The sequence below is a fragment of the Euphorbia lathyris genome, chromosome 6 (genome assembly GCF_963576675.1).
Source record: "Euphorbia lathyris chromosome 6, ddEupLath1.1, whole genome shotgun sequence".
NCBI classification, from domain to species: Eukaryota; Viridiplantae; Streptophyta; class Magnoliopsida; order Malpighiales; family Euphorbiaceae; genus Euphorbia; species Euphorbia lathyris.
Genome location: NC_088915.1, coordinates 80925122 through 80997210, shown reverse-complemented (window position 1 = coordinate 80997210; position 72089 = coordinate 80925122). Strand labels below are relative to the sequence as shown.

The 72089-nt window shown below is 36.3% G+C and overlaps 4 protein-coding genes across 7 annotated transcripts in view; 2 read left to right on the top strand and 2 right to left on the bottom strand.

The window, feature by feature from the left end:
- Window positions 1-18207: 18207 nt before the first annotated feature.
- On the top strand, window positions 18208-28109 carry LOC136233780 (cysteine-rich receptor-like protein kinase 29). The gene is made up of 7 exons (XM_066023471.1): window positions 18208-18987; window positions 20561-20677; window positions 20805-20926; window positions 21866-22076; window positions 23139-23376; window positions 24301-24442; window positions 27783-28109. Exons 1-7 carry the CDS (start codon window positions 18276-18278, stop codon window positions 28107-28109), a joined length of 1869 nt encoding a protein of 622 aa, XP_065879543.1. The 5' UTR covers window positions 18208-18275.
- A 2361-nt stretch (window positions 28110-30470) lies between these two features.
- On the bottom strand, window positions 30471-32660 carry LOC136232946 (uncharacterized). Its single transcript, XM_066022432.1, has 2 exons — window positions 32438-32660; window positions 30471-31258 (listed from the first exon to the last, which is right to left on the bottom strand). The coding sequence occupies exons 1-2, from the start codon at window positions 32658-32660 to the stop codon at window positions 30471-30473; spliced, it is 1011 nt and encodes a 336-aa protein (XP_065878504.1).
- An 8292-nt stretch (window positions 32661-40952) lies between these two features.
- LOC136232944 (cysteine-rich receptor-like protein kinase 26) lies at window positions 40953-45679 on the top strand. 4 transcript variants are annotated; one of them, XM_066022430.1, is made up of 8 exons: window positions 40953-41281; window positions 41808-42393; window positions 42484-42516; window positions 43167-43283; window positions 43381-43496; window positions 43589-43799; window positions 43918-44155; window positions 45186-45679. In XM_066022430.1, exons 1-8 carry the CDS (start codon window positions 41213-41215, stop codon window positions 45226-45228), a joined length of 1413 nt encoding a protein of 470 aa, XP_065878502.1. In that variant the 5' UTR covers window positions 40953-41212; the 3' UTR covers window positions 45229-45679. The 4 variants fall into 4 exon arrangements, with proteins under 4 accessions (XP_065878502.1, XP_065878500.1, XP_065878503.1 ...); XM_066022428.1 differs by having other exon boundaries at window positions 41808-42516; XM_066022429.1 differs by having other exon boundaries at window positions 40954-41281; window positions 41496-42516.
- Window positions 45680-69477: 23798 nt separating this feature from the next.
- LOC136233370 (cysteine-rich repeat secretory protein 38-like) overlaps window positions 69478-72089 on the bottom strand; it is a 7524-nt gene continuing 4912 nt past the window's right edge. The window contains exon 3 of the mRNA XM_066023002.1: window positions 69478-69833. Within this exon, the coding sequence (XP_065879074.1) occupies window positions 69748-69833 (86 nt within the window). The 3' untranslated portion in view covers window positions 69478-69747. The remainder of the gene's footprint in view (window positions 69834-72089) is intronic.

Below are 72089 nucleotides of genomic sequence, written 5' to 3'. Positions count from 1 at the left end.
CCACATAAAATTCGTTATTTTAATTGGCAACTGGCGCGAAACTGCCTACCTGTCAAAGTAAACTTACAAAAAAGAGGTATTCAACTACATACCAATTGTGTGATGTGTAATGGAAGTTGGGAAGATGAATGGCACTGTTTTACCGAGTGTACTGTGGCTGTCCGAATCTGGCATAAAATCAGCTTTTTGTCTGTGGTGCAGGAACAGGCGAACAGAGCAGACGGAATTGGGGATTGGTTCCATAGAATGTTGGTGGAACTGAACGAGTTCAGGGGGAACCAGTTCTTGATGATAAATTGGAGCTTGTGGCGCGCCCGGAACGATTGCTTGTGGAACTCGACACCGGTAAGGCCTGATGCAATCTTACACAGATAAGAAGAAGTTCAGGATGATTGGCGTCGGGCAAAAATGATGAAAAAAGGAGCGCAAAATCAGAACAGTAACAGGCGTAATGAACATCACAACAGCGACTGTAACAACTGGCACCGGCCGACTGAAGGTACCATCTCGTGTTGTACCGACGCTGCGTTCATGGAAGGAGGAACGACGGCGGGAATCAGCGCTATCCTTCGTGATTCATCTAGGAATGTTTTACAGGGCAAATTAGAGGCTATCCCAAATATGGCATTAGCAGCAGAAGGTGAAGCTACTGCGATCCTTCAAGCCATGAAGTGGGTTCGACGGAACAACATAGAAAACGTAACTTTTGAATCGGACGCAAAAGTGGTGGTTGATGCTATTTTATCTACATCAGTAGATATATCAGAATTTGGGGACATTATTGACAACTGTAAGGAAATCTTGAGAAACAACGACTCGTACTCAGTCAAGTGGATTCGTAGACAAGCTAATGGCGCAGCCCACGCACTAGCAAAGGCGGCTCAATTACATCCTTGTCCGTTATTCTTTCATTCAATACTGAGTTTTATTACTCCTTGTATGCTACATTCTTGCCCAACTCGGGTTCATTAATTAATTCATTGATTTTTTTATTCAAAAAAAAATATAATAAAAATAATTTAATTAGATATCTATAATAAAAAAAAAATCGGGTCCCTTAAGACTCTTAAGTTGTTAGACTTTAGATATTTTCCGGATAAATTAACATTCACTTAATTTTTGATATAAAAAACAATTTAATTAGATATTATATAATAATACAAATTGACTCCTCAAATTTAGAGTATGCGCTGACAGGAAACGGAGGCAGGAAGGATCACAGAGGGTCGACTATTTTATATTTTAACTTTTTCAAATTGGACTTCTCAAATTTGATTTAAACTTTTTTATTTGTTACTTAAGTTTTTATTCATTACTTATTCAAATTTTTATTTGTCACTTATTCAAGCTTTAACTTAGAATTCTTGCTTTAAAAAAAAAAAACTTAGAATTCTCGGTTTATTTGGGATAAAAGGGTTGATCCTAATATATGTGGAAAAGTGCAGATTTGATTTTAATCGTATGGAATGACATAAATTTATCTCTAAAATTTCAAATAACAATCAATTATCCTTATTTTACCAAAAATTTGAAAATATTAGTTTGATTGTTTATTCAACTATAAACATTGGACATTTCAATAATTATTTATGTCTAAGATATTTTTTGAGAGAATGTCTAAGATATTTAATGTGTTACTAGTACAATTACAAAAAAAAAAATATGTTTAGAAGGTATGATATGATAGTCAAATAAATAAATTTAAGGTATTATATCATTTGAGTGCTAGGTTATTTATTTTTATTTACTTTTTTGAATATATAATTTTATTTTTTTTAATTATTGAACGTTAATTTAGATATTAAATTAGTTATTCAAATTGTAGCGGATTTTTTTAAATTTTAGTTCAAATAATTACTAGTAAAAAATGAATATATAGGAAAAAAAAGATTTAGAACAATTTTCGTATATAAACACTTTTTTTTTTTATATAATAGGAATTGAAGTCTTGAACCGTTATTCCCAAAGAAAAAAAATTAGAAAATTTTGGAATGTGAGTGGGGTTGAATTTCATTGCATTGCAAGTATTAAAAGTCAATTCCTAACATTTCTGAATGTGAGTAGGGTTGAATCTCAGCCAAGTTTATATGAATAATACATTAAATTTGGGAAGAACTTGTAGAGAAGTTTCATTAAAGCAGAAAATTGTGAAGACTAGTCAATTTTCTAATTTTTTTTTCAACGATTCAAGACTTTGATTCCTACTAAAAAGTGTTTACATACGAAAATTGTTCTAAATATCTTTTTTCCTATATATTTGTTGTTAACTAGTAATTGTATGAACTAAAATTTAGAAATTCGCTACAATTTGTATAACTAATTTAATATGTAAATTAACATTCAATAATTAAAGAAACAAAATTATATATCTAAAAAAGTAAATAAAATTAAATAAACTAGCACTCAAATGATATAATTAACAAGTAAAACAAAAAACCTTAAATTTATTTATTTGACTATCATATCATACCTTCTAAATATATTTTTTGTAATTGCATTAGTATCTCAGGCATTCTCTCAAAAAAAATATCTTAGACATAAATAGTCATTGAAATGTCCAATGTTTACCGTTGAATAAACAATCAAACTAACAGTTCAAATTTTTGGTAAAATAAGGATAATTGATCGTTATTTGAAATTTTAGAGATAAATTTATATCATTCCATACGTTAAAGTCAAATATACACTTTTTCAAAAATATTACTATCAACCCTTTTATCCCAAATAAACCGAGAATTCTAAGTTTTTTTTTAAGCAAGAATTCTAAGTTAAAGTTTGAATAAGTGAAAAATAAAAATTTGAACCAAGTAATGAATAAAAACTTAAGTAACAAATAAAAAAGGCTTGACGGTTCCAGGAGTTTAATATTGCCTTTCTGGGCAAATTAGCTTGGAAATTTACCACCCAACCTGAATCCCTTGTGGTTCGAATTTTCAAAGCCAGATACTTCCCCAATACCGACTTGAAAGAGGCTAGGTTGGGCTACAACCCTAATGCCATCTGGTCCAGCATTTACAAAAGCCAAGCGTTGATATCAAAAGGAATTCGTAGCAGAATTGGCAATGGTAGGACCACACGCATTTGGAAGGATCCATGGCTGGACACGGATTCTGGAATCCCTAGTTGCCTGGGAGAACAAAATGAGAATTGGTCGGTGGACAAATTAATACACAATGGCCAATAGGACTCGGATTTATTATTCAGTATCTTCACATAGGAAGATTGTCAACGTATTTTGAGTATCCCTATTTCTAGAAGTGACTTTAAAGACAAGTTGTGTTAGAGGTGGGAGAGGAAGGGTATTTACAGTGTGAAAACCGCTTACTACGCTCTGATATCATCATATCCGAAGCCTACTGAGGAGATATGTCAAGCTCTTTGGAGTAAGCTATGGTAGAGTCTTTGCCCACCAAAAGTGAAAAACTTCCTTTGGCGAGTGGCCTGGAAGATACTTCCAACAAACAATAATCTTCCAATTCGCCGAGTTCATGTTAATCTGAGATGTCCCTTTTGTTTACAGTCAATGGAATCAGTGTCACATATCTTCCTTAGTTGTCCGATTACTGCTGCAATTTGGTACCACTCGAGACTTGAGGCAAACAGACAGGAACAAGCTGATTCGTCATTTGATACATGGTGGCAGTACATGTTGTAGAACAGCTCCCCGGATTCTGCTGCAGAAAAGATGACTCTGTTTTGGTTCGTGTGGTACGATCGGAACTAGCTAGTCTAGGAAAAGCGGCCCTTAACTCCTCTCGACATTGCCTCTCGTGCAGCCTACTTTTTGGAGACATGGCGTAGAGCTCAGGATCGTGCTGGTACTGATACGGGAATAACAATAGAACACAACAGTTCATGGTATCCGCCGGTTACAGGTATCAAAATTAATTTTGATGCTTCGGTTAGGTGGGTGTTGAACGATTTTCGCAAGTGCATGACTTTCGCTTGTAGTAATAAAAAGATATCGATCCCACAGGGAACGTTTTGATAAATAAAAACTTATAATTTGATTAAATTCGTTTTCTCGAGATTAATAGTAAAATCGTTAAATGGTTTAAATGGATATAGATTCTGATTCTGATTTTGCCAATAGTTTAGATTACAATTTATAGAAATTATGTTTAGGTTAAAGTAGAATTCAAAGCTTATACACAAAGCAAGAAAACAACTTATAACTTTGATTTGATTATCAAGATGTAACAATTTATCGATTAATTTATTAGGCTTTAATCTGCAAACAATCTTTCCTCGATCGGCCTAAGACTGAAAACCTTAATCAAATTTGGTATTTATATCCGATTAATCGAGTTCTCACAAATAACCAAATATAAATCCAAATTTGCTTACGTGTTCAACAAAGTTTTCATGGAAAATAAGATTTGTTTAAAAAAGGTTTTTATGAAAACACCAAATAAATTACTTTAAGAATATCGCTGGATCAGACTTAAAATAACAACAGTAAAGAAAGAATTGTATTGAAAAGATAATTCATTAGTTTGACATGAAACGTCACAAGTTAACAGAGAAGAAGAAGCTTGGATAAAAATTTTAACTAATTGAGTTCCGGGTTGTCAATCCTTTTCTCAACTTCGTAGCTTGTCAGACCCTGGGGTGCCTCCTACACTGGTTCCTCTCGCTGAATCCTCGAAATAGTACCAGGTCTTGGTCACTAACAGAGTATAAACTCATCTTCGAACAAAACTTTAACGCAAACTAAATAACTGTATCTTGTATCTAACTATTTGAACAACTTGTACAACAAGTATGCTTCTAACAAATCGAAAACTAAAATCTCTAACTCTCTTGAATGCTGAAATGCATCCTCTATTTATAGTTGTTTATGAGTTGTGTTGAAGGGACGTGTCCGTTGGTGAAGAGTCATCTCTATCTGGATGAATAAACGCGTCGCTTTGGATTAAAAACATGTAAAATATGTCTGGTAAAGTTGCTGTTTCTATTGAGATATTCAGAATCTCTGTCACGGCTTTAGAGCAAGGGAGAAAGTGCACGAATTTGTGTTTCTGAACAATGAAAACGCATGTCGCGACCGAGATAATGAGAATCTCGGTCGCGACAGAGACTTTTGTTCTCTTTCTTGAGTTGAATCCTTAGTCTCTAGCGTGGCCTCTGAATCTCGTATGCATCTTTTACTTGTAAACTTGATTTCTCTCTCGGTTTTACTCTGTTTTAGCTCCTATTTGGACTTTTCCAAATAATTTAGTACCTTGCACAACAACAACAAAGCCTTAGTCCCGAAATGATTCGGGATCGGCTAACATGAACTATCATATAAAACCGTGAAATCAAGTCGTGTCAACGACACAAATTCTCTCCCTCCACTCTTTCCTATCCACTACCATATTTTCCTCAATCCCCAATACACTCATATCACTCTCAATCACCCTCCTCCAAGTTTGCCTAGGTCATCCCCTACCTCTCACCACTACATCCCTTTGCTACTCTTCAGTCCTCCTAACCGGCGCATCAAGTGCTCTTCGTCTTACATGGCCAAACCACCTTAGTCGGTTTTCCCTCATTTTATTCTCAATAGATGTAACCCCTACTTTTGTCCTAATTATTTCATTACTCACCCGATCCTTTCTCGTATGACCACACATCCATCTCAACATACGCATCTCCACCACCGACATCTTATGAGTGTGACAGTGTTTCACTGCCCAACACTCCGTACCATATAACAGTGCTGGTCTGATTGCCGTGCGGTAGAATTTTCCCTTCAATCTATTTGGCATGCCGGGGTCACAAAGGAAACCCGTAGCACTCTTCCACTTCGCCCAACCAGATTTAATCCTATGAGCAACATCTCCATCTACTTCTCCATCCGTTTGGATAATAGATCTTAAATACCGAAAGCAATCCGATGCCTGAACAACTCTCCCATCTAGTGTGATTGTCCCTGCCTCCCTACTCCTATCGCCGCTAAACTTACACTCCAAATATTATGTCTTACTTTGGCTCAGCTTAAAGCCTCTAGATTCTAAAGTTTGTCTCCATAGTTCCAACTTCCTCTCCACGCCTTCTTTCGTCTCATCAACCAACACAATATCATCTACAAACAACATGCACCATGGTATACCATCTTGAAGTGAACTCGTTAGTTCATCCATAACGATGGCAAAAAGAAAAGGGCTTAGTGCAGAACCTTGATGCACTCCAATCGTAATAGGGAACTCTTCAGTCTTCCCAACACTGGTGCGTACACTCGTGCATGTTCCCTCATACATGTCCTTTATGATGTCAACATATTTCCACGAAATGCCTTTCCTTATTAGGGCGCACCAAAGTACTTCCCTTGGTACCTTATCATATGCCTTCTCCAAGTCAATGAAAACCATATGCAAGTCTTTCTTCTTATTTCGATAATGCTCCATTAATTGTCTCAATAGGTGGATGGCTTCCATAGTTGATCTTCCCGGCATAAAGCCAAACTGGTTTTCCGAGATCTTCACCATCCTCCTTAGCCTTTGTTCGATCACTCGCTCCCACAGTTTCATAGTGTGACTTATTAATTTGATTCCTCGATAGTTAGCACAATCTTGGACATCGCCTTTGTTCTTATACAACGGGATTAGAATACTTTTCCTCCATTCGGATGGCATCTTATTGTTTCTCCAAATTTTATTGAAGAACGTCGTCAACCATTCGATTCCTCTCTCTCCCAAACATCTCCAAATCTCAATAGGGATGCCATCAGGTCCTACTACTTTCTTCAATCTAATCTTATTTAATGCCATTTTGACTTCACCCTTTTGAAATCTCCGTATGTATTCACGATTTATCATATTGTGAGGGATACTTATATCTCCAACCTCTTGTCCGCGCTCTCCATTAAATAAGTTATCAAAATAGGACCTCCATCATTCCTTGATATCCTTATCTCCAACTAGGAATTTTTGGTTCACATCCTTCACACATTTAACTTTTCCGAGATCTCGCGTCTTCCTATCTCTCATCCGAGCAATTCTATATATGTCTATTTCCCCTTCCTTCGTATCCAATCTTATGTACAGATCCCGATTCACCTTTGCTCTAGCATCTCGTATGACATTCTTTACTTCCCTTTTAGCCTCTTTGTACTTTTCGTAGTTCTCATCACTCCTGCACTTCCCTAATATTTTATAGGATACTCGCTTACTTTTTACTGCTTGTTGTACTTCTTCTATGCACCAAGATGTGTCCTTACCTGGTGGCATGCTACATTTAGATTCCCCTAGAACTTCCTTCGCTACTTCCCTTATACTATGCTCCATCTTAGTCCATATCGAATCTATATCTAAATCCATATTACAAGTCCAAATATCTTTTTTGGCCATCTCATCCATAAATTTTTGTTGATTCTCCCCTTGCAGTTTCCACCACTTAATCTTAGTCTCCACTTGTGGTGTTCGTTTTCTCATACATCTCCTACTTCGAAAATCAAGCACCACTACTCTATGTTGGGTTGTCGTACTCTCACCAGGGATCACCTTACAATAAACATAATTCTTTCTCCAAGCACAATAGAAACAAACACAGACGTAAAATCGTTCTAAAAGAATATAATTAACATAGTTTTAACACGAAACTGACATAATTATGTATGTTATTTTAGGTATATTTTGGGCTTATCAGTGGGTGAAGACATATTTGGCTTTGGAGCTGTTATTAGAACTTCTACTAGTGCATTTGTGGCGGCCTGATTTGGGACTCATATGGGAAGTGTCTCACCAGCAGTTGCAGAAGTGATATCCTATCGTGAAGCACTCAATTGGATCAAGCAACGTCAAGACATAGGAGTTAGTGTGGAGGGAGACTCGCAATTAGTTATTAATGCATTACGTCGGGATGAAGATGATAATTACTCTGGTTTTGAGCTTATCTTGGCCGACTGTCGCAACATTGCCAAGGATATTCCAAGCAATAGTTTTTACTACGTCCGGAGATAGGCGAATCGGGTTGCCGATGAAGCGACACGGTTGGGTTTTCTTTCCACATCTATGATTGTAACCAGTTTAGCCCCTCCCTCTCGTGTAAGCCTATTGGCATCTTAAATGATTTATTCAATTATTCTTTCATTAAAAAAAATAAAATAAAAAAGGTTTAATATATCATTTGCCTCATGAATTTGTCCAAAAAGCTTGATTGGCTCCCTGAACTTTCAAGTGTCCCGATAGCTCCCCGAACTTGCATAAAATGTTCAATTAGCCCCCTAAATTTGCATAAAATATAATCAATTGATCACTCGGTCACAAAAAAAAAGTAAGTTAAATGCGGAAGATGTATTGTACAAGTCTTAAAAAAAGTAAAACGACCAAAATTGGGGTATGCAGTTTTAATATTAGAGAAGACAAGTTGTATAGTTGAACAAGTAATAACATCATTTTTAATTTATTTTTTAATTATGTAATAACATTCTAAGATGCGTGGAATATATCTTCCGCATTTAACTTACTTTTTTTGCGACCGAGTGATCAATTGATTACATTTTACTCAAATTCAGGGGGCTAACTGAACACTTTATGCAAGTTCAGGGGTTATCGGGACACTTTGAAAGTTTAAGAGGTCAATCAAGCTTTTTGAACAAGTTCAGAAGGGCAAATGATGTATTAAGCCAATAAAAAAGTTTAAACCAAAACAATATTAGACAAAAAAAAAAAAAACCAACAATTCATATGTACTAAACTCATTTAAAAAGTTTAAACCAATACAAATAAAAAGAAAAAAGAAACACTTTCTAATTGATATGTAATGGATTTATCTAATAATAATAATGAATGTAATTGATATACTACCTTCTATAAAATCAACTAATGTAATTTCTACACTTTTATTTTTAACATCAATGTATTTCACTAAGATGTAGTATATGCATTCATTTTTGAATGAAAAAGTATATAACTTCATGAGTACGGTAGAAGATTTTATAGATATTGTCCGATTTAATTTAAGGTCTTATTTTTTGGATTTAATAATTTTAAACGCGGGTTTCAAAAAAAACTGTCCAATCTCGTTTGGTTTCTTCTCATCTCTTTTCCCTTTTTCTCAAAGCCTCATCATCTATCAAATACACAACCTTTTTTATTTTATAAATCTACTTTGAAGGGGAAGAGGGAAGTTTGTCTTCCTTCTTTCTCCTCCCACCGGGTTAGATTTTCTGTATTTTTTTTATTGTTTTGTGTTTTTTCTGTTTGTGTTCATATACTTCATCTGAATTGTATCTGTTCTCTGTTATTTTTTTGTTTATATCTTTTTTCGAATTTAGCACGATCGGAAATGGTATGTCACGTCCGGGTCTAAACTTCTAGAATTTATACCTTGATAGTAATATATTTTATAATGATTAGATGTGTGATTTTTATTTGGTGCTATGGGAAAAGTTTAGAGTTAATTTGATGGTTTTATATGTAAATTAAAAGTTAGGATAATTTTTAAAAGATTATATAAAGATAGAGGATCAAACTGGATTTTTTTCCAGATTTGGATAAAAAAGAATAATAGCGTACATATTAGTGGTTCAAAAGTGATATTTTTGAAGTCTGTAGAACTTGGAGATAGGTGAAATATATTTGATATATATGCAATTGATGGAATCAATTGTAATTTAAATTTATTAAAGTAAGATTTGGTGTATGTTAGGAAGATATGAATGATATTTGAGTTTTATTGTGGATTATGATCTTTTTATTTCACGTCCGATGCCGATTGAGGTCGTCTAGGGTCGGGTGTGACATGGTGTACCTTGTTCGTAGATCAATGGATCTACGTGGTTGCAACAAAAGAAAGGATTCGTATCCGAATGTTCAGATCAGCTTAAATAATGATGACTGGATTGCAGATGCTTTTATACGGATTTGGATTTATGAGAAGTATATATTTTCTTGTTCTTTTGTATTTTTAATACATTTTATGCTTATTTTTGCTTTTTGTAGTCGTTTTTATGCCTTTATGGATCTTGTAAGGTTTTATTACTTATGTTGTTGTTGTAATTGCTTGTTTATCTATTAAAGATTTAAGCGTTTCTATAAAAAAATAATAATTTTAAAACGCATTACATATATTAAAAATAGATTTTACTAATATAGTTCAGACACTCTATCTTCATATCGTGTGTGGTTTAATTATCCTATTACAATCCTTATAGGATCAACTGCTCCTTATTCATGCTTTTTACTCCGGCACTACACTTTCATGATTGGATCGTTATAGACCTACCAGCTTCTATTTGCTCCAAACCAACACATTGTACGTGAATCAGCTTTAACATCAGTTGTAACAATCTTCTCAAATATCATGTAGATATTGTCTATTTTGACCTAAGCCTCTCATTCTCTAGATCTCACAACTTTAAAACGCGAGACGAGTAAATCTTATAGTAGTGCTCTGACGTCAGCTAAGATTTCTTCTATTCCTTTGATAACATAGAAAAGGAGATCAAAGAGGGGTTGGGGACCTAGGACCCTACTTTGGTGCTAAAGTTAGCAAAATATATGAAGGTGAGCACTAAAGCAAATGAGTAAGAATTGAAGAGAATGTTTGTATGCACCTTAGTAGTGTGATGTCTCATTCTACTTATAGGTTGTCAAGGGTAAACCTGGTAGTCAGTTGGAGTGCTTTCCCTAACTCTACCTTCGAACATGTGTTGACCTCGAGCTAGTGGATGTTTATCCTAGGGGAAGTTTGCATCTTACCAAAATGTTTTCCCTTGATTTCAGGAACGGAGTCAATAACTTAATCTATAATGATTTCGAAACCTTTCCACTATTGGTCCATGTGTCTTGGCGATTACTCATCTTAACCTAGCTTGATCTGAAGGATCTCATTGCGACAAGTATTCTTACTTCTCTTTATGAGGACATGTGTGACATTCCTTATACTCACATGATATCAAATGTCCCCCCCCCCCAAAGTTCTTTACAGCTTCATCCATTTAGGGGGATAAAGAATCGAAAGTGTGTTGGAGGCCCGACAATAACTGAAGCAAAAACTAGGCCTAATAAAGGTGACATCATATTCCTACATTGTATCGGATCCTTCCATCTTAGTGGGTGAGACGTTTAAGAGAACTCTTTAAAAAACCGACGTCACTTTACAAAACGTTCAATCCTATTTACATGCGTTCTTTCCCACCAATTCTTCTTCCCATAGAGAAGGTGCCACATGTCCAATGTCGCCCTAACTAGGAGTATATATGTAGGATACTTTTTATGTTCTTGAGGAATGTTTCTTCCAAAGATCACCATTGAATGCATTGTTTCACCTTCTTAGTGAGTATATGTTATAAAAGCGGCCCAAAGTGAACCATTTTCTTCTTGTCGAGGTTTTCTCCTCCTTGAATGTCTTCCCCATTTTTTATTTCTTCCAAACTCCATTTTCAATAAGTTCATCTTTCCTTTCTTTTTCTTTTGTTGTATGAAAGTGTTGAGAAGAAAGAATTTTCGCAATCCACAAACTCATGTTATCGTTGATCAAACATCCTCTGTTGATTCTGAGATCATGGCCTAAAGAAGTAAACCTAGAAAAAACAGATCTCCCATAGAGCTCCAAAGGAAAAGGTAAAAAGATGGCTCCTCTCTAAAAACCCAAAAAACATAGGGTGGGCCGATACCGAGAAGAAACAAAACCCCAAGGATTGGGAGCAAGGCCCGTCCCTATCTCCAACACAACTAGTGGAACTGGTCTAGGATTTTCTGGAGCTCTAAAGGATGGAAATGCACTTGCCTGATCTTAGTTAGCACATCAATGATGATTTTGAGGATTTTGTGGAGGTTTGCATCCAATTAATGCTATGCAAAATTAGGTTACCCCTTTTAGATCCCATTTTGAGTTGTGTCCTTGACTATTGCCTAGTGCCTAGCTAAAATTGGCAACCTTGAGCAAAAATTATGCCGATTTAGGCTTGGTGCTGACTAGAGAGGTTTTCCAAAGGTTCTAGAAACCTATGGAGAAATATGTGGACGATGTTTGTTACTGGACAATAGGAACTCCGCCTTTTATCTAGAAAAGTAGACAATGTGAAAGGTTTCAAACAAAAATGCTTTTGGTTGGGAGCGAAAAAAGGTGCTCCTAATAGCCTGTATTCGAAGGGATTTCCATTTAAGACCAACCGGAACCTTAACCCAAGCTATAAGGAGACCTGAAAGAAAGACGGAGCCTTGACTCCATAGAAGAATTTTTTTTAAAGAAGATCCTTGCCTTCCCTAGATTCTGGTATTGGGCGAGCATGTTGGATTTGATCAACGAAAGACACCTTTGTGTGGTTAAGGATGATTCAGAAGCAGTCTTTTTTTCTGGAGAGGACGACTTCTGTTAAATTCTTGAAGTTGGCTTGTTTTTTTACTTTTACTTTCTTCTATGTTTGGGTGTAGATATGGCTTCTTATATGAGCGTTCATGCCCATATGATAACAAGGAACAATATTGTTGTTTATTATGACATTCCGAATATTAAGCCGTTTGTAACTTCAAATGTGGCTTGGACATCATTTGTTAGTGTGCTAAGTACTGAAGTGCCTATAGTTTTGACTGAAACTACAACATCAATTGCCAATGTTGAAGGTTCTCTTACCACTGCTTAAGATTTCTGATGAAATCAATGAGGAAATGATCCCATGGTTGATGATGATCTACCCAAATTTTGGAAGAGAACCCTCCGGTCAAGCTAGAAACTCATAATGAAGGACATGTTTGTGGGGTCTGAAGCTCAGGACCAAACTAGTTGCCAACCAGTCACAACATCCTCGGACGTCCAAATTCTTGAAGTTACTGATGCACCCCCGAACTGTCACTCGAAAGCTCATTAAGTGATAAGTGTACCCCTTCAAGTAATAAAATCTAGATAAGTCCAGGTATCAAATCTGATAACTTGTGAAAAAATCCTTGATCGGAGCACTTCCCTGTGAGGCGCCGTTGGGATCGGCCGGGGACACTCCGATGCCAAAGTCATTAATATTCTAAAGAGAATAATTAGTAATCACAAAGTAGGGTTAGAATAATGTGTGTACATTTGATCCCAAGAAGCTGGGGTATTTATATGCAATTCTGTAACAATTGCAATAATCCCTTTTATTGTCCTTGAGTGTGGGTTTTGATGTTACTTTAGTTATACTCGATGGTTTCAGTATTAATGGAGTTGTTAGTATCATCAATAGCAGAGGTTTCTCCTTGATAACGGTTTAGAAACTCTTGGATGGATCCGTCTCAAGAAACTTCCTCATGTTCACCTGGCGGATACTGATCTCTTATTAATGGCTATTAATTGCCATTTAATTGTATTTATTCCCCTTCATGGATGGTTATAAGTGCGCCTTTTGGTATTCTTAGAACCGTCGAGGCGTATGTATGCTCTCCTTGAGAACTATGGTGGGTCTCCATTACTCGCTCTCATCGGGCGTATCTTGTTAATTTTTCCTGTATTCCTCATTCTAGAATAATTTGGGTTGTTATTAGAATCCACAGGATTTATACCGCAAGTACCAAACTACTATGCTTCTAATGTTATCTAGGCTATTGGGGGGTTTAGATTGAGTTTATCTAAATTAAACCTACTCCTAAGTGATCTTAAGCAAGATAATTTAACCTGGAAGTGGATGGAATGATACGATAATACTATTTTTAACCTAATTTAACACTTAATTGCTAATCTAATCTGAGTTGCTTAGGCCTAAAGCGATTAAACCTACTTATCCTTCTAGGGTTCCTAGGTCGTTATTCCATTGTCAGGCCAAAACTAGCTCTTTGGTTCAGCAATTTGGGTCTTACAAACTATAAGGTTATCAATCTTGTAGGTTCTTTGATTAGGGTTAATCAAATTCGACTCGCAATATGAACCTAGACGATATTTGGATTATTGAATGATTTAAACCAATTAGGTAAAGTATAAGTAGAAAGGAAATAATAATCAATGGAGAAGTTAGTACTGAAAATTAGATTAAAGATGAAAAGAAAGTTGTTGTCACAAGTTTACAATCAACCTAAGATTCATAGGAAAGATCCAAAGTGAACAGGAAATAAAAGAGAATAAAATCCCTTTCAGGGGACCTGTCGACCAAACAGTCGTCCTCTTAGGACTGAATGATGAACAACCTTGATGAATCCTTGGAGCTCAAAGGGGTTATTCAATGGCAGACGAAGGAATGAGGTAGGATTCTTCAAGGTAGGGGTAAGTTATTTTACACAAGCAAAAGATGAATGATTAGATAATAAAAGGTCTTATTTATAGATATATATGACCTAAAACCTAATTCTAAATGTTATCTAATGCAGGTAGGAAGTCTGAGGGCCAAAAGAGGTGTCATAGGGCCAGGAATCAGGCCAACTCGACGGGTTGGTTTTGCCCATCTCGTCGAATGACTCTCGGGGGTCCCTGAGACACGAATTTCTGCCGTATTTGTCCTTGTTTAACCTGCACACACACATCAAACTCCAAAAATCATTAGTTCAAAGGCTAAATTGACAAGCTCCACAAAAACAACCCCTGACAAGAGAGCTTCTTTTTTAGAGCTTCAACTTTAGTGCGATTGCATTTCACCTCCATTAGGAAAATGAATTTAGGATGTAGGATAGTTGCAAAATCGGCCGGCTGATGAACTGTCCGAGCATTCCCGATCCCCCAACAGTTCCAAGAGAGAATGCTCATTGGTCCTTGCGAGCTTAAATTCCTCGGCCCGCTTCTGATGGTGTGTTGGTTCCTTCCTCTACCTCCTTTTCACTGCTCACTTCACATTTCCATAAACTTTGGGGATCCGCCCTGTCTGTTGTCAACATGTGAAACCAAGCGTTTATGCTTCAGATCAAGTATCTCAATACCGTCATCATCTGAGGTTTGGGAGGTATTGTTGGCCAAGTTAGCCCCACCCTATGGATTATTCTCTTTATCATTTCGCTCTGCTAAAACTCGACCTTAGTACCAGAACCCGACGGGACCATCGTGGCAACCTACGGGATGCAAGAATTACTGGCGTCTGGTTCTGCGTTGATGCTGAAACTCGGCACATTTATGCTGCCAGATTGAGGTAAAACTTGTAGGGGCCATTGCAACAAATATTTTGACTGCGGTTGATTTTGGGAGCATCAGGTAGGGGCTCGAAGCCAAGGTCCATAAGCTCTCTCTACTTTATCGGGTTCAGCCACTTGTAACAAGGCTTGACAGAATTTATCAGCGTGCCCTATAAGACCACAGACAAAACAAAAAGTAGGTAGTCTCTCATACTTGAAATTTACCCAGAAGACATTACCGCCAGGCACACTGATCAAAATCTTTACTTTTAGAGGGCGAAAAACATTAATTGAAACACATATACGGAGGTAGGTTCTGGTAACCCCTGTGAAATTATTCGGGTCAGCTTCGACATAGGCTCTCATAAAATTTCCAATGCTGGCAGCGACTCTTTCTAACATAAAACCAATTAGGAGATCGTATACCTGAACCCAGAAGTCAGTGTGAGATAAGTTGATGTCCATAGGATTTTTCCCCTCTTCCAGACGTCTCAAACGTCCAATGCCCCCCCGGAGCCACGCTATTCCGCTCCCAAAGGTGATAGAACTCGAAATGAAAGAGATTAGATCCCAAATCTTCAACAAAAAGTCCTTTTGAAGGACTCCAAACATCGACTAAGGTCGTTTTCATAAAAAAACTCTTAATCAGACGGTCTATCAGGAAGGAACCTACCAAACACCACGACTGTGGCTGTGCTTGCAACTCGTTTTCGTCCGGTTGAATAACAAGGCTTGACCGCATTTCCTCTTCCAACGTTTTCATTGCACTCAAATAAGTAATGGCCTCCATTCGAGATGAAAGTTAGTGTGGCGGTGGTAAAAGATAAAGGATGGGCTCGACAACAACGAAATTTTCTTAGGTTCTTAGGTTTTACTCTCTATTTGCTATATTATTACACATCTTACTAATACACCTAATAGCCTTTTTTTTCATTTCAAATGTAAATATTTTACTTGATTTCTTATGATTGGTCTTATGGTCCATTTGTTTGCACTTATTGAGAGTGTAAATTTGTTGTCAGATCTCAACTTATTAAGAGTGTTTGTTTTTTATTTTTCTATATCACCTTTTTTGCTCTTAATGTATCTAACCGAATCAGATATCTACCAACTCCTTAAAAAAAATTAAAATACAAATATTTTTTTATTATATTTTTTTCTTTTTTTCATCTTTCTTATATACATAGAGTTGAGATGTGATATGTGTTGTACGAATAAAATGATACATTTTCTGTGTAATTCGTAAATATAATAATCAATTCTATTGTATCAATAGGTAAATAGGTAGGAGATAAAGTAGATAAATAATTATTTTTTACTTGTTCACTGTGCTATTTATGTATAAATAATTATTTAGATGTTGTCTTGATTAGATGGAACAATCTAGTGAAAATCAAAAAGTGAGCGGGAGGAATATGGATGTTGTAAAAACTTTGCTAACATCATATAACTAAGAACACCGGAAAATAGGGGTGGGCAAAAAAACCGAACAAATCGAAAACCGAAAAAATAAACCGAAAAAATAGTTAACCGAACTGACGGTTTCGGTTTATAGATTTAAGTATTTTCGGTTTTTAGTTTCGGTTTTCAATCTAAAAAAACTGCCGGTTAACCGAACCGTATATATATAATATTTAAATTTTTTATAAGTATAATATTCAATATTTAGTACATACAGATTATATCAGGTTGATTTTTCTCCCAAACCCTAAATCTCACACAACAGCCGCACACTCCCCACATCCTCTTTCTCTCTTTCGATCCCTCTCTTCCTCAATCTTTGCGGATCTCCATCTCCTTCCTCTGGATGATTTTTTGCCGGAAGCTCTCGATCCCCTTCCTCACGTTCAATCTGGATATCTTCTGCTTCCTTTAGGAAACCTTATTATTGTTCTTCAACCACCAGGTGGGCTCTGCTCTTCGCCTGGTCCTCCAATGGAATTCGCAATTAATTATATAAATCTTGAATCGGAAGTAGATCGACCTAGATCTAAGTTCTCATTGGTTTGCTTCACAAAAGAAAAAGCGAAGCAACTCCATTGATGAGGTTTTGGGTATAGAATAGATCTTAATTAATATAGCTACTCCTTGATGATGTTTTGGGTGTTTTATTGTAATTATAAAGTTCTTAAAATAGAATAGATCTGTAACTATTCTTTCGTGTGCTTTTTTTGAGAACATGAATGTTTATTGTTTGTAATTTTGCTGTGCAAGTTTGAGTCTAGATCCATGATTGATCTGTTGTGGGGTGTAAAAATTGATATTGCTGATCTATTTCGGGTTATCAAAATTATGGTTAACCGTGATTTTGGTTAACCATGGAGAAATATGGTTAAAAATCGTTAACCGAAAAACCTAATCAGATTGGTTTCAGTTTTCATATATGAAAACCGATATGTTCAGTTCGGTTAATAAATATGTTTAACGGACCGGTTAACCGAATCGTATCCACCCCTACTGGAAAATGCACCACCCTTATTATTTTTTTTTTGGTAGAAAAGGAAAGAAAACGAACAAAAACAGCCTAATCGGGATCAGCCTGGGAAAACTGGCTCCCACCATGTCATCCAAGATAAGAGACGAAATGAACTCCGGATGAGAAGAAAAGGTAGAGAGCCCCAACATCCTGGCATGACCTTCAGCTGCGAGACGGTCCGCCGTCCGATTTTGCTCCCTATAAATATGGCTGAAGCTAAAAGAATCAAAGGAAGAACATAACCTTTTAATCCCTTTGATTAGATTTTGGCTATTTAAGCAGATAGCTTTATTGTCTGAAATCATTCTGACAGCATCAAGGTTGTCAGACTCTACAAGAAGATTTTTCACCTCCATATTTTTAACTAGCCTAAGGCCAGACAAGATCCCCCAAGTTTTGCAGAGTAGGAAGAACCCAAACCCAAATTTATTATTTAATATTTCATTATTTCAATATTCAGACTTACCCTTAGTCTTCGAAACGTTGACCGGAACAACACTAATCATGTTGTTATAGTCCAAAAAAACACATGAAACCCAAAATGGTGTCACATTTAAACCCATATAATAATAGAAGCTAGTCATTTTCTCTCATGACACAAACAAAAAAAAAAAAAAAACCCATTAATTTATCGTTTATAAGAAAAAGAAAAAACCATCCTCACTCAGATTCTCATAAAGTAATATTTTTTCTCTTCCATATCATAACCGCAGACAATGCATTCACCAAGAACATTACTATTTTTCTTCATCTTCTTCTTCTTCAATTTTTTACAGTTCTCTACTTTTACCAGTGCTCCGCTTTGTATGAACAATTTGGGAAACTACACAGCAAACAGTACCTACAGAACAAACCTCAACACACTCTTCTCCTCCCTCAATTCCAAAACTTCAATCACCTACGGTTTCTACAATATCTCCGCCGGTCAAACCTCCGATGATAAAGTCACCGCAATTTCTCTCTGCAGAGGCGACATTTCGCCGGAGGATTGCCGAGCCTGCATCGGAAACTCCACTCGTGAAATCCTCGAAGTTTGTCCGAATCAGAAAGAGGCGATCGGATTCTACGAAAGATGCTCTGTACGATTCTCCAACAGATCGATTTCCGGTGTAATGGAGACGCAGCCGACGGTTCATATACCGAATGCAGCAAACGTTAGTGATGTGAATCAGTTCAATCCGGCGCTGCAAACGCTGTTGAGCCGACTTCGGAGTAGGGCGGCGGCGGGAAACTCGACGAGGAAATTTGCGACGGGAAATGAGAGTGCCGGATTTGAAACGATTTACGGACTCGTGCAATGCTCGCCGGACATTACAGAGCAATATTGCAGCGATTGTGTTGTTTCTGCTGTTCGATATATTCCGTTTTGTTGCGCCGGAAGATTGGGTGCGAGAGTGCTTAAACCGAGTTGCAATATCAGATATGAGACTTATCGATTTTATCAGCCGGCGCTGGATGAAGCCCAATCAGAACAACCATTTACGCCGGATCCGGCAATGGCTCCTAATCTCACAAAAGGTATGTAAAAGCTACAATGTGAAAGCATAACTGTTTATGGGTCGGGTTGATGGAGTTGGACTTAATAAGTTTTATAAAAAAATAAAAAATAACAAAAGCTATTTGGTTTTTTATATGAATATCATAATTCAATACGAAAATTATAACTAAATCATATAATTAAATTTAATTTTCAATATATTATTTTTTTTATATATATTAAATAAAATATGCTTTTACACTTAATTTAAAAAGTTTAAATCCTAATTTATAAATTTTAAACTATTGATAATATATTTTAAAACTCTAATTTATAAACTTTAATCTTTAAAAATAACGATTTTATTAATTTAATATAATTCAAAATTATAATTTGACATAATTATAAATAATTTTTCAAACGTGAATTTTTATATAAATTTTCCTGTATTAATTATAATTAGACTAATTATTTATAATAATCTAAAATTTATAAATAATTTTTAAAATATGAAATACTTCAAAAAAAATGATTTTAGCCTTTTATAAAAATATAAAACTGTTTTATTTTTAAATCTAAAAAATAACTGCATATTTGATCAAAGTATAATAAATATTTTAAAACTGATTTTACACGCAATTTAAAAAAAAAAAACTCAATTCAAACTTAATTGAACCTCCTATTAATTTGGATCTTTGTATAAAGAATTTATAATTAATTATAATTAAATTATATTATTTGATATTTCATTATTTTTTATATATTATAAATAAAAAATAATTTTATATCTTAACTTAAAAAATTCTACATCTCAATTTAGAAATCTTAAATTTGAAAAATATAGCTTAAATTTTTAATTTAAAAAACTAATCTTTAAAATATATTAAAATAATAATTTAATTAGTTTAATATAACAAAATCAAATTATTATTTAAAATAATTGTGAATAAGTTTTAAATGATTATGTCGATATTTTTTTAGTTATAGATTGATTTTTCTTATTAATTGTCATCCAAAAGTTTTATGTTAAAATCTATTTATTTATTTTTAATTTTGTTTATTAATCTTATTATATAATTGGACCAAATATAAGCAAACTTTAAAAAAGCCCAGGTGATCCATATGATCAACCAAGGCCATTTAATTATGCATGCGTGGGCAATGCAGTGTGTTCAAACGAAATGATAAAGAAACTTTTTTCCCATTTGTCTTCCGATGTAAAAGATAAACATGAGATATCTAATTAAACATTTAAAACTTTAAGTTTTAAAGTGAAAAAACAAAATGAGGTAAAAAAGAAGTAACCAAACACCTTCTAAATATTTTAGGACAAATAAAAAGAAATTCATCCTGTCACGGAAATCCTTTGACCCGATTCAACAGAAAAAGAAGTAGAAGTTTTAGATCGGGGGTTCTTGACTTCCAACATTAGGGTAAAATTGTACCATTTTGGAATAAAATTGCTCCAGACCCAAAATCTTAGAGGTATTTATCTACCAAAAAAAATGTTAGAGGTATTTTTACACCTTAACACTCTCTATATATATATTATATAGTATGATACAATAACCTTTAAACTCTTCCAATCTATTCGTATTCAATGATTTGGTGCAGGAAAAAGTAGGCGAACGATCATTATTGTTGTCGTTTCAACTGTAAGCTTTCTACTGGCTCTTGTTATATGCAACATAGTTTATTTACGAGTCCAAAGGACAAGTAAAAAAATTCGAAGTAAGTTGGAATGTTTTGCTGGACTTTGTACTGTCAAAATTTCTTAATTGACTTTTGTGTATATATATGCATTATATTGATCAATTTTAAAATGGGTTTTCACATATTTATCTCTTTTATGAATTAGCCATGGATGAAATAAGTAGTGTTGAATCCTTCAACTTGGACTTTGAGACCATTAGACTTTCAACGGATGACTTTTCAGAAGAAAATAAGCTTGGAGAAGGTGGCTTTGGTTCAGTTTACAAGGTAAATATCCCTTTACTTCTCCTTTTCATAATTTTTGTTGTTTTTGTCATGGAACCGTTTGAACTAAAAGCTCGAGCTGATAGTTAAAGGTTCACTTCATATTAATAGCTCACACACCCCCACACGCGGAAGCACACCCAGGCCCATCCCACCATGCTTTTTTAATTCCACAAATTAACGAGGTTGCCAGGACTCGAACCCTTGACCGTTTGGTCCTAGAGCCTCTGATACCATGTTATGGAACCGTTTTAACTAAAAACTCGAACTGATAGTTAAAGGTCCACTTCATATTAATAGGTGACAGTTTTATTTAAATAATAAATAATTAAGTGTTCGTACTAATAGTTATTTTTAAAGAAAATTTAGCTAAAATATATATACTTTTTTTTTTCTTTATACTAATCATCTCTTCTCTAGTAGTATGTATAACGATTCTTCTTGGTCGGATATAATACTCCCGAAACAATGTAAAATTGAGTTAAGTGGCTGCGCCTTTGTACCTGTATGTACTAATTAACTTTGGACTACAACATCTTTATTTGACTATTTAGCATATTTTAAAATTGACATGGCATGGCCTAGACAAACTTTTCATATAAATACATTTTATACCATGTCAACAAATAAGAGTGTCTAAAATCCAAATTTAGGTACATAAAAAGTCCAAATATAGGTTCATGACGCCAAACAGAAAAAATGATAAGTTTAGATATGTGAACGGATAAAAATGATATGTTTAGATATATGATTATGTATTAATAAGCCTCAATAATAACTTCAAGGAATGTTATATACATCTCATATTACTTAATTAACGAGCTATATATGCGAGACAACCATTTTTCTTTGAAGTACCTTCTTTTACGGTGATTTAAGCCTTTATTTACAAGACTTGACATATATAAGATTTTTTACATATATATAATATAATCTTAACAGGGTATACTTGGAGATGGAGAATGTATAGCAGTGAAAAGGCTTTCTAGTCATTCCAAACAAGGGGAATTGGAATTTAAAACTGAAGTATTAGTGATGGCTAAACTTCATCACAGAAATCTAGTGAAGCTTCTTGGTTTCTGTTTGAAAGGAAATGAAAGGCTTCTTATCTATGAGTTTCTTCCTAATGCCAGCCTTGATCAAACTCTATTTGGTAATTAACTATGAGTATTATTCTTTTTTTTGGAAATAGCATTTTGCACAACAAGAAAAAAAAAACATTAAACTACCGTAGATTTTGTTGGTGATTTCTGTAAATCCGTCGGAGATCATGGTCTCCAAGAGATATGATTCCGATAGAAATACAGTGTTGAGATTTCCATTCGTAATAGCACTTTTTCTTGTAGTGTTGAGATCTATCATCTTTTCGATTTTTGTTGAAAAAGCTCTCGATCTTTTATTTTGACACATATTGAGCACTTGATCAATTATAATCATTAAGTCCTTGGTGAGTAGGAAAATCAGTTTTGAACATAAAACACAGAGCTTAATGCATCATCAGCTCTCTAAACTTGTCCATAACTTGTTTATTCTGTAACACCAACTCCTTAAACTTGTCCATAAAAGTAGATTAGATGTCTCGCAAGCTCCCCGAACATGCTTATTCCGTAATAACTAAATACAAAAACCATAATACTAACCCTCGATCCTCATTCGTTCGATCTCTGAAACCTGCAACACTAACTCTTATAATAGATTAAAAGATAGGAAAAAGAAATAATTACCTATCGAATAGATGAAAATGTATTTTTAGAATTTAGGTTTAATAAGTTTTTGCATTTAGTTGTCACATATAAACAAATTTAGGGAGCTGGTGAGACACTTACGAAGTTCAGCGAGCTAATCTATCTTTATGGATAAGTTTAAGGAGCTGGTGATATGAAATAAACAAGTTTAGGGAGCTGGTGATACGAAAACAAAGTTCAGAGAGACAATACTGTTATGGACAAGTTCAGTGAGCTGGTGATACATACACTCATGAAATGGATAACGTTTTTTCAATTGAATTAGATTTCCAGTAATGAGTGCAATCATGATTTCAAGAGCTCAATATATCAAATTGAAAGATCAATAACTCAGTCAATAAAAATCTAAAAGACCAAGAGTTTAAAAATGTGTCTTTTTCCCCTTCTTTTTATACGTTTATCTGGGTTACATAAATTTATATACATGTTCATGTAAACATTTGATTTTAGTCCTATGAATTAATGTGCAGACAGAACAAAGAGTGCAAATTTGGATTACGAAAAACGTTCCAAGATAATTGGAGGAATTGCTAAAGGGCTTCTTTATCTTCATGAGGATTCTCGACATCCAATTATTCACCGCGACCTTAAAGCTAGTAACATTTTGTTAGATGCAGAAATGAATCCTAAAATTTCAGATTTCGGCTTGGCAAGGCTGTTTATATTGGATCAAACTCACAGCAACACGAGTAGAGTTGTCGGAACATTGTAAGTTCATGAAAAAAAATATATTACTTTTAGCATTTACGTGATTAGACATGATAAATTGCATCCACGGTCACCAAGGGCAGACAAGGGAGGTTCAGGAGCGTCAGAGCACCCTTGGCTGCCGGAACCATCTGAGGGGTACAGAAAGCACCCCCAAAAGATGGACGAAGGTGCCTTTTCTTTTTTTAGTCTCAGTTGTTCAGGTCAAAACCACGCCTTTTTGGTCTGCTGGAGCTAAAAAAAAAATAAGGGTGGGGAGAATCAGGGGAGGCTCGGGAGTGCTGGAGCACCCCTGACCACCTCCACAAAACCAGGGGTACGGAAAGCACCCCCAACAGATCGATGAAGGTGCTGCCTTCTCTTTTCTTTAGCCACACTCCGGGTCAAAACAATGTCATCGTGGTCTGTTGGGGCTAAAAAATAAGGGTTGGGCTTGATTTTTGCACTCCCAATTTATTGTGGCTGGCTCCGCTGATGATTAGAGTCTGTGTTACAAAGATCACTGAACTTCTTTTCTTTCAACAAAATCAGTGAACTTAACATTTTATTTTGATGAAGTTTTTCAGCCAGTTTGTGTATAGAAAATCATCGGATTGTTGATGTGGCACAGAAGACAATTAACTATATACTAATTAAGCATCGCGTTAATTTCTATCATGTCAACTTAAAAAGCTAGACATATCCAGTATGACGCTTAGTTGGCATATTAACTATCTCTTATCACGCACGTCAATTTTCCAGCGGGTTTTTTGCACACAATTTTCCGGGAGTAACTTTAGTTGAAATGAAATGTGAATTTTAATGATTTTATAGAATGAAAACGAAGTTCAATAACCTTTCTGGAATGGAATCCAAACTTCAATAGCGATGAGTATATTTTACCCAAATATAATTAAATTTTTATACATATTGATTCCTATGCAGCGGATATATGGCTCCAGAGTATGCAATACATGGACAGTTCTCATTTAAGTCTGATGTGTTCAGTTTTGGTGTACTAGTTTTGGAGATTGTAAGTGGCAGAAGCAATACTTGTTTCAGCTACGAGGAAGACCTTTTGACTTATGTAAGTACAACTATATTTACATAAAACTTTTTATTAAAATTTGTAAGGTTTAACACATCATGGATACCTAGGCCCGGAAATTCGATTGATCCTCTGAATTAGAGTGTTTCGTGAGTTCTCTAAACTTGCTTAAAGTGATTTCTTGGCCTTCTAAACTTGTTTAAAATGATATACATTTCAATTTGTTCAAATTCTTCTTCTCTACCACGTGGACTTAGAGGATAATTAAGTTAAGAAGGCTAACGAGACACTTTGTAAGTTTAGGAGGCTAATCACTTTTCTGAAGTAGCTATGTTTGACTGCTAGTTAAAGCGACCCTCTTCTCTGCAACGTAACACCCTACTTGTGCGGTTGCAGACAGGGAGCCGAGGTGCTTTGTATTTAGGGGTGGTAATAGGGTGAGGTAGGTACAAAGATGAATTTTTCCCTCCATCCTCAATACTCACAGAGACATCATAAGAAAACGAATACCACAAATGGAGACTAAGATTAAGTGGTGGAAATTGCAAGGGGAGAATCAACAAAAATTTGTGGATGAGATGGCCAAAAAAGATATTTGGACTTGTAATATGGATTTAGATATAGATTCGATATGGACTAAAATGGAGCATAGTATAAAGGAAGTAGCGAAGGAAGTTCTAGGGGAATCTAAAGGTAGCATGCCACCGGATAAGGACACATCTTGGTGGAGAGAAGAAGTACGACAAGCAGTAAAGAGTAAGCGAGAATCCTATAAAATATTGGGGAAATGTAGGAGTGATGAGAACAACGAAAAATACAAAGAGGCTAAAAGGGAAGTAAAGAAGGTCATACGAGATGCTAGAGCAAAGGTGAATTGGGATCTGTATACAAGATTGGACACGAAAGAAGGGGAGAGAGACATATATAGAATTGCTCAGATGAGAGATAGGAAGACGCGAGATCTCGGAAAAGTTAAATGTGTGAAGGATGTGGACCAAAAAGTCCTAGCTGGAGATAAGGATATCAAGGAACGATGGAGGTCCTATTTTGATGACTTATTTAATGGAGATCGCAGACAAGATGTTGGAGATATAAGTATCCATCACAATATGATAAATCATGAATGCCTGCGGAGAATTCAAAAGGGTGAAGTCAAAATGGCATTAAATAAGATGAGGCTGAAGAAAGCAATAGGACCTGATGGCATCCCTATTGAGATTTGGAGATGTTTGGGAGAGAGAGGAATCGAATGGTTAACGACGTTTTTCAATAAAATTTGGAGAAACAATAAGATGCCATTAGAATGGAGGAAAAGTATCTTAATCCCTTTGTATAAAAACAAAGGCGATGTCCAAGATTGTGCCAACTATCGAGGAATCAAATTAATGAGTCACACTATGAAACTTTGGGAGCGAGTGATCGAACAAAGGCTAAGGAGGATGGTGAAGATCTCGAAAAACCAGTTTGGCTTTATGCCGGGAAGATCAACTATGGAAGCCATCCATCTAATGAGACAATTAATGGAGTACTATCGAAATAAGAATAAAGACTTGCATATGGTTTTCGTTGACTTGGAGAAATCATATGATAAGGTACCAAGGGAAGTACTTTGATGGGCCTTGTTAAGGAAAGACATTTCGCGGAAATATATTGACATCATAAAGGACATGTATGAGGGAGCATCCACGGCTGTACGTACTAGTGTTGGGAAGACTGAAGAGTTCCCTATTACCATTGGAGTGCATCAAGGTTCTGCACTAAGCCCATTTCTTTTTGCCATCGTTATGGATGAACTAACAAGTTCACTTCAAGATGGTATACCATGGTGCATGTTGTTTGCAGATGATATTGTGTTGGTGGATGAGACGAAAGAAGGAGTGGAGAGGAAGTTGGAACTATAGAGACAAACTCTAGAATCTAGAGGCTTTAAGTTGAGCCGAAGTAAGACAGAATATTTGGAGTGTAAGTTTAGCGGCCATAGAAGTAGGGAGGCAGGGACAATCACCCTAGATGGGAGAGTTGTTCATGCCTCAGATTGCTTCCGGTATTTAGGATCTATTATCCAAATGGATGGAGAAGTAGATGGAGATGTTGCTCATAGGATTAAAGCCGATTGGTCAAAGTGGAAGAGTGCTACGGGTTTCCTTTGTGACCCCGGCATGCCTAATAGATTGAAGGAAAATTATACCGCACGGCAATCAGACCAGCATTGTTATATAGTACAGAGTGTTGGGCAGTGAAACACTGTGACATCCATAAGATGTCGGTGGCGGAGATGCGTATGTTGAGATGGATGTGTGGTCATACGAGAAAGGATCGGGTGAGTAATGAAATAATTAGGACAAAAGTAGGGGTTACATCTATTGAGAATAAAATGAGGGAAAACCGACTATGGTGGTTTGGCCATGTGAGACGTAGAGCGCTTGATGCGCCGGTTAGGAGGACCGAAGAGTGGCAAAGGGACGTAGTGGTGATGGGTAGGGGAAGACCTAAGCAAACTTGGAGGAGGGTGATCGAGAGTGATATGAGTTTATTAGGGATTGAGGAAAATATGGTAGTGGATAGGACGAATTGGAGGGAGAGAATTTGTGTTGCTGGCACGGTGTGATTTCACGGTTTTATATGATGGTTCATGTTAGCCGACCCCGAATCATTTCGGGACTAAGACTTTGTTGTTGTTGTATCCTTATCGTAACGGATTGCCAAATTTTTTTCTTCTAACCTATCATTTGGTAACCTTTGCTTCACAAACTGTCCAAAATGTTGATTCTTATCTTTATTGATTGAGATTTCACTTTTGATAGGTTAGTAAGCAAATGTTACCAAATAATATAAGTGAGACGGCAAAGACTAACATTTTGAATAGATTAGAGGGCAAATGTTAGTTATCAAATAGTAAGTTAAAGTGTAAAGACCAACATTTGAGTTGTGGAGAACCATTTTACTAATTTCTCCATTCCACGGGGAACGATTTCGAGGATCCCCCATCTCTATTGGCATAGATGACTATGAGTTGCGAAGAATTTCCTCTCCGTTGTCATCCCTCCTTTCACCTATTCTAGTATCTTTAGATTCTTTAAAGTTGATAGACAGATTTAGTTTAACCCAAATCGAAGTTTAGGTATCAAGGAAGCTCTGAAGTTGGTAATATTTAACAAATTAGCCCAAATTTCACAAATTTTTGGGTATTCAAATTGATTGTATTGAGGCTAGTTTGTCAAATAGTGTCAACTTCAAGACTGGCTTGATACATAATCTTCAATTTGGGCTAAACTGAACAACATGTCCGCCAACTGGACCAAATTGATCCTAAATTCAAAAAATGGTCTATCGCGACAATTTTTAGCGACACCTAATCGAAATGTTATGAATTTTGCAGGCTTGGAATAACTGGAAAGCAGGAACACCCTCAAATATTATAGATCAAAATTTGAGAAATGGATCAACAACGGATATGATGAGATGCATTCACATTGGATTACTTTGTGTTCAAGAAGCTATATCTGAAAGACCATCCATGGCTTCCATACTTTTCATGCTAAGTAGCTATTCTTGCACTCTTCCTTTGCCTTCTAAACCATCTATTTTCATTTATAGCAACACTGGATCTATTGTGTCATATTCAAGGCACATTAATATTACTGAAGCTCAAGCTCGCACACCGTCAAGAAACGAACTCACCGTTTCCGAAATGTATCCTCGTTGATAATGTTCGCTAATATTATCTCCCGATTTCTACAGAAAGCTGAACCGGACCTGTCTACAGGTCCGATGTATGGTTTTGTAAAGGTAAATTATATACGTGGTGTACAATCTTTATCATTTTTCACATTTTGGTGTACAACCTTTAATTTTGCACAAAAAAATGTACAACCTTAATGTACAGCCGGTAATTGTGAACAGTCAGCGCGAAGTCAACGTGTCACGTCATCAAATTGACATTCATAAAAGTCAAAAATTGACCGGTCAACACGAAGTCAACATGTCATATCAGCAATTTTGACTTGAGAATTTTTACTGTATGCCCGGCGTACAGCTGATGTGGTATGCCATAAAGCTATAGCAAATAGGATCAAAACATCTGTTAAAAAACTTGTAATTAATTAAAAAAAAAAACAAATACACATTCCCTTCATCTTTTAGGTTTAGTCTTTTTCATATTCTTCTCTTTAGCAGACTACCACTCGCCGGACCACTACCACTGCTTTCGTCTGTTCTCCTCTTCCGACAACCATCACCTCGTTTCTTCTCACCGGCTCACTTTTTAACTTGAAAAGATTTAATATCGGAGGATACTAGACTAAATCAGATTTATTTGGGAAATTAAATACTTCCATTGAAATCTCCTCATCCCTTGTTTTTCACTCTACCCAGAAGGTCATGACTCTGGTTCAATTTAATTTCCTGCACCCTCTCTTTCTCTGTGAATTTCAATTTATATTGTTTATTTGTAAAATTCATATTGTTAATTAGTAACTTTGATTTTGAATTTGATTCAATTTCTATGAAATTAGATTTCGAGACCTGTTATTTTACAGAAAATCAAATAAATTTCTTTGCTTTGATATCACAGCAATATAAATTCTTATCATTCAAAGAATATCTGTGTTATTTTTTTGGATGAGCAAAGAAGTAACAGAGGTGATGGTAGTTGGTAAAGAAAAACAGGCGGAGGTGGTGATAGTCAAATTACTGGATGTACACTTTAGTTGGAGGTCACCAAAAGATTTGTACACTTTTGTGTGCAAAATTGAAGATTTTAGACCAAAGTATGAAATAAAACAAATATTGTACACCACGTATGTAATTTATCTGATTTTGTAAATATAATCTTACTCTTATTTGGAAAGAGATTCTTATTTTGTGAATACAGGGTTATAATAGAACCTTATGTAATAAGGATTATTCCTCCTTGATTAGGAGTCTTAATATTTAATTGTATACTCTGCTCTCTTTATCCGTCGCGGTGATCTGACAATGATACCAATTGTCGACAGATTTTTTCCGTCAGTAATCACAAATTTTCTTATAGTATTGCAAGAGTAACTTGGAATTATGAGACCCTTGTTATAGATTTTTTTTTCTTCTTTTTTTGTAATTGTGAAATATATGAAATGTGTTTGGAATCCCAATTTCTCTTGCCTCTGTTTCGTGAAGATATATCAATCAAATTGGGTAAATTACACTCATGGCTCCTCAATTTAGAATTTACTTTCTTTATAACCTCTTGCATTCAAAATCAGACATAAAAGTATACCAACTTTGCACTTTACTACATAAAAGCCCCTTAGCATTTGATCATTCCTATAATAGGTAATTCTTGTTTTAGAGTTGATGGAAATGATATTTTAAGAAACTTTAATTTTGAAGTTTTTGGTTTTGAGATTGCTTATATATTGTTTGGTTAGGAAAGAAAAAATGATTGTGTAGTTTTTATAAGTGACTTTTACAAAGTAAAAGTTGAGATGCGATTGAGCCGGTGAAAGGCTTTAAAGAAGGAATACCAGGGAATCTTCTCCTCGCTAGAAGAGCCACATGGTCTTTTTGACCATAAATCTAGAGAGAAGGACTCGTCTGACTTCAAAGTCTTTTATGTTCGATTTTGAAGATGAGGAGCCATAAATAAAATAAGGTCTAAGTTGATGGACTATGGGTATAATTTACCCCAACCGAATTACTACGAAGTGTTTGCTTTTTTCTTCTTTTTTGGATTTTTTTTAAAGTGTTCAGTAGAATTAAAAAAACAATTGGCGATAAGTATTTTTGGAAAAAACATCTGTTAACATCTATCAACTAACAAAAACAACAAACAATAAACGACATCATTTGAACCAAATAACTTTTACATATTCAACTTGAACAAAACAATAATTGTCTATTAGCAAATTAAGTTAGAAGCTATCAAAAGCTTCTATTATTCATTACAATTTATTCACTAATATTCAGAATTTCCCCCATACTTCTTTGAATAAAGGCAAAAAGCTAACAACAGAACAGAATCGAGTTCGGACATCCCAACCAGGTTGGCATCCCGCACATAGAACCACAAATTTCCCCATATAATTAATTACTTCTTGCAAACAATTCCATATCCTGCAGAAGAGCTATGGGTGCAGTCAAGGGTGACATAGTTCATCATGGATGAAATCTCTTTCTCCTCATTACGGGGAACGAAAATGCAAGATTGGCAATCTGATGAAAGAAGAGAAGAAGTTCTGTAATTTTCGTCGCCTCCTAAAACGGGCATTGCCACACCTGGCTTTGCCTGGTTCTCGAAATCGGGCCTATAAGTCCTTCCTAAAACTCCATCAATCTTAGGTGAAAGGTTAAAGAACCTGAACTGAATCTCCAAATGGATAAAGCAATCATCAGAAGGTATTTGATATTTATGGATTCTATCGTCTTCCTTTGTCACCGGTACCACATTCACCAAAATCTCCGCAGCATCTTTCAGCGTTACAATCACACTGTTCTTGCTTGAAACTCTCTCTACTTTAACATCTTTCTCTAGGGAGTACCAGGTGGCAAGGGAGGTTTCGGGAACCGATAAATCTTCCCCGTTGTAAGTGAATTTCAAATGGTCAATTTGGGCATCCCAAGTTGCAGCCTTAGTGGCGTCAAGAGAGAAAGAATGAGAGTTGAAAAGGACTCCAAGGGCTTGAATCCAAGTGAAGTCCCTGCTTCTGCCTACGGGCCTGTGGCCAATGAAGCGGCCGTTAATCTGAAGATATGGCTCTGATACTAAGCTGAAGTGTTCGTTACTCTTTCCGTGGAAATAGAATACAACACCATCTCCACCAATGAACCGGGGATCGTAGCATGCTGAGCCAGGTGTCTCACAGTTTGCCAAGCGATCTGATAATATTAGATTAAATTAGATTTGGCATTCCTAAAAAGATATTGTATATAGTTATACTTGACGAATCGAAAACTAGTAAATAACTACAAAAGTGCTATAACCGGAGCTATTAGTATATATTAGCTACAAAAGATTAATTCATAACTAACTTTTATAGTTGCTAAATAATTTATCAGCTACAATATTTTCTATTGTAGTTAAAAGGTTGTATCCAATACCTTATGTACTGCTACAGAATATATTCGTCGAAAAAAACTAGTTAATAGCTACAAAAGTATTAGGTTTAAATCATACAAGCCTCTAAAGTTGTACATTTTAGTCAATTTTCCCTCCGAACTAAAAGGACAACCCATTAGTCACTCTTAGGGGTGAGTACGGTTCAGTACAATTCAGAGATTTGAAAATCTCCAATTATGTCTAATAAAGTAAACGGTACAATTCAGTTTCGGTCCTACAGAAAATGTCAACGGTTCAATCCGGTTTTGGATCTTTTTTTGGATATTCAATCCGGTTCTAGAATCTCCAACATATTTACTCAATTAAGTCAACGGTACAATTCAATTCGGTCTTATAGAAAAAGTCAACAGTTCAATCCAATTCTGGATCTTTTTTTTCGGGTATTCAGTATGGTTCAAGAATCTCCGAGATCCACGCTCAGCCTTAGTCACTCTAACTCCCTAAAAGTGACATAATGAGCCCCTTATTTCTCCTCAATCGGAGAAGATGTTGATCAATGAAGACCACTCTCCTTTCGGTTGACTTTCCTTATGCAATGTGGGTTTTTCTTTTATAAAAATCTATAATATGGCCTTTCGAGATGGTATTTTAAAATGTATGAGTTTAAAGACATTATTGCAAAATATGCTCTAAGAACGAGTAAATCTTTTTGAGGAGAAACCCGCATAGCATATGGAAAGTCAACCGAAAGATAAGTGGTCAAAATCTTATCCGATTGAGGAAAAAGAAGGGGCATGTTATGTCACTTTCAAGAGATTGGAGTGAATAATGGGTTGTCCTTTAAATTCGGAGGCAAAGCGATAAAAATGGACAAATTTAGAAGGTTCCATATGGTAGTTATTAGCTACAAATATAATTTTCGTAGCCAATTAGCTATAAATAACATTTGTTGTAATATATGAAACAAGGAAGAAAAGTAGCTAGATTAAGTGTCTTACATTTGCATTGAGAGTAGCATTGAGGAGAGTTACAATCAACATAGCATACTTTAGCTTTCGGGTTTTCGGAGGAGAGGCTCGGGCATTCAGTAGGGCACTCAAAATACTTGTCCCCGCACCGGCTAGTTGGGCTACAATAGTAAGATGCAGCATTAGCCTGTATAATGCCTGCAACGAACGCTACGAGAAGCAGAAACAAACACCTTTTGCTTACAATCTCCATACTTCTCTATTAATTTTACTTTAGAAAAGAGGAAGCAAGGCAAGTTATGCAAAACACCCTTTCTTCTTGGGCTATATATAGAATTCTTAATTTCATTTAAATTTGATTTTTTTTTTTATAAAACGGCGTAGTTTTAGTTTATGTTTTTAATACCATATTTTGAGTTTGTGATTTACTCTATGTTTTATCTCATAATTGAAGCATGAACATGGGCTTAGTTGACTTCCAATTGCTTTATATGGAATGAATGGAATCTATAGGCATTAATTTACTACTATGCCTTCAGAGTGCAAAAATAGGAACTCTAAAGTGACTAATGATATAGGGATGGTAATTATTAGTTATGAGATGTTCGTGTCGTGTTAATTATTGAGTTATAATCGTAAAATGTTTGTGTAATGATTGTTTGTATAATGATTGGGTACGTCAATTTGATTAGGTTTGTATTGATTTCCGGTCGTGTTTTCAATCAAACCTAATTTTTTATCTATGTTGATGGTATTCTTGTTCATGAGCTAGGCCGAGCCTGACTCGGGCCGGACACAACCAGATTGAAAACTAAAATCCGTTGTCCAGACCCAACCTAGCCACACCTTTCAAATTTTGGGCTTGGGCCAAAGCAAGAAACCTAAAACCCAAGCCCGGCCCACCCAAACCGTCCAAACTATTTTCTTAAAATAAAATTAATTTTAAAATTTAACGGTGAATTTCTAATATGCGAAATCGTCACAATTTCTATAATAACAACTTAACTATATAACTACATAATAAATTTATAATGCAAGACAATTAAAAAATAGAATCAACAAAAATTTAAAAATGAAAAAGAAATAGTTTTTATTTGTTTTCTAATAGTACAGATACAACTCCATAATCATTTCTTTTTTACAAACTCTAAATAAACAATAATAAGTTATTAATTTTATCTTATTTTATCTTTTTAAAACTTAATATTTTTTTTTGAAACTAAAACTTAATTTTTTTAATTTATAAACTTATAATTAACTTATTTATAATTATAATTACAAATATGAGTTTGAGCTGGGTCGGTCTGGGTCTGAGTTTTTATCTCAATCCTAATCCAATCTTATGTTCGGGTTTATATGGGTTTAGGCTGAGTTGGACCAACTACTCAAAATGTATGTCTAAATCCAACCTATATAGAGCGGGTCTGGACAGGTTAGATAGATAAAACAGGTCAACGAGTGGATGAACTAGTTAATGATGGCATTTAAAAATGTAGAATGATATAGAATAACTATTACTTATAAATATTCATTTCTGTTTTGGATTATAATCTCTAACATATCCAGCACACGTGAATTCGAGCAATTTAGATTTGAAACGTGTACAACACATATCCCCATCTTACTATGTATTGCATTTCACCAATTAATAAGGTTGTTTCTTCGAAATCTCAATCACTTTTGTTTAAGAGGCTATGATGCAAATTGGAACTATTTTAACAAAAAAATTTAAGCTAATATTTAATAGACTTGTTTATGAGCCTGCCTAACCCGTCTATCATGGGTTGGGCTTGGACATGTATATCCAAGAAATGGTCCGGTCCAGTCCGAACTCGTTCAAATCTGCACTTAAAATGGACTGGACTTGAGATTTGTCTTAAAACCTCGAAATCAACTCGACACTACCCACCCTTATTTTATATATATATATATATATTTATATTTTATTACCTTTACTTATTTTTATTACTTTGTTACGTAACATTATCTTTGTGGAGTTTTATTAAATTAATTAACTAAAATTTTATTTTGTTTTACTTTTATTATTTATATAGTTTAATATAATTTTTAATTGCTTTCTTTAATATAAATATATATTAGTTGGGGGAGTTAGGCTGAGCTTGTGAATCATTTTTCTTACCTTTGTTTAGTCCGATCTGAGTAGGGTGCCCGTTATGGTTACTTTGTTTTTTACAAAGTACTGTTATTTGGTGTGGTTTTCACCATTGGATTAATTTTATGCTTCATCATCTAATGGTGAAAACCACACCAAGTAACGGTACTTTGTAAAAAACAAAGTAACCATAGCAGGCACCCCTGTTGTAGATATAATACGGGCTGTGTTGTATCTGAAGAAAACAATTTAGTGTAATTTTACTATTTTAATCTATTAAAGATAATAATAATAATAATAATAATAATAATAATAATAATATTATTATTATTATTATTATTATTATTGTTATTATTATTATTATATTATTTAAGTTAGCCTGAACTTAGGACATTTTTCGTTTCCTTTGGCAGTAATCAATGTTCTGGCTTATCCCAACATTTGAGGAGAAGCAATTTGAAAATCACTCCGAAATGTCAATATAACTAAAAATATAATAATCATATATAGTTTGATTCAAGAAGTAACTTGCATGTAGAAAAGCAGAAAGAAGAAGTAGAAGATAATGGACTCCAATATTTACTGCTACTTTACTTTTGGTAAATTATAAAAAAAAGTATAAAAAAAATAATTTGATTTTATTGATTTGTAAAGTCAATTTTTTGTAATTTAAAAATTTACAAATAAGATTTTATATTTTATGAAAGTTATAAGTTAATTTTTTAATCAAATAATAATTATGATTTAATTAATCTATAAAATCTGATTTTGTATTTTGGATAATTTTTAAAACCAGTTTTTTTAATTTCTATAATTCAAAGATAAATAGTTATGATAATATTTTTTTTTACTAAATGACAGTGTATAACCGGTATTGATCTTTATTTACAAACTTTTAAACCATAAAATTGTTTTTAACTTTATATTTTTCTTTTATATTGACGGTGTTTGCTTTAAAAAAAATGGTGATTAAAGTTCGATATCACAATCAAAAAATTATTAGATTTCATTTTGTTTGAATAAAATTATTGAATTTTAATTTTAATTTCTAATCAATTTAGATAAATAAAAAGGCTATTGAAATAGTAATGTGATAACCACGTTGATTTTTTTTTTTTTTTTTGCTTATAATATAACACCCACGTGGCAACAATATGTATGCCTGTGATGATAAAATAAATAAATATATATATATTTTTGGCTACTATGTATCAGTTTCATGTGGCTGTCATACCATACTTAAAAGTTAAACATCTGACCGGTCTGATCAGCATATTATTTTGTAGATTCAACACGATGTCAGATCATTATTATGATTTAAACACGTAACCAAGATCAGGTAACAAGTTATCAAGAGGTAAACATGACGTAGTCATTTTGATATTCTAATTAATATTGCATTTGTTCTGAGGGTAATTACACTAATGGTACCTGAACTTTATTCTAATTCACTACGTAGATTACATTTTGTCCTAAAAATATATCTAAAATAACGATGACCGAAAAATTTAGTATATTTTACTGGTTCATGACCGGTCAACGCGAGTTTCATGAGTTAATTACATATCAATGGTAACTGAACTTACCATAATTCACACTTTGGTACCTAGATTTTATTTTATCCTAAAAACAAAACTCAAGTAAAGGAGACTGAAAAATTTAGTTCATTTGATTGGTTAGTGACCGGGTAACGTGAGTTTGACCATTTTGAACTAAACATTGAGACCTACCATATACTTAATTAACATAAAATTATAATACTGCTAGCACTTTAATCAAGCCGAGCTGAGCCCAAGCCGGACTTTGGCTTGCTCAAGCTCGACTTAGCTTATTAGAAAATAAACGAGCTCGAGCCGAGTTTCGAGCTTGTTTTGAGCCCAAAATCCTTTTTGAACTTGGTTCATTAAGAAAATTATCTAACCATGATTTGTTTGTGAGTAAACTGTTAATTATATTTATGAAGTTTGCTCGCAAATAGCTCTTTAATTGTGTATATAAACAAGCTCACAAGCAAGGTTCGTGAATAAATAAACAAGATGCTTATAAATAGTTTGTCTATTACTCATTTATTATATTTGTGAATGAACTCATCTAATAGCAAGTGAAATAATATTAAGTTTAGATTTTTTATAAACTAATACAAAACTATATAGTTTTCTACGAAACAAAAAGTTGTTCATAAATGTTAGGGACGAATCTACAGTGGGGGCAATGGGGGCACTTGCCCCCACTGAGATCTATAAGGAAATAAAATCATATGTATTTATTTTTTAATTTTTGGACTTTGCCCCCTCTGAAACGCCATTGCTGCTGCTGGGAAAGCTTTTGTCGCAAGGTAGGAGATGAATAGAAAGGAGGGATATAATCGTAATTGTTTTGTATTTATTTTAGACCAAACGACGTTTCTGTATGATAAATAAAAAAGCAGGGATATATTCGTAATTATCTTGTATTTTAAACCAAGCGATGTCGTTTCTGCATATATAAAGCTTCACATGGCTACTAAAATCAGGACCATTAGCATCATAATCACCCAAACTATTAGTAGCAACTTCTAATATTTCAATATAAACCAACTTTTTAATATTTACTTGTAAACTTAATGATATGAATAATTTGGGGTTAAATGCACCATTGGTCACTAAACTTACATAGTTATCTCAAAATAGTCATTCAATTTCAATTTATCTCAATAAAATCACTAAATTTTGAGTTTTGTCTCAATTAGGTCATTCTGCCGATTTCAGTGATTAAGAAGCATCAGAATGATGACATACGTGACACGTCTGCATGAGTCAACTCAAATCTTTGACCAAAACGACACATGACATCCACGTATGCGTCACATTGCTATCACATATCGGTTATTTTTATGAAAAAAAAACAAAATTTAGTTTTTTCATAAAAATAACCGACACGTGGATGTCATATGTCGTTTCGGTCAGAGATTTGAGTTGACTCATGCACACGTGTCACGTATGTCATCATTCCAATGCTTTTTAATCACTAAAATGGTCAGAGTAACCTAATTGAGACAAAACTCAAAGTTCAGTGATTTTATTGAGACAAATAGAAATTGAGTGATCATTTTGAGACAACCATATAAGTTTAGTGACCAATGGTGCATTTAACCCGATTAACTTATTAAATGGTTAACTAAATTATGGGGGTGTTTGGTTAAGGGAAAATAGAGTATGGAATGGGAATAGGAATGAATAATTCCTATTCTTAGTGTTTGAATAGTGAATATGTGATAGGTAATCACATTACCCACATTCCTCTCCTTATTCTAAGGAATCAAATTGATTCCACCCTTTCTCTTATTCTTTTTCTCTCCCACGATTTTTTCTGGTTTTTTCTACACCTTTTTTGTTCTTTCTATTAAAATTGGATTTTCGATTACCAAACTCAATTTTCCACCAAATAAAACATATGAATTTAATAGTAGATAACCATAATTCAACATATAAAATATAATATATAACTACATAATAACTTCAAAATCATTTAAAATCTTTGATATTTATATTATAGTTATTATTATTGATATAATTATTAAAACTTATTATAATAATTATTATTAATTTATTATTAATTCGTCTATTGATTCCGATTCCAAACATTTAGAGAACCAAACAGATTCAAATGGATTCTGATTCCGATTCCATATTAAACCAAACATAATAAATAAATTGTGTTTCCGATTACGATTCCATTACATTCCGATTCCGTTTTCGATTCCGATTCCGTAGTTTTAACCAAACGCCCCCTATATGTTGAATTAAATTATATGTTTAACTAACTTAGAGTCCGTTTGTTTTAACTGTTGTTTGTTGTTGCTGTTTGAAAAAGCTTGTTTTCAAAAAGCAGAGATTCTCTGCTTTTTTAATAGACTACTTTTCACAGGTAAAAGACAAATAGGAGGTTACTAACCAAATACCTAAAACTCTCCATTTTGAAATGAAAATGCAAACAGGAGCATAAAAATGAACTATCAAACACGCACTTATTTTATTCTCTATTACAATAGATTATTCATAAACTTTAGTTATAAAAAAATACTTCACTAGAAAAGAGTCGATCGCTAACTAAACAAGCGATTGATAAAAATGTTTGTAAAAGAAAGAGTTTGCCCTCACTACCTATAAATCCTGGATTCGTCCCTGAGTCTGCTCATGAGCTTTCGAACCGAGTTTTGGTCTGCTCAAGCTCGGCTCGTTACGAACCGAGCCAATAAATCGTACTCACAAGCAGTTTGTTTACAAATTGAACCGAGTTGAGTCGAGCTTTTATTGAGCCGACCACCGAACCGCTCATGAGCGGTCTGACTCATTTACTTATATATATATATATATATATATATATATATATATATATATATATATAAATAGCTAAATGGTAGTATTGTAATTTTATGTTAATTGAGTATATGATAGGTCTCAATTTTTAATTTAAAATGGTCAAATATACTAAAAATATTGAGTCATCTTTGCTTGAGGTGTATTTTTGAACAAAATGAAATCTAGGTACTGAAGTGTGAATTATGGTAAAGTTCAGGTACCATCAGTTGTAATTTATTCATCAAATTCGCATTGACCGACTATCGACCAATAAAATATACTAAATTGTCCGGTCATCGTTATTCTAGGTATATTTTTGAAACAAAATGTAATATATGTACCAAAATATAAATTAGAATAAAATTCAGGTAACATTGGTGTAATTTACTTGTTTTGATGGTGTATAAAAAACATAGGGTAAATAATTATAAGGTCTTTATGTTTTTACTTAACATGCTAATAGGTCCATCATATTATTATAAGGTCCTTAAGTTTTATCTTAATGAATTCTTTAGTCCTTCTATTTGTTTTATAAATGAAAGTCCAAAATTGCCCCTAGTTATCATAACAAAATTTATCTTTTAGTTTCAAATTTAATCTAATAAGTTTTAGTGAAGTTTTTGAACTACATGTATACCAAAATTAATATACTTGAAAAAATATATTATTAATTTTCTTAAATTTTAATTATTTTTTAATATAATATCTTTAAACTAACATTAAATATTATTATAAATTTTTAAAAATCATTTTTTTTCTTCATTCGTAAAATTTATTAGAATTATAAAAACTTTTTACAATGATAGTCTTACTCCTATTTTAATAATTTTTGAAATATTTTTCATTCATTTTTTTAGTCAATAAATTTTACGTTATTAAATTAAAATTTTATAATTATATTAAAATTAATAAATCAATTACTTTTTATTGGAGTTTATATTTGAGAGATTGTGATTATGTAGAAAAAAGAGAAAAAAAATATAAAATAGAAAAAATAGATGTTTATTATTAAAACATAAAGTAAAGGGTAATTTTGGTATTTTAAAATTTCTTTAGCATAGTTTGACCATTGATCCAAACATAAGGACTAAGGAGTTAACAAAAACAAAAACTAAGGGACTATATAATTATTTCTAAGAACACAGGAACTAAGTAGTGTATTAGTTAAAAACATAGAGATATTATAATTATTTATCCAAAACATATGTAGACCGTACAAAGATGATTTTACATGGTTATCAAAACCGGACCGGTCAAAGAACCGGAAAGGATAAAGGATAAGAATTAGAGGTTCAATCGGAGTTCAACCAGTATTAACAAAATCATGTAAAAAATAATATTTTATCCATATTTTAACTTATAAAAATTATATAAATAAAATTAAAAATATTAAATTTATAAATCCAATCATGAATTAAAAATATAATAAAAATTCATTTATAAAAAAATTAAAAAATATAAATTACATATTTTTTAAAACTAAATAATGAGTATTATTATTAACATAACATATAAGTATAATAAAATAGTTATTATACAATTTTTTTAGAGTTTTAAATTTTATTTTATAAAATATTTAAATATTAATCAAATATTATGAGTATTGAAATGATAAAATAATGTTTGTATAATATTTATAGAAATATAAAAAAATAATAATAAATAATATTTTAAATATTTACTTTTTATAACAATTATATATATATTAATATTGTTAAAATTAAATATAAGGTAATAAATGGTCTAGTGGTTAAGTTTTTGTTTTTTATTCAAAGGTTCTACCGTTCGAATCCTTGGAAAAGCAATTTTTTTTTTATTGAGTATGAAATGTAACCCGACCAGTCCGATTAACTGCGACCAGTTCAGACGGGTCACGGTTCAACCGATCGGGTTAGACGGTTCTAGCCGATTTTGAAGCATTTAAAAACCGAACCATCTCCAGTCTGAAATGATGACCGATTCCGGTCGAACCGAATTGAACCGACCGATTCGGTTCGGTTCTCAAAACCATGTGATTTTAGGTAATCTTATAAAGTTTAAAACCATTAAGGGACTAAATAACAATTTACCAACAGACAAGGAGTAAGACGGTCGTCGTCCGCTATACGAATAACGACGCAAGACGAACGAATATTATCATACTTGTCTCTTCTTCTGCTCTTGCTTAATCCGGCCAAACCACTGAAGTAAAATGAGAAGTAAAGCCAGCTTAGGAAGGGCTTTCCGAAGCAACGCAAATTCTGAAATTTGGTGGTCTGTAGAGAGAGAATCGAAGAGAGAGCGAACGGAGAAAATTCTGCCGGTGCTCAAGAGCTCCACCTATGGATACGGCAAGAGGAGGGATATCTCTATATGCGCTCCAATGAATTTCTCAGAAGAGCTGCAGCTACGGCTACCGGACTGAAGAAATTCCGATCAACGGTAAACCTTGCGCCGAAAATTCATGTTAATAGATAGATTTTTTTTTTAAATTGCAGTCTGTAGAGTATGTAACTGTTGAAATTATGAGGAATTGATAATCAGAACTGGAATTGAATTGGATAACTGAGTCAATGTTCGATTGTTCCTATTTGTTATACTCTTATCCATTCAATCGGACAATATAATCATCGTTTCAAATTTTCACATCTTTCAGAGTTTGTAAGCAAATAGAAATACAAGCGTTTGTGGAAGTTTTTATCACAAAGCTTCTGGTTGCAGAATCTTCATGAAGTTTAGATTGCATATGATAGTGGAGTGACTTGATTTTGACTTGTGCTCTAAAGAAAATTGATGTAATGTTCAAGTCTGCAAATCAAGCCATGCTGATGCCATTCTCTGAACTTCTTCGAATTCGATTAGTTTTTACTATCTATGTATAGACTATAGAGCTACCAGACTGTCAATGACTTCCCTGAGATTCCTGTTTTATTGTTTCTGCCTTCTTTTGAAGTTTGTTAGTGCTCAGATCTGTAGGAATGATATAGGAAACTACACAACTACCAGCGCCTACCGGAGAAACCTCGAAAACCTCATCTCCTCCCTTGTCTTGAACACTGATATTGAGTACGGATTTTACAATCTCTCTGTTGGCCAACCCTTTGATAGAGTAAATGCGATTGCTCTTTGTAGAGGGGATGTTTCTATAGATATATGTCGGAACTGTATCAGAGATGCTTCTCGTGGAATCTTGGAAGCATGTCCAAACCAGAAGGAGGCTATTGCATTTTCTGACTATTGCACGTTACGATACCCAAACAGATCAATTTTTGGTGTAATGGAAACATGGGCTACAGTGTCGAGGTGGTCTCCGAAAAATGCTTCTGATGTGAATCAGTTTAATTGGGCATTGCAAACTTTATTGAGCCGACTTCAAAGCAAAGCTGCTGCAGGAAGCTCTACTAGAAAGTTTGCAACTGGAAATGAAACTGCAGGATTTGAAACAATATTTGGCCTTGTGCAATGCACCCCTGATTTATCTGAGCAAAAATGTCAAGAATGTCTTGTTGCGGCTTTTCGGAAGATCCCATTTTGTTGTGAGGGAAGACATGGAGGTAGAGTCAGTAATCCAAGTTGCAGTTTAAGATATGAGAACTATCAGTTCTATCATTCTATACCTGATGAAAGTCCTTTGCGTTTTTCAGAGCCACCTACGTCCCCGTCTCTACTGGAAAAAGGTACTTACACTAGATAGTAGTTACTTATGAATTGATCAGTTTGATTGATCCTAAATAGCTGAAGATCTAAAACTGCATTGAAATCCTTGCTTCTCAAATTGTCTCGTTAACACTAACAAACATCACTTCATGCCATTCTAATGCGATTTAAGAATATATTCTGTTTTCTTCCTTTCAATGTCTTTCATTCTGTTGCTTGACTAATGCAATTGTTTCTAGAAAGTTCGTTCCTATTTTAACATCTGACTTTAAGTTGACTTGGATGTCACCATTAGAGAATTTTGTGACAAGAAACGACTCTTAATTTTAGGATGAAGGAACCTTGTAATCTAGTCCATATAATGTATTTTTTGGGAGCTATCTTAATTTTAGGATGACGGAACCTTATAATCCAGTCCATGTAATGTCTTTCTTCGGGAACTAGGGGAAATGTATAAAAAAGTGTAAGGCAATTTTTTAACATATCAATGGATGGTATTTTGAACTACATGTTCTATTTCTTTGCTGTTTGAGGCAGAAGGATTCAACTTATTCAATGAAAAAGCCATTTGATTTGCCAAAGCATAAAGCTTCACTTCACAATTGTTGTTATATTTCCGAATTAATTGTATGGAAATATTTTTTAACCAAAGTTACTTTGGTTTCTGCAGGAATAAATAGGCGAACGATCATTATCGTTGGCATTTCAATTGGCAGTGTCGTGATGACACTTCTTCTATGCATCATAATTTATTTACAACTAAGGAGGCCAAGTAGAATTGTTGACAGTAAGTAAAAAGATTTGGTGGCAAATATGTACTGTAAAAAGCATTACACAATGAATCTCATGTGCCTTAACATTATCTTTTTCTGGATTAACTGTAGATGGAATAAATAGCGTGGAAGCCTTGCAATTCGATTTTGAGACCATTAGAGCTTCAACTGATGACTTTTCGGCAGTAAAAAAGCTCGGACAGGGTGGATTTGGCTCTGTTTACAAGGTAAGTATAAGATTTTCTGATGAAGAAAAGATGTTTGAATCCTTTTAGATAAATTAGACACATTATAAGCAGTTAATCTATATATTTAACAGGGTACTCTTTTGGATGGACAACATATAGCGATTAAAAGGCTTTCTAGTGATTCCAGCCAAGGAGACGTAGAATTTAAAAATGAAGTATTGTTGGTGGCTAAGCTTCAACACAGGAATTTGGTCAAGCTTCTTGGTTTCTGTTTGGAAGGAAATGAAAGGCTTCTTATCTACGAGTTTCTGGCTGATGGCAGCCTTGATCGATTTATATTTGGTAAGAGTACATATCTATTGTGATTTCGTAAAGGCAATATAAGTATATAACGTTAATTTGGGTTTATGATGATTTCATCATGATGTTCATGTTAATTAAGCCCTTAACTAATGTGCAGATCCAGTAAGGTCTAAACATTTAAATTGGGAAAAGCGTTTCAAGATAATTGGAGGCATTGCTAAAGGACTCCTTTATCTTCATGAGGATTCTCGACATCGAGTTATTCATCGTGATCTTAAAGCTAGCAACATTTTATTAGATGCAGAAATGAATCCTAAAATTTCAGATTTTGGCTTGGCAAGGTTACTTATAAAGGATCAAACTCACAGCAATACAAATAGAATCTTTGGGACGTTGTAAGTTTGTTTAAAAAAAATCATTAGAATATAATAACTTTTCTCGCGTTAAGAGTATACATGACAGGGCGTATAATCTTTGAATTTAATGCGCAGTGGGTATATGACTTCTTATATGTACCATGAAGATTTTACATCCGGTATTAGCTTAAGTTTATGTTAGATATCTCACATTGTTTAATTAAGGGACTACAGTAAAACATTCATAAATTAATACTCGATAAATTAATAACCTCTTTAAAGTAATAATTTCTTCTGGTCCCGACTTGGACGATATCACTAATTTTATACTTGATAAATTAATATCTCTATAAATTAATAAAATTTCATGGTCCCAACATTATTAATTTTTAGAGGTTTTACTGTATATGATTTTTTTGTATATCTGAGTCAATCACCCTCCTTTGAGGTACCGTTTGGGTTTATGCACATGATATTAGAGCCTTGTATATATTGGTGGGTCATCAATGAATATTTGGTCAAGCTCCAAACGGTCCGGGCCGTGTGGAGTGTGTTAGATATCCCACATTGGCTTAACTAGGAAGTTATATGACTTCTTTTATATGTGAGGGATTCTCTCCCTTTGAGGTACCTTTTAAGGTAGACCTTTATTTATATGGTATCATAACCTTGTATTTAATGTCACGCTTCAGAGAGTCCAGATGGTTCTGGGCCTGAGGGTTGTGTATTAGATATTCCATGTTTGCTTAATTGGGGAGTTATATAACTTCTTATATATGTAAGACAATCCTCCTCCTTTAAGGTATCTTTGGGGGGAAGTTAGACCTTTATTTACATGTTATCAAGTTAGGTCTTACATGTCATCGGAGTGTCGTATTTATAGTTGGGTTACCTATGCATATTTGTTTCACGTCCCAGATGGTTATGGATGTGAGCTTTGTGTGTTAGATATCCCCTAATGTTTAATTAGGGAGCTACATGACACCTTATATACACAATTCTCGCATTTGATATACGTCTTGGAGTAAGTTAGACCTTTGTTTATAGCTATTATTAATGAATTTTGCAGGCATGGAAAAACTGGAACGCAAGAACACCTTCAAATTTCATAGAACCCGATTTGAGGAACGGATCAACGACTGAATTGGCGAGATGCATCAACATCGGATTACTCTGTGTTCAAGATAATATAGCTGAGAGGCCATCCATGGCTTCCATACTTCTCATGCTAAGTACCCACTCTTTCACCCTTCCTTCACCCTCACAACCATCGAACTTCCTGCACAGAAGCACCAGGTCAAATTTGTCATTCTTAGCAAGCAACTCAACCGAAACCAGAGAGCGGACCGCCCGCTGAGCAGCAACAAAGCTCTCGTTATAAGCTTCAGGTTCGGAGCGCAACCAAAGAACAATGTTTGGACATTCCTTTACTCTGCCCTGTGTGTATGCTTTGGTAATAGTCATTTCGATAAATGAGACTCACTAGATTTTAGATTTCTGGCCAATTTTCGTTGAAGTTGCAGTTGAAGTTGTCTCTATTTGAATGGAGTGCTGATTCTTCTATTTTTCCTTTTGTTAGTATTGATGTTTGTTTTCAGATTCAAAGAAGAAGTTTATCCAACGGGTACCTTTAAGCCAAGCAAAGACTCACAAAAGCTAGTTTTCTCTGTTTTAGACAAAGTGTAATAAGCCGGCAAAAGATGATAGCGCTTTCCTTTTTTTTACTCCTGTTGGCGATATTTTCGAAATATCCTAATTTTCAACCTTGATACGCGTTTGCGGGGATTAAAAATGGTAAAAATAATGCGCGCATACCAGAGAAGCTAATTCTCAAAGGGTAAAATGGTAATTGAATAAAATAAATAAATATAGTGCGCCTAAATTACTTGAATTCTAAACGAAAGCGATTGACGACCGTTACAAGAACGGAAAATAAAAACAACGGTCTTGGGCCCCGACGTTACTTGACAGGTCGGTCGAAAAAACAATTTTTTAAGATAAGTACCAAAAAATAAAAGCAATAAACGACACAAAGATATAAACTTTTTAATTTTCTTTTATATTTTTATTCCAATATTTTTTTGTATTACAAATAAGAATAAAGCATGATAATTACAACTTAAAAAAACAAATAACTTTAAAATTAGAAATATAAATAAGTCGTAAACAAAACGATATGTATGGGATTAATAAAATTAACTGATCTCTTTGACGTTGTTGGGATACGTGAAAATGAGGACTGGAACTCCGGAAACTCGTCTTGGGGGCTGTCGCGATGTCCAGGTAATTCTGGGCGAATTTGGAGCAATTCAGAGAGTTCATGGACTTGACCAGCAATTTACCACCAAGTCAGCAGCAATTCTGGGACTAAAATGATATTTTCGTGGGACTTTCGGGCTTGATTTTGGGAGTGGTAGAGGTCGGATTGGAGTGAAACGAAGGCTAATATTTAAAGTAAGAGAATTTCGGATTTGAAGTTTCTGAAAATTGGAAGCTTTGTCGAAGAACTTGAGTGAGAACGAATTCTGGAAATTGAGAGCTTGTTTAAACTAATTAGATGCTAAAAAACTATTTCTAAGAACCTATGGATTGATAAAATGGCCAATTTTGGCAAGGAATTTGATAGATAAATTGGTTTGTTGTGTTTGATTGATTTGAGTGGGAGTTGGGAATGAAGGAATTGAGCTCAATTTATTTGAGCAACAAATTCCATGTAAGTGGTCCTTAAATTTCTCATCCATGATTCTCATTACCTTCCCATAAGTTAGAGACAGAACATGGTTGAGTTAGGAGCTAGAAATGTGGAGTTGAGGCCATAAAACACGTTTTTGAAAATTGTAGAAAATTTCAAACCCGTTTTTCAGCACTAGTGGTCTTTGAAAAATTCTACCGATTTCGTTACAGCTCCGTTTTGCTCCGTTTTTAACATTCCAGAAAGCTAACATCTCGAACTTTCTGAAAAAATAATGGTTCTCTGATATTACACTGTTTCGGGGTCCATTTTTATCGTCAAAGTTACTGGACGGGTTGCTAAAAAATGGTGCAAATTTGCCCATGATTTCTATTATTTCTTTTTCTTTTTCGTTTTTATTTCTGTTTTCTTTTTCGATAATAATCTTTGATATTATTTCTTTTTTTTTATCACATTTTTATTTTGTTGAGAGATAAATTTAATTAAATAAAAATAACTATAGAGTAAAATTATAACCTATGCTAAAAATATAAAAATTAAATTACCCCCCAACAATTGCCTCCCTATTTTATGTGTAAAAGATTTGAAAATGAATTTTGCACATCAAATAAGTCTTTTATTAAATTTTTTTTTTAGCCGTCAGTACCGATATTGTTGAAGCTGAAATTGTGTTCTTTGCAGCTTCATCATCATTTTCACACATGATTTCTGCTAGTTCATAGCTCAGAAAGAAAATAAAGATCACTGAGGTAAATTTTGTATGAAAATTGACGGCGTGTGATGGAATTGTCGGATGACTTGTTGAATTTTTTTCTGAATTACAAGACATGCTCATCTGCTGCTGCATTTTCTGATATTGCAACCTCAATTTTTTGCTTGCTTCGTCTTTGACTGATTTTTGTCAATCACGTCATGCTTGTTGATGCTGAATATGCTCGTGTCTGCCTTTATTTTCCTTCGTAACTATGATCAATTTGCAATCTGTTTTTTCTGCTCATTTAAACAAAATAGATGCTGCCATTTTATTTAAATTGTATGAAAATTGATCTTGAGTTGCAATTTATTTGCTCTTATTCCTGAAAAATGTTGAAATTGAATCCTATTTGTATCCGTATAGATATGTTGCTTGCTGAAATTGGTTTAACTCCTTCTATGAATTTGCGACTTCACTTCTGTTGTTAATAAACTTCTTTGAGCTACTCATTCGTGGAAATAAATTGAATTGTCACTTCTTTTTCACATGAATCATGCTTAGCCAATATCCATATATCTTGAACCTGTTGAGCTCGAAGTTGAGAATCCATTTGATGATATGGATTTATCGTTCATGACGGAACATGCCCCCCGATGCTTCCGAGCTTAGATGCATCAGCGTTGCACATGTTGTTATCTCGGATTTGATGGCGACAAAATTGAGCGAGTGGACGACGAATACTGTTAAGGAGAGCTATTGCTTGTCCGGACTCTCTATTTTTGGCCCGCGGGTTTTGCTCAGTGTTCATCGGGAGAGTTCCTAACTGCCTTTCCTGTTGCTGACGATTCAAATGGGCTACCTGGTGGCTTAGGTCCCTGCAAAACACCTCACTATTGGCAAGACGGGTTAGGATGTCCTTTAACAAGGAAGTTACCGATTGGCCATGCACGTTGTTGGGAGGTTGAGTGTTCCGACCTCCGGGCATGGTTTGTGATTGCCCTAGCCCATTTTCCCTATATTCTTGATGAAAGTTGGGTGGGGGCCTCAATACATTATTGTTATTGTCGTACGACAAGTTAGGGAGTTGGTATCGAGGTCTCCACCCGTTATCGTTATTATTGTGGTGGTGTGAATAGGAGTTCGGCTTAGGGTTGTACCTTTGATTACCTCCTACGTAACTTACATTTTCGGTGTCACCGGTGAAAGGGCTACCGACATGACAACTAAGTCCGTCATGATCTCCACCACAATGATTGCACATCAAGACCTGTGCATCTTTGTTGAGGCTCAACTGTGCTATCAAAGTGTCTAGTTTCTTACTCATTTCCGCCATGGAACTTTTTGGAGCCTCGTCTTCCACGGCAAATGTTTGATGTCGCGAGGGTCCGATAAGCCAATCTTCTTGCCATTGGACACTTTTCCGAGCTAGTTCGTGGATGAGCTCATAAGCCTCGCTTGCCGATTTTCGAAACAAATCCCCACCTGCAACGGAATCAACGGTTGCACGATTAGTGGGAGTTAAACCATGGTAGAAGGTACTTACCAAATCATGTTTAGGGATGTCATGGTGGGGGCAGTTTCGGATCAATTTTCGGAACCTAGCCCAAGCTGAATGAAGGGCCTCGTATTCAAGTTGCCTAAAGAAAGTGATATCGTTCCTCAACTTAACCGTTTTGGACGGCGGGAAATAGTAGGAAAGGAACTCCTTCTCAAGCTCCTCCCATGAGGTAATCGATCCCGCCTCCAATGAGTGCAGCCACTCCAACGCTTGTCCTGTCAAAGAGAAAGGAAACAACTTTAGTCGGACGGCCTCAACCGGGACATCATTTTGCCGAGAAGTGTCGGCACGCATAAGAAATTTATCGAGATGTTCGTTAGGGTTCTCATGGAGTTCCCCTCTCGAATTGACCAAGTTGTTGGATTAGTTGGATCATGCTAGTCTTTATTTCATATGTGTTGGCCGGAATGGTGGGAGCAACGATTCCGTTGCGATTTTGAGGGCGATACGGAGCAAGAATCTCCAACATTGTCCGGGTGTCATTCCCACCATTGCGGTTGTTATTCACGGGCTGAACCGGCGGTCTTTGGTTGGTCTCGGGTTGGTTAGCTTCATTGTTGAGGTTGGCCATTTCTCTCTCCGAATCCTACAAAGAGTACGTTCAATTTCAAGATCAATAGGAATGAGAGTATCACTCCAAGATCGGGTGTGCATAAAATAAAGAAATAAAGAAATTATGAACAAGAAAGAATATTGTTAGTAAAAGTGTATATAAACAATTTATACAAAGATAATGCCTAGACTAACAATAAAACGTTTTTGTCTAATATTGCGAGAAAGTACAAATCCCCGGCAACGGCGCCAAAAACTTGATGGTGTGTTCGGTAGAGCTCTAAATGTATATTATGATAAGTTACGACTATGGGTGTGATCTTCCTAAATGCTCTATCTCTACTAGACGCTACTACTTAGGGGCAAGTGTACCCCTTCGTATCAAGTAATAATCCAGTTAAGATCGGGTATCGAATCCACGGGATTTATAACCACAAATATTAAACGACTCGGTTTTATACGTTATCTAAGCGGTGAATACTTTGGGTTGACTTCGGAAACAACTACAAACTACTCCTAACTACGAGTGAGACATATTTATATAACGAAAACTCTACGAAGTGATATGGATGGCGATAAGTTATAAGTATGATAAACAATGACTCCGAATATATACGGTTAATGATTTACTCTTGCAATGACGACTACGTGTAGTTTGACCGACCCGTGAAGTACTTAGACTACGTGGTTCCTAGTCAAGGCGTGTCTAATGCTTGGGATTAGAAATTAGGGCCCGTAAGTTCCATGGCTTGTCAATTCCTACGGTTTCCGGTGTGTCACTTCCGGTAAGGCAACACCTATGTGAATCCCTAAAGATAGCCCGAATGGCGTCGGAAATCGCGTTCCCCTACACAACAGTCAATTACAAATATCAAAACAAGTAGCAAACATCAACATGTATAGAGAAACAGAAATTGTAAATCATATGTTATAAATATGGAAAACGTAAATACGGAATACAACCAAGCCTAGTACATTGGAAGAGTACAAGCTAATTAGCAAGTGAAAAGGGAAGAATCAGCCCTTGGAACTAGCTAACCGGACTCAAGGCCGTCTCTTAGGACTTGGAGGTGGAACTCTCGAGCTTGGTGAACGAGGATGGAATGGAACTTTCACGGAGTAACGAAATACACGAACAAGCTCTCAAGGTGATAGAGTTTTGCTATGTAAAATCTGAATGTCTAAATGAGTGCTAATCACCCTTATTTATACACATCAAGCTAGGGGTAAAATTGTAAATTCATAAGATACAAGCATGGAGATACATTATTTCTGCAGTTTTCCCATGACACGCCCCGCGTAGGGTTGAGAACGCCCCGCGTATTGACCCATTCCGTCAATAATCTCCTACATGTGGACCAAATTCAGATCTTGTTGTCTCAACCACGCCTCGCGTAGACTAGGGTACGCCCCGCGTGGTTGAGCTCCTGAGATTTAGTAGCTTGAATTAAGTCTTTTGCGCCACGCGTAGCTTGGAGGACGCCCCGTGTATATGAGTCTCTGGATCTTTTAGATTGAAGAATTTCCATATACGCCCCGCGTGTAAGGTATGACGCCCCGCGTAGAGCCTGTTGACTTGGGGGGACCAGAGTTGAGCCTGTTGACTTGGGAGACCATGCAGTCTGACCTTAATGATTGAGTGTATTATTGCATATACGCCCCGCGTGGTGGTTCATACGCCTCGCGTATCAGTGGGTAAGTCCCACGTGGTGCATGTGGACTGGGCAGTCAATTCTGACTAGGTATCACACACCCCGCGTATGTCGGTGGGATTTTGCTCCTTGCTCGTACCTAAAATACAATTCTCGAGAGCCGAGTTAGCTTGACGTTTTAGTTTCTAAATTTAATCAAAAATAAGACAATTAACCGAAAGTACGGAATTTATTTTTATTTCGTTATTTTATTAAAAACTCCTTATTTTTGTAATTAAACTTATTTATTTAGTCATAAATTAAACCGTAAACCACGCTAAAAGATAGGGACGAAACGCCCCTATCAGCGCCCCCCAAGATGTGCCGGCTGTTTTTTATCCCTTGGATGTGTAAAAGTGTTGTTAATATTCCTTCTACATTGTGTCATTGAATGACCTACAGTCGAACAATTGTTACATAGCAGAGGCAAATGCTCATATTCAATATCCACCCATTGCATATGCGAATCAGTATCGACCCTAATCTTAAATTGCATATCTTTTGATAAATCAACATCAATTAAGACCCTCGCATAGTGCCCATATTCCCCATTGACAGTATTCTGATCAAAATGAATCGGAACCCCCACAACCCGTGCAATGCTAGACATTATACGAGTATCCCAAAATTCCCAAGGCAAGTTGTAAAAGCGAACTCATACCTGTGTTGTAGTGGATTTGTGAGAATCTGGGTTGAAACCCGGGGTCCATGGAGTGAAATGCATGATTCCTAGCTTCAGCGAGAGTGCTCCAACTCCCTAGATAGCTTGAATAGAGGATGCCGATGGCATGATAATATGGTAGAATCCCTTCCCCAGAGATATGAGCTTCCAATCCATAGATCTTTGCCAAATCTGATTCAATTTGAGCTTTAGGTCGGAATGCTTCCATGGGATATCCCCCTTGGAGAGTGAAAGGCGGCCAAACACTGAATATTGATATGAGAAAACCCGTTTATTATAGATCGATTGCTGGATGCGAATGGCCTTAAATCCTCCTTCATCAGAAATACGTGACTGAGCAGGGATGGTGTCCATAAAAATAGAGCCCGTGACAGCAGATGCGAACATTTTCAATGGTGGAGGAACAACCTTTTGGGAAACCGACCTAGAGGAGGGAGACGCCTGCGTAAAGGCATTATTGGTCCCTTGTAGGGTTGCAAGTATAGTTCCAAGGGGGGTTAGTAACTATTTAAACTTTTTAAGCAATTAGGGCAGACTTCTTTTTCTAAGGAAAAAGGTTTTAACAGCGGCGCTGAGTAAACAGTAAGGTACTGGCTTAGTTAACTGGTGACTAGGTCAGTTTCTTAGTTTGAGTCAGGAGATAGCACTTAGAGTCTATTCCTGAGCTCAGACGTTCAACGCGCACAACTCAACTTGACCTCTTTACTTGGTCAGTTTTTGGTTATTTTAAGCAAGCAATATATATAAGGAGTTAAAGGTAAGGAATACTTTACTCAGCAGATTTATCCAGGTTCGGCTTCTTCTAAGCCTACGTCCTGTCCCCGAAACACGTTCCGAGATTTCGAATCCTCTACTGAGCTCTTTAAAGGTAGAGCCTCAAACCTTTTACAATATCAGCAACTGAGTATGACAAGAGTACCTTCCTCTATACCTCTACTCAATCCTAATCTCTTGCTGAGTACTAAAACCGAGTACTCAGCCTCTCCTTTCTATCTCTAGAAATGATAAGTATTTTGTCCTATACAAAGATTTGCTAAGACACTTTAGACGATTGAAACAATCACTCTAGACTTTTACACAGATATAAGAATTGTAGTGTAAGATTTTGCTTTGCTTCTTTGCTTGCAGAACTTGTAGAAATTTGGTCAGCGTAATGGCTTGATCAAGTTCTGTGTTGAATGAAGCTTGTGATGGCACTATTTATAGAGACATCTGGGCATCGGTCATTTCGAATTTCGAAATAACCGTTGGAAGGAAACGGCTACATGTCGTTGTCATCCTGACTTGCTCAGAGCTCTCGACCAATCAGAATTGTGTATCTTCTGTCCTCGGTCAGCTCAGCAGACTGTCTCTCCTTTTATGGTAAAGTCAACTGGACAGCATACTGTGTCGTCTGAACTTTACCCAAAGTAGAAATACTTTGTCTGGAGGTTTTCATTTCCCAGCTGCTGTCTTGTACGTTTTGTCGAGACTACTCAACAGCTTCATCTTGAAGTTGTTCCCGAAGGTCTTCTAGATCCTTCCTTCTGCTGAGTTGCGTTTTGTTCAAAACGGCAACGTCTTGACACACGCGGGCCGAGTTGTACTGAGTTGTTTGACTTGGGCGTTGACTTCCGTATTGGGCTTGGGCCTTTTGATTCTTATGTCTTATAACAGTTTTAACTCAACATTGAACAAACACATTAGTAGAATAAATCAAAGCATTTAAACTTAGTGTGTTTAGAATATGTATTTTAAATTACACTTAAACAATTTTGTCAAATCAAAATTATGTGGAAAGGTGTTTCAACAAACTCCCCCATTTTGATGTTGGCAAAACTATTCAGCGAGGGACTCAGTATGAGCTCCCCCATAATAGTTGACCTAGTATAATTGAGCAAACTCCCCCGTAAGGGTTGAGCTACTGACTTAGTTTTACTCAAAACATTTAAGGATTTAAATGAGTAAGTCTAAGGCCAGTTTTTCAGATATAGGTCAGCTAAATCAACATATTCTATTTACTCAGTATTAAGCGGAAGGTTTAGTCATATAGAGTGCGATGAGTAATTTGTTGTTCAATGAGTTCTTGTCAGAATGTTTTATAAGCACATAGGTCAATGTCAAACATGTTATCAGCATATCATTTAGTCAATAAATGTTTCAAGTATTAAACATAGCTGATTTAATTGAAGATACATAATGACTCAGTACTTAATAACATATATCATAACTTAGAATTTGGATAAGAGATGCAAATATGATATATAGATAGAAGTCAGTAATTACACAGCAAAAGTTTTATAGATAAGGCAAATAGATTACAACTGTCTTAACCTATACTGATCTAGCCTATCTATTTCTTTTTCTTGTGTTGCGATGATTGACTTCGCTCATACTGAGCTCTAGCTACATGTTCTCTCTCCCCCGTTTTGTCAGCATCAGGAGGAGGAAGTCTGAAGGCATCAGTTAAGGCAACACGAGTCAGTTCTTGGGACAGCTCCTTAAGTTTCTCAGCGCTTTCATTCACGCCATCAAAAATTGCAACTCCATCAGTTGATACCTCTGCGGGTATGTTGAGGTCAGCTGCACTGAGCATATTGACGCTAAACGCTTGAGCTTTGCCTTGCCAGATGAGAGCATTAGTAAGACCAGCAAAGATTTGGTGAAACGTCTTCAAAAGGGCTGTGTCGTAATACTGACGTTGAATATTGTTATGACGAATGTGGTTGAAAGTTTGTTGGATGATCGTCTGCATCTCATGCTGTTTCAGCGCGTCAGTATCCATCTCTTGCTTATTCAAATTAAGCAAGCGAATAGCCTCACCTATTTGCTCGATTGAGCACTGACTGTACGAAACCATTTGCTCGTTGGTCTTAAATTGCTCAGTATGAAGCTGAGCAAAGAGCATCTTCACTTCAGATGAGGTGGCATAGTCGGTGTGCACAGCTGACAATTTCTGAACTTGTTTTTGTAAAGAGTTCAAGTGTTGCACGGTTGTCAGCTGAATCTCAGCCAGCTTGGCTATTGAGTCCTGCTTAGCTTGTTGTGCTTGAAAAGATATGATGACATTCAGCAAGTCCTTGAGTCCCTTAACTTCGTTGAGAAGCTGAGTGACCTGGGAGAGCTGAGTGGTCTCAATAGATGAAGACCCAGCAACAGGAGGAGTGGAATATTGAAGGTCTCGGATCAACGCTTGAACTGAGTCAATGAGCTTTTTGCCTGACTCAGTGGCATTCACATCGCTTTGAGAGCCTTCAGGGACATCAGTGTGACCGGAGGGAAGTGGAGTGAAAGGAGTAACCTGGTCAGTGACTGGAATAATATTCTCAATCTGCACTTGAGTTTTAGGGATAGTTGATTAATCGGCAGAGAGTTGAGTTGGAGAAGTAGTGATCCGAATACTGTCTGTGCTGACAGCAGAAGTGTGTGGAGTCAGCACCATGCTTGAAGAAGTAGCATGAACAGTAAGCGGCTCAACCTGACTGGTTGAGGTGGCAGAAGCATTTGGTTCGGCATGTTCCTGTTGAGAAGAAACAGAGGCTTGCTTTTCTAAGGGCGCCGATGTAGTGGGGGTTGCTTGACGTTTGAAAAATTTCAGCTTTACTGAGGAGGGATCCTTAGTTGTCTTTGAAATGGTAAAGTCAGGAAGAGTTGGTGGTGGCACAAAATCTTCACTGACAAACTTCTCACTGGCCTTAACCAACTTTCTTCTCCTACGAGGTGGAGTGACAGTTTGAGTGGGATCTCCTGAGTGAGAAGGAGAGGATTCATGTTGCTCATCAGCAAGTTGGTCAATTTGCACTAGGACTTGATCAACTTTGTGTTGGTCAAGTGCTTGCTCTTCTTCAGCATCCAACCCAGTATTGGCCTGCTCAGTTTCATGCTCATTGGCTGTCTCCTCAGAGTCCTCAATGTCATCCTAGCTGCTGGCTTCTTCTTCTTCTTCTTCTTCTTCTTCTTCTGACTCAGTACTATCAAGTTCTTCCTCAACTTGAGAGATGAAGTGGTCATCCAATTGTACCTCGTGTTCTTCGGACTCAGGTATTGTACCTTGACACTGAGTGAAGTGAGAAACACCCGGTACAACAAAATCTGTTGGTATGGCGTCGAGGGGAGTCAGTGTTGAAGGCTTCAAATTCTTCTGAGGTTGCTCAGAAGCTTCCTCAGTTCCAGGCTCACCTTGTCTGCGTCTTTTCTCAGCTGACTTACCAGCTGACTTCTGCCTCTTTGCTAGAGACTCAATATTTGTGGAAGGAGTCTCAGCAGTTTTCCTCTTGCGGGAAGCTGGGGCCTTAGTTCTTCGCCCTTTCTTTGGCTCAGCAGTTTCCTCAGCTTGGCCAGTAGCAGCAGCAGCAGCTTTGCCTTTCTTCAAAGGCTGTCCAAATTTCAGTGCCCTCAGCGAGGCTGCTGTGATCTCAGTTCCTTTAAATTTCTCCTCACCTTCGAGGTCAATTTTGTGGTCAATGAGGATTCTTGTTATGATTGACCCGAGCCTTATTGTACCAGTGCTGCGAAGGAACCCAGCAATGAGGAAGACCAGCATGTTGATGGGAGTGTACGTCAGCATGTGCCATATAAAGCATTGCTCAAAGTTTGTTGCTGATGTAGTGCAGTTGATCTTCGGGTATATGAAATAGGTCAGCAAGTAGTGAGCCATCTTCTGGTGCTAACCCATTGATGAGACTGAGACTTCTCCTGAGTAGCCCTCAGGTTTGCAGAAGGTGTGTACATAGTCAGTCTTGTCCTGATCTCCTGATCTTCTCAGCCTTGCTCCCTCAGTTTTTAGCTGGAGAAGATTTCCTATGTAGAGCGGGTTGATGAAGATGGTTTTGCCTTTTACCTCAGTGCACAGGTAATCAGTGTTGTCATTTGCAACCTTGAGATTGTGGTAAAACTCCCTCACTAGGTCAGGATAGGTTTCATCCCTAACCGAGAACAGCCCAGTCCATCCATTCTGGGAAATCCATTCGCAAAACGGCTGTTCATTCTGTACGAAGTGTTCCGAAACCCATCTGGAGGGCTCAACCTTCCATTCTCGTACGTTCTCAAAAACCTTGGAGTAGGTTCAGACCTCCATAGTTTTTCCTTGACCAGAGTTCTGGCCAGTTTTTCCCTTGCTCGGCGTAGGAGGATTGCGAGTAGGTTCATCGGAGCTGGTCTTTTGGTGGCCGGCACCGGAGGTATTGTATGATACCTTAGTCATTCTTCGAAGATGGGGAAAGTTTAGAAGGATTTGAGAGAGAAGGAGTTTGAAACAGTTTCTATGCCTTAGGATTTAATTAAGCGTAAAGAATAAAAGATGGGAAAATTCCCATAATTTATAGACGGAATGAGCGGTGTGGATCTTAATCGAATCCATGTGTCAGTTTTGCCTTGGGATTGTGTACCGACAAAGATCCTGGCATTTATGACACATACGGCGAATACATCATCCTAGGGCTATACGCGTGCTTTGCATTTATGCTAACGGATCTAACACTCAGTATTTAGAATACTAAGCGTTTGATATTCTGAGTGGTCAGTATTGCATTTACGGATGATTTTAAAGTTTAAGTTTAAACTAATTTACTCAGTGTGCAAGTTTACTCAGTATTTGATGTTCAGTCAGTTTCGATGAGTTACTCAGCAAACAATCAATCATTCAACATAGTAATTCACTCAGCATTCATATTCATTTAGCACAGGAATTTACTGAAGAGGATTAAACATACCAATTGCTTCTCTCAGTATGCTGAACTGCTCACGGGCCAGTGGCTTCGTGAAGATATCCGCAAGCTGTTAGTCCGTTGGGACAAAAGTCAGCTTGATCTCACCCTTGAGTACATGGTCTCTAATGAAGTGATGTCTGATGCTGACATGCTTCATTCTGCTGTGTTGAATTGGGTTCTTGGAAAGATCAATTGCACTTTTGTTGTCACATTTGACTTCAATTGTCTTTGTTTGAACACCATAGTCTTCAAGCTGTTGCTTAATCCATAGGACTTGAGCAACACAATGACCAGCAGCAATGTACTCAGCTTCAGCGGTAGACAAGGCTACTGACGCCTGCTTTTTGCTGAACTAGGATACAAGACAGCTTCCTAAGAAGTGGCATCCTCCAGAGGTGCTTTTTCGTTCCAGCTTATCCCGTCCATAGTCAGCGTCAGTGTATTTGATGAGTGTAAAATCATGAGTATTTGGATACCACAAACCTGCGTTCACTGAGCTTTGCAAATATCTAAGGATTCTTTTTACAGCAATGTAATGAGATTCCTTAGGGTTAGATTGATATCTAGCACAGTAGCATACTGAAAACTGAATGTCCGGTCTACTGGCTGTTAAGTAAAGTAGAGAGCCTATCATACCTCGATATAATTTGCTATCTACCGACTTACCATTCTCATCAGCGCAGAGGACAGTGTCAGTGCCCATAGGAGTGGATATTGGCTTGCAATTCTCCAAGTCATATTTTTTTAATATCTCCTTGGCATATTTGGCTTGACTGATGAAGATGTCATTCTTTCCTTGTTTAATTTGAAGACCGAGGAAGAAATTGAGTTCTCCCATCATGGACATTTCAAACTCAGTCTGCATTTGTTGGCTAAACTCCTTGCACATTGATTCGTTAGTTGCACCAAATATTATATCATCAACATAAATTTGGGCCAGCAGGGTATCTTTACCCTTTTTCTTAATGAATAAGGTTGTATCAGCTTTGCCCCTAAAGTAATTTCTAGTCAGCAGGAAACTGGTCAGCCTCTCATACCAAGCACGTGGTGCTTACTTGAGGCCGTACAGAGCCTTTTTGAGTTTATAAACATGGTTAGGGAATTTTGGGTCCTCAAAACCTGGAGGTTGATTAACATAAACCTCCTCGTTTATAACTCCATTAAGAAATGCACTTTTGACATCCATTTGGAATAATTTAAAGTTCATGTAAGATGCATATGCACATAGAATTCTAATTGCCTCTAGCCTTGCCACTGGGGCAAAGGTCTCACCGTAGTCAATACCTTCTTGCTGACTATAGCCCTGAGCTACAATCCTTGCCTTGTTCCTGACTACGTTTCCTTGTTCATCCATCTTGTTCCTGAAGACCCATCTTGTTCCGATGGTCTTTTGACTCTTTGGATGAGGTACTAGCTCCCATACATCGTTTCTTCTGAATTGATCGAGCTCCTCTTGCATTGCGTTCATCCAGAATTCATCGTACTCAGCTTCAGCGAAATTCTTCGGTTCTTGTAATCGAGACGAAGGCAACATTGCTGAGGTACTTCCTGAGTTGATTCCTCGTCATCAGGGTATTCCCAGCAGAATCAAGGATCGCACTCTCTGAGTGCCCTCTTGGGATCCTTATCTCTTTAGGTAGATTTATGTCTTGTGCTGTCTCTGTTTCAACAATCTCTGCAGAAGTAGATGGGTCAGTAAAAGTAATCTTAGGTTCACTCTTACTCTTGGTCAGCCTTTTGGTGAATGACTCAGTAGCTGGTTCTTGGTCAGCGGTGGTTACTGAGTGTGGATCATCTTCGGTCAGCTGCTGGTATCTACCTGCAGGGTCAGTTTCGTCGAACTCTACATGTACTGACTCTTCTAAAACTTGAGTTCGCTTATTAAAAACTCTGTATGCTTTGCTGTTTGTTGAGTAGCCCAAAAAGATAGCCTCATCAGCTTTTGAATCAAACTTTGCTAAGCTATCTTTGGTATTTAAAATAAAACATCTACAGCCAAAGGCACGAAAGTATCCAATATTGGGCTTTCGTCCTTTCCAAAGTTCATAGGGGGTTTTCTTGAGTATAGGTCTAACTAGAGCCCTATTAAGAATATAACATGCTGTGTTAACAGCCTCACCCCAAAAATACTTTGGAAGCCTATACTCATCCAGCATTGTCCTGGCTATTTCAACCAGAGTTCTGTTCTTCCTTTCTACAACCCCATTTTGCTGAGGTGTTCTAGGAGCAGAAAAATTGTGATCAATGCCGCTGGCTTCACAGAATTCAACAAACTTTTGGTTTTTGAATTCTCCACCATTATCACTACGGATATGAGCTAATTTTAGGTCTTTTTCATTTTCAATTTTTCTAACCATATTTGAAAATGTCTCAAAGGTCTCATCCTTGCTTGTCAGCAAGATAACCCATGTATACCGAGAGAAGTCATCTACAATGACCAAGGAAAATCTTCTTCCACCCAGACTCAGCGGCTGGACTGGACCAAAGAGATCCAAGTGTAGCAACTCTAACGGACGTTTAGTTGAGACAATATTTTTGCTGTGAAAAGATGGTTTGGTTTGTTTTCCAGCTTGGCAAGCGTGGCATAATTGATCTTTTTGAAATTTAAGTTCAGGCAGTCCCTCAACCAATTGCTTTCTTGCTAATTTGGCCAGGAGGTCCATGCTTACATGACCAAGTCTCCTGTGCCATAGCCAGGAATTTTCTTCCTTTGATACTAAGTACACAGTTTTTGAAAACTTTTTCTCTAAGTCTAGCATAAAGACATTATCTATTTGAGGGGCAGTTAAAATTAACTCATTAGTTTTACCCTCGTATATTTTACATCCAGTAGCATCAAATATAACTTTTCTCCCATTGTCACATAGCTGAGCTACGCTGAGTAAGTTATATTTGAGTCCGCTGACTAGGGAGACAGATTCAATAGTAGGATTACCTCCAATGGTTCCTGATCCTACTATCTTACCCTTTTTGTTGTCTCCAAAACTTACACTTCCTCCTCGTTTACGCTCAAACGTGATGAACTGAGTTTCATCACCCGTCATATGCCTTGAGCATGCGCTGTCAATATACCACATCTTTGACTTCTCGGCACATATCAGGCTTACCTGCATTGTAACTAGTTACTTTTAGGTACCCAATTCTTTTTGGGTCCTTGCTTGTTAGGTGCAACAGGTAAAGCATCATTTTTTATTTTATGGCGACATACATGGACAGTATGGCCATTCTTTCCACAGAAGTCACAACTGACCTTCTGTTTAGGATGTTTCACTGACTTGTCAGCACCCTAGTGCTGATCGTGCCAGCACACCTTAGTGGTGTGTCCTAACTTCCCACAAAAGTCACACTGGACTTTTCGCTGGGGATTCCATCTCTGCTGAGTACCTTGGTACTGAGTTCTCAGAGGAATGTTATTTTTATTTGGAACCTTTAGTTGGTTCTGGATGGTTGTGACGTCCTTCCTCAGTTTCTTTGAAACTGACTGGACCTCAGAGACAGACTCAGCAATGATTTTCATATTATCATGCAGAGTTGAATTGTCCTGAAGAAGGAATCTGAGGTCATTCAATTTGACCTCTTCCACTTCGTCACAGCGCCTGCTGAGTGCTCTAACTTTCTTATTACACTTCTTGACAAGTGTGTAGAAATCACTCAGGGCATTAACCATATCGTTTCTGAGCTGGGGAAGAGAAATTACCTCATTTGATTGCTCCTCATCATCTGATGCGATGGATGGGTCAGCATGCTCAGAGACGCATGGCTCAGCAAGTTCGTCAGCCATGAAGCATATCTTCACTGACTCGGTGGCCTCAGTTTCTGTAGATGAAGACTCATCACTGTCGCTCCAAATAGCCATCATTGCCTTCTTCCCACTCTTCTTGTCTTTCCTCAGCGTGGGGCAGTTTGACTTAATATGGCCAGTTTGATGGCACTCAAAGCATGTAATGGGCTTTGAGCTGTCCTTTTTGTATTTGCTGTCACTTGAGTCAGCCTTATACTTATCAAACTTTCTGTAAGGCTTTTTAGAGTATTTGTCACTCTTCCTGAATAGCCTTTTCATCTTCCTTGTGAACATAGCCATCTCCTCATCATCAGTTGAGCTTCCGTCAGTGGAGTCAGCTTTCATGACAAGGGATTTCTGCTTCTTGTCTTCAGATTTTTCCTTCACCTCAAAGTTTTTCATGGATATCTCATGGGTCAGCAATGAACTGATGAGTTCGTCATATTTGTAGGTGGTTGAATCCTGAGCTTCCTCAACTGCTGTCTTCTTTGCTTGCCAGTCTTTAGGAAGACTCATGAGTATCTTTTTGACTTGTTCTTCCTTAGTGAAGATTTTTCCAAGTCTCTTGAGCTCATTAATGATGTTGGTGAACCTTGCGTTCATGTCTGAAATGCCCTCATCATTGTTCATCTCGAACAGCTCGTACAGTCTCATTTGCTGATTCACCTTGGATTCCTTTACTTTGTTTGTTCCCTCGTAGGTGACTTCTAGCTTTTTCCAGATCTCTTGTGCCGACTCACAACCTGAGATTTTATTATATTCTGCAGCATCGAGCGCACAGTGAAGCATATTGATAGCCGAAGCATGGTTTTGGAGCTTATTTAGATCATCCTCTGTCCATTTGCCCTCAGCTTTTACAACTGTTAGGCCAGCCACAACCTCGACATGTACAAATGGGCCTTGGACTATAGATAGCCAGGCACTCATGTTTGTAGCCTGAATGAAGTTTTTCATCCTATTCTTCCAGAAGGTATAGTTTGACCCGAAGAATAGGGGAGGCCTAGTAATGGACAGCCCCTCAGGCAGTATTTGAGTTGTTTGGTTTCCAGGGAGACACCGAGTGCTGTTTTCGCCCATGGTAGGGATCAGCTCAAGGTTGTTAGACCTTTTAAAGCGAGCTTTTACAGCTCTGATACCACTTGTTGGTCCCTTGTAGGGTTGCAAGTATAGTTCCAAGGGGGGGTTAGGAACTATTTAAACTTTTTAAGCAATTATGGCAGACTTCTTTTTCTAAGGAAAAATGTTTTAACAGCGGCGCTGAGTAAACAGTAAGGTACTGGCTTAGTCAACTGGTGACTAGGTCAGTTTCTTAGTTTGAGTCAGGAGATAGCACTTAGAGTCTATTCCTGAGCTCAGACGTTCAACGCGCACAACTCAACTTGACCTCTTTACTTGGTCAGTTTTTTGTTATTTTAAGCAAGCAATATATATAAGGAGTTAAAGGTAAGAAATACTTTACTCAGCAGATTTATCCAGGTTCGGCTTCTTCTAAGCCTACGTCCTGTCCCCGTAACACGTTCCGAGATTTCGAATCCTCTACTGAGCTCTTTAAAGGTAGAGCCTCAAACCTTTTACAATATCAGCAACTGAGTATGACAAGAGTACCTTCCTCTATACCTCTACTCAATCCTAATCTCTCGCTGAGTACTAAAACCGAGTACTCAGCCTCTCCTTTCTATCTCTAGAAATGATAAGTGTTTTGTCCTATACAAAGATTTGCTAAGACACTTTAGACGATTGAAACAATCACTCTAGACTTTTACACAGATATAAGAATTGTAGTGTAAGATTTTGCTTTGCTTCTTTGCTTGCAGAACTTGTAGAAATTTGGTCAGCGTAATGGCTTGATCAAGTTCTGTGTTGAGTGAAGCTTGTGATGGCACTATTTATAGAGACGTCTGGGCATCGGTCATTTCGAATTTCGAAATAACCGTTGGAGGGAAACGACTACATGTCGTTGTCATCCTGACTTGCTCAGAGCTCTCGGCCAATCAGAATTGTGTATCTTCTGTCCTCGGTCAGCTCAGCAGACTGTCTCTCCTTTTATGGTAAAGTCAACTGGACAGCATACTGTGTCGTCTGAACTTTAGCCAAAGTAGAAATACTTTGTCTGGAGATTTTCATTTCCCAGCTGCTGTCTTGTACGTTTTGTCGAGACTACTCAGCAGCTTCATCTTGAAGTTGTTCCCGAAGGTCTTCTAGATCCTTCCTTCTGCTGAGTTGCGTTTTGTTCAAAACGGCAACGTCTTGACACACGCGGGCCGAGTTGTACTAAGTTGTTTGACTTGGGCCTTGACTTCCGTATTGGGCTTGGGCCTTTTGATTCTTATGTCTTATAACAGTTTTAACTCAACATTGAACAAACACATTAGTAGAATAATTCAAAGCATTTAAACTTAGTGTGTTTAGAATATGTATTTTAAATTATACTTAAACAATTTTGTCAAATCAAAATTATGTGGAAAGGTGTTTCAGTTATGCTACTTCTTCAAGCATGGTGCTGACTCCACACACTTCTGCCGTCAGCACAGATAGTATTCGGATCACTACTTCTCCAACTCAACTCTCTGCCGATCAATCAACTATCCCTAAAACTCAAGTGCAGATTGAGAATATTATTCCAGTCACTGACCAGGTTACTCCTTTCACTCCACTTCCCTCCGGTCACACTGATGTCCCTGAAGCCTCTCAAAGCTATGTGAATGCCACTGAGTCAGGCAAAAAGCTCATTGACTCAGTTCAAGCGTTGATCTGAGACCTTCAACATTCCACTCCTCCTGTTGCTGGGTCTTCATCTATTGAGACCACTCAGCTCTCCCAGGTCACTCAGCTTCTCAACGAAGTTAAGAGACTCAAGGACTTGCTGAATGTCATCATATCTTTTCAAGCACATCAAGCTAAGCAGGACTCAATAGCCAAGCTGGCTGAGATTCAGCTGACAACCGTGCAACACTTGAACTCTTTACAAGAACAAGTTCAGAAATTGTCAGCTGTGCACACCGACTATGCCACCTCATCTGAAGTGAAGATGCTCTTTGCTCAGCTTCATACTGAGCAACTTAAGACCAACGAGCAAATGGTTTCGTACAGTCAGTGCTCAATCGAGCAAATAGGTGAGGCTATTCGCTTGCTTAATTTGAATAAGCAAGAGATGGATACTGACGCGCTGAAATAGCATGAGATGCAGACGATCATCCAACAAACTTTCAACCACATTCGTCATAACAATATTCAACGTCAGTATTACGACACAGCCCTTTTGAAGACGTTTCACCAAATCTTTGCTGGTCTTACTAATGCTCTCATCTGGCAAGGCAAAGCTCAAGCGTTTAGCGTCAATATGCTCAGTGCATCTGACCTCAACATACCCGCAGAGGTATCAACTGATGGAGTTGCAATTTTTGACGGCGTGAATGAAAGCGCTGAGAAACTTAAGGAGTTGTCCCAAGAACTGACTCGTGCTGCCTTAACTGATGCCTTCAGACTTCCTCCTCCTGATGCTGACAAAACGGGGGAGAGAGAACATGCAGCTAGAGCTCAGCATGAGCGAAGTCAATCATCGCAACACAAGAAAAAGAAATAGATAGGCTAGATCAGTATAGGTTAAGACAGTTGTAATCTATTTGCCTTATCTATAAAACTTTTGCTGTGTAATTACTGACTTTTATCTATATATCATATTTGCATCTCTTATCCAAATTCTAAGTTATGATATATGTTATTAAGTACTGAGTCATTATGTATCTTCAATTAAATCAGCTATGTTTAATACTTGAAACATTTATTGACTAAATGATATGCTGATAACATGTTTGACATTGACCTATGTGCTTATAAAACATTCTGACAAGAACTCATTGAACAACAAATTACTCAGCGCACTCTATATGACTAAACCTTCCGCTTAATACTGAGTAAATAGAATATGTTGATTTAGCTGACCTATATCTGAAAAACTGACCTTAGACTTACTCATTTAAATCCTTAAATGTTTTGAGTAAAACTAAGTCAGTAGCTCAACCCTTACGGGGGAGTTTGCTCAATTATACTAGGTCAACTATTATGGGGGAGCTCATACTGAGTCCCTCGCTGAATAGTTTTGCCAACATCAAAATGGGGGAGTTTGTTGAAACACCTTTCCACATAATTTTGATTTGACAAAATTGTTTAAGTATAATTTAAAATACATATTCTAAACACACTAAGTTTAAATGCTTTGATTTATTCTACTAATGTGTTTGTTCAATGTTGAGTTAAAATTGTTATAAGACATAAGAATCAAAAGGCCCAAGCCCAATACGGAAGTCAAGGCCCAAGTCAAACAACTCAGTACAACTCGGCCCGCGTGTGTCAAGACGTTGCCGTTTTGAACAAAACGCAACTCAGCAGAAGGAAGGATCTAGAAGACCTTCGGGAACAACTTCAAGATGAAGCTGCTGAGTAGTCTCGACAAAATGTACAAGACAGCAGCTGGGAAATGAAAACCTCCAGACAAAGTATTTCTACTTTGGGTAAAGTTCAGACGACACAGTATGCTGTCCAGTTGACTTTACCATAAAAGGAGAGACAGTCTACTGAGCTGACCGAGGACAGAAGATACACAATTCTGATTGGCCGAGAGCTCTGAGCAAGTTAGGATGACAACGACATGTAGCCGTTTCCCTCCAACGGTTATTTCGAAATTCGAAATGACCGATGCCCAGACGTCTCTATAAATAGTGCCATCACAAGCTTCATTCAACACAGAACTTGATCAAGCCATTACGCTGACCAAATTTCTACAAGTTCTGCAAGCAAAGAAGCAAAGCAAAATCTTACACTACAATTCTTATATCTTTGTAAAAGTTTAGAGTGATTGTTTCAATCGTCTAAAGTGTCTTAGCAAATCTTTGTATAGGACAAAATACTTATCATTTCTAGAGATAGAAAGGAGAGGCTGAGTACTCGGTTTTAGTACTCAGCGAGAGATTAGGATTGAGTAGAGGTATAGAGGAAGGTACTCTTGTCATACTCAGTTGTTGATATTGTAAAAGGTTTGAGGCTCTACCTTTAAAGAGCTCAGTAGAGGATTCGAAATCTCGGAACGTGTTCCGGGGACAGGACGTAGGCTTAGAAGAAGCCGAACCTGGATAAATCTGCTGAGTAAAGTATTTCTTACCTTTAACTCCTTATATATATTGCTTGCTTAAAATAACCAAAAACTGACCAAGTAAAGAGGTCAAGTTGAGTTGTGCGCGTTGAACGCCTGAGCTCAGGAATAGACTCTAAGTGCTATCTCCTGACTCAAACTAAGAAACTGACCTAGTCACCAGTTGACTAAGCCAGTACCTTACTGTTTACTCAGCGCCGCTGTTAAAACCTTTTTCCTTAGAAAAAGAAGTCTGCCCTAATTGCTTAAAAAGTTTAAATAGTTCCTAACCCCCCCTGGAACTATACTTGCAACCCTACAAGGGACCAACACTCCTCTCCTCCATTATGTTACTCTTTTTTTCTTCTTTTTTTAATGTGTCTACCTGTTTCAATAATGGAGATGAGGAATCCCCATTAGACCGCTAATACTAAAATTCTTCTCCTATTGTTTTACAGAATGGAGTTGGGTCTTGAATTGATGCCTTTTGATAGATTTATAGACAACATTTCTGATATTATTATGATAGTCATAATGACTTTCTTGAATCTCATATTGTTTCAATAACCGGATTTTCCGAGCATGAGCGCCCTGCGTTAAATTAGTTAATAGTTTTTCTGTTTTTTAAAGTAATTTTTTAGAAACCACACCTCACAAAATTCACCAAAATTGGTTAAATACAAATGATTAATTAATAAACAGAAAGTCTATTTAAAAAGGAAACAATTTTTATGATTGCTTGCATATGTTCTTGAACAGCATGAGAGGGCTTCAACTCTTTCTTAGATGTTGCAGACTATCGTAACCTCAGGCTATAGATTGCGAGCAAACTTCATATCTTGAACTAGAAATGCACTTCCTCTAATTGTATCCCTGAGTGTTTTATTTGGAAGAAGATCATCGAACATTTGTTGCTCCACATATGCACTTTGCTCTTGAGATGATATAATCTCTAATACACTAATCAAAAAAAGTTTGAGACTTCATAACATTAGTTGGAACATTTTACCCCATTAGCCTGAGACTTGAATTTCTCGGCCAATCTTCTCTCATCTCTGTTTTTTTAGTTTAGGGAAATAAAAGCATAGAACTAACATTGGGCTAAAATTAGCCCCTTTTTTTTCTCTTTTCTAACATGATTCTAAGTAATCTCCTCAAACAATAAAATATCCATTAGTCTTTGCCTAGTCCAAATGGATAAAGAATCATAAAAAAACATAAATGCAGTACATTAGAACCAAAGAAATGCACCTCTATTCAAATGGTACCTCACTTTTAAGGATGCCCCCAGAGTCAAATGAATCCTTAAACTTCTTCTTAGTCTCTTGCTTCTTCTTGGCGAGATTTTTTATGGGCAATTTTTGTTCACTTTTTTGTACTTGAACTGATACCCCAAGCATGCTTTCTCCTACGTAGCTTGTGTTTGCATTGTCCGGCTTAATCTTTGACAAAGGAGTCGGATAGCGTTCCAATGAGGAACTATTATGAATTTCAGTAGCCCTTTTTCTTTACGGAGGTTGATTAAGCACTAGAATATATGCATTTTCTTATAACACAATTCTAAATTGTTTCAAGCATAAGCTAATGTCATTAACACCATCCAAATCATATTTAAAGTAATCTAACATCTTGCTTATAAACTGCTCCTCCTCATGTTTCATTTATGTCAAATTCGTGGCATTGGGTGCCATGGCCTTGAATGGAGAGATTTGCCTTGTGTTAACAGGCACTTTTTCTGCATCCTGAGACACAGTAAACCTTATTTTCTTCATTAATTCATGATTGAGTGTTGACATCATTTTCGTCCGACTAGGTGTGCTAAAATTGTTTCGCCTTTTTGAACTGGAGTGCGAGAGTATGAGTAATTTTGTACAAAAATTACAAAAGTGTAAAATCTGAAAACTGACTTCTAATCAAATAATTGTGTAAAGCTAAAGGACGAAAAGCTTAAAGGTTCGAAATTAAAATCATAAAGAAAAAAATGGCTTAATTAATAGGGTAGGATGGTGGTGAGCCGTGTTTAGCAAATACGGATCATTAAACAAGCATTTAGGTTGTGTTGTAGGACCAATGGAGAATTAACTAAAAGTAATGCTTACCTTTATCTAAGAAACCTAACCAAGTAATTGGGTAGAGAAGTTGAATTGTGAAACCTAATCAAGTAAACGAGTCAATTTAGTATATTAGTTAATCATATACCCTAACCGGATAGTGCGACTTTGTTGTCTAGGTTACGGTTTAGCCTTGATTTTCATAGCGTTTAATGCCTGCAAGAACTATTAGGGATATTGTCTAACCAAGCATCGGCCTAATATTGTTTAAGGTAGATTTAGTAAGTTCTTGACCAGAGTTACTATTTTCTAATGGAAAATCATTGTCTCGAATTATCTTTTTAACTTCATGCAACATACACTTATCAATTGATAGGATTTAGCATGGGATCCTAAATCCTAGTCTTTCATTCATTCATTTAAACATGTTAATTGTTCAATTGCTTTGCAAGTTTAATTGCTTTATTAGTTGTTTAGGTTACAAACATATCACATTTAATTCAATCCTTAGATAATATAGAATTCGAGTACGAATAGGGCATTATATACTAGTCTCTGTGGGATCGATAATGTTCATCGGAACATTTACTACTTGATACGGTAGGATTCACTTGCTCTTTAGAGTTAAGTATATTTTAGCCTATCACGCGCTAAAAATACCTCGTACCACCACGATTCCGGATCGTGAACTCCTAACACTTAGTAATTAGTTTAGTCTGTGACCACCTGCTCGTACTCGATCACGGTCCCTGATCGCCCGCTCTGATACCATTTATTGAATGAAGTGTGGAGGAAATTGCTAGTATAAAACTTATATTTTTTTTTATTAAATTCAATACTTATACAAAAGTCAACTCACTCAATACATGTTGACACTTTTCTTTGCTTGACACATACACTCACTCCCTTCTCATTTTATTTTATTTCATTTCCACTTTTAGCTTACCCATCTATGCACTACTCCATCCTTACCTATTTATACTAAAACTATGTCGACTAAAAATACAATATTAGCCACAAAATATGTTGGTGAAAATCAGCTACACAATGTATAGATATTATTGTGACAATATACCATTCTTTTAAATTATAAACCATTCTATGTTGCATATTTCTCAATATAACGTAATGAAATAAAACACTAGCCTTGGAATTAGAATTCCAATTACACCTCCCTGATGATATATGAACTTCCCGTAACCTGCATTTATTTTTCACGCCATTAAAAAATTGAAATAAACAACATATTAAATTATTAAATTTTAGTAATATACATTAAAATATATTGTGATTGAAAAATATTAGGTAACGGAAAATAAAATGTTTTATGGCTTTGACTACAACATTAGAAAACGGGAAAAAAGTGAGGGTAACTATTGTTTTCTAAAAGTAAGAAGGAATCTATTAAGATTTTAAAAGCTTATAAAAGTGTTTTATTCTTTTTAAAAGAGTAAAACATCTTTCTTAATTTCTTTATATAATTTTATTTTGACTAATCTAAAATTTTCCACTGATTTTTTTTCATAACCAAAATACTGAAAAATCAAGAAAATATTTTCTTGCACAATATTTTCCTTCTGCCGTTCATCCAGTTCATTGTTTCTTCTTCATCTTTCTTTCTCTACTACATTGCCTTTTTTCTTTGCTCCTTGAAGATTTTATCTTTGCTTCTTGTCTTCTTTTGTTTGTTCATCTTTTTATCTTTTTAAACATCTTTTCTGTTTTAATAACTTATAGCTCTCAGTCCCTCCTATTGGAGCGTTTGTCGTTTTCTCTCTTGAAAAGTTAACCTAATTATATTTTCTGCGATACTTACAAGCTAGGGTTTCGACCTGATTTTCAATGGATAAGGGGAAGGGATTAATGGAGGCATATTCCCGATTATGTTTAGAAAACGAGGAGGAACAAATGGTGATTTTGGGAGAAGAACATGTTGTTAATCCTACAAATCAAAGTTTCTACTTTGTTGTTGGTCAGTTTCTAACAGCCAAATCTGTACTCCATGAAAGTATGAAGAATATGCTAGCGTCAATATGGAAGCATGTGAAGGGAGTCACCATCACTGAATCAAACTTGGAGGGGAGATTTCTTTTCCAGTTTTTTCATGAGCGAGATGTAGTGCGAGTGCTAAATGAGGTCCTTAGACATTCAATCAAAATGTGCTAATAGTGAGACACCTGGATGTAATGGACCAAGCAACCCAAGTTGAATTGCATGACATAATCATATGGGTTCAGATATCTGATCTTCCAGTTGGCTTTCAAATAGAGGCTACGTATAAAATTCTAGGGAACTAAATATGCCATTATTTGGAATCAGATCTGAATAACTTTACTACTGTGCAGAGAAATTATCAGCGAATAAAAGTTACTATCGATGTTCGAAATCCAATAAAAAAAAGGTCAGAAACGTAGTGCTGGAGAGTAGTTGTGGATCAATCTTCACTATGAGAGATTATCACCCTTCTGCTTTTATTGTGGAATTATCAGACACTCAGACAGATTCTACCAATTGCTATTTGACAATCCTAATGATCCTATTGAGAGACATTTTAGCAGCCATCTACGTGCCTAGCCAAGAAGAACGACGACCCAAATTGAAAGAGGATGGCTGAGGAATCCATTAGAGGCAGTTGATGAGGATAATTTAGATAGTTCAAACATTGATGAAGTTCCTACAGGGGATAAGTCTAAATCCATGGCATTTAAGAGTAAGAATATACCAACAATTGGTGGCCCTTCCCGAATTGACAGTTCAAACAATAAGAAGAGTCAGAATCCCTCTATTGAAGACGGACTTATTCATGATCCAAAACGGCCACGCATGGGGAATGTCAGTATGAAAGTAGAATCTGATATCCTCTCAACAAACGGATATAGGGCGGGTCCTAGAGTCCAGGCCCGTCTGGGGTTATGAGTCTCATAAGCTGCTGTGGGCTTGGCAACCCACGGACAATCAGTGTTCTAAAGGATATTAATAACATCCGCCATGAAACATGGAGGATTAAGCTAAAATATTCCCTCGTGGAAAGGACTTGAAGAGAGAAAAAGACAAGACAAAGATCCGCCTTCTAGGCATTTATGGCGAATAGCTAGAAATACGGTGTCGTGCTATAAGCTCTTCCTATGATCCGCCCTACAAAGTACATAGTTAGAAATACGGTGTAGTATCATGGGTCCGTATCAAGATCCGCCCTTTGAAGAAGAATAGGGGATCTGCTCGCATGGCGATCCGCCCTCATAGAGAGCTAAGGGCGTATATGGCGGAGCGCACTATCATTAAAGCTAGCCTTTATGATACCATAAAAAGACCATAAAAGTTTGGAGGTTAGAAGTCAGAGTTAAGCTACATTAAAAGAGCATTATGCTTCATTAAAAAGGCATTAAGAAGGGGTTATTACGGTTATCACTCAAACCTATATAAATACCCTTGTAACACAACAGCAAAGGTACACTTA

What these genes read in the sequence shown, in the direction of transcription:
- LOC136233780 (XM_066023471.1), top strand. Translation starts at nt 18,276, where the DNA reads ATGAACAATTTGGGAAACTACACAGCAAACAGTACCTACAGAACAAAC. An exon ending in GACAAGTAAAAAAATTCGAA is followed by an intron (nt 20,678 to 20,804) that starts GTAAGTTGGAAT and finishes TTTATGAATTAG; the next exon opens with CCATGGATGAAATAAGTAGT. An exon ending in AGTAGAGTTGTCGGAACATT is followed by an intron (nt 23,377 to 24,300) that starts GTAAGTTCATGA and finishes ATTCCTATGCAG; the next exon opens with CGGATATATGGCTCCAGAGT.
- LOC136232946 (XM_066022432.1), bottom strand. Translation starts at nt 32,660, where the DNA reads ATGGAGATTGTAAGCAAAAGGTGTTTGTTTCTGCTTCTCGTAGCGTTC. An exon ending in ATGCTACTCTCAATGCAAAT is followed by an intron (nt 31,259 to 32,437) that starts GTAAGACACTTA and finishes TAATATTATCAG; the next exon opens with ATCGCTTGGCAAACTGTGAG.
- LOC136232944 (XM_066022428.1), top strand. Translation starts at nt 41,213, where the DNA reads ATGCGCTCCAATGAATTTCTCAGAAGAGCTGCAGCTACGGCTACCGGA. An exon ending in GCCAAGTAGAATTGTTGACA is followed by an intron (nt 43,284 to 43,380) that starts GTAAGTAAAAAG and finishes GATTAACTGTAG; the next exon opens with ATGGAATAAATAGCGTGGAA. An exon ending in GATTTGGCTCTGTTTACAAG is followed by an intron (nt 43,497 to 43,588) that starts GTAAGTATAAGA and finishes TATATTTAACAG; the next exon opens with GGTACTCTTTTGGATGGACA.